The sequence below is a fragment of the Taudactylus pleione genome, unplaced genomic scaffold, assembly GCF_031769625.1.
Source record: "Taudactylus pleione unplaced genomic scaffold, aTauple2 ptg000238l, whole genome shotgun sequence".
Lineage (NCBI taxonomy): Eukaryota > Metazoa > Chordata > Amphibia > Anura > Myobatrachidae > Taudactylus > Taudactylus pleione.
In genome coordinates this window covers 6,400,588-6,472,676 of record NW_028284640.1, presented here as the reverse complement: position 1 = coordinate 6,472,676, position 72,089 = coordinate 6,400,588, and the positions used below count along the sequence as shown (strand labels likewise).

Here is a 72,089-nt window from a genome sequence, read left to right as displayed (position 1 = left end):
TGGAATGGGCTATTCTTATCCTGGATAGGACGTATGGCTGCGGTCAAGATGACTATACTCCCTCGTCTCTTATACCTATGGCAAACACTCCCAATACATATCCCCACCCCTGTGCTAAAAAACTTCCAAATTGAGATTTCACATTTTATTTGGGCTGGGAAAAAAAACTAAAGTTAAGATGCGCCTACTTCAAAAGCAACGCGACTCTGGAGGGATGGGGGTCCCTGATCTTATTAAATATTTCCGTGCAACACAACATACTTCATGTGTTTTATGGCATGCTCCTCCAACTCAAAGGATTTGGACATCTATTGAGGCAGATACCTTACAGATGTACTCACCCTCTAATCTTTTTTGGAGGGTGAGTACACCCTCATAATCACCCATGCACTATCAAACTCTTACCGAGTGTGCGCTTCACATTATCTACATGGGATTTCTGTGTTCGACATTATGAGTTATGTTCATCCCACCCTCTCTTGGTCCCACTTTGGAATAATCCGGCATTTCCCCCGGGTATGAATCACCTAGCTTTTCACCACTGGACCGGTCATAATATTCTTTTTCCTCTCGACCTTGCACCTCTCCGAACGTTCCCTGATTTTGCTGACCTTCAGTCTCGTCTTTCTTTACCACATAAAGTGTTTTACCAATTTTTACAATTACGTCACTTTCATAACTCCCTCCACAAATCATCCGCCCTCATTAATAAGACCCCTATAGAATCAATATGTCAATATCACCATTCAAATAGAGGGCTTATTTCAACCTTATACCAACTATTGCTTTCCCATAATCAACCCCACAAAGAAACGCATGAGAGAGCATGGGAAAGAGATCTGGGCAAGACCCTGACCCCAGAGGAATGGTCCGAAATTAGGCCGGCAATTGCTAAAAGCTCGATCTCTGGGCCTGATTCAGAGCCGGACGTTCTGAACGAGCGCCCGCTCTGAATCAGGGCGTTTTTTTTTTTATTGTTGCGGCCTCTTGGCCGCTCGCATAGCTGTGGGTTACCACCCACAGCTTATGCGAGCGGCCATGATGATGGTCGCGATGGTGAAGACCATCGCAACCATCGGGCTTGCGATGAGACCCTTGCGGTAGGGTCTCGTTGCCGCAAGCCCAAGAGTGCTTTTGGCTCCAACAGAGCCAGAAGCACTCCCACTGACATCACTTGTGATGTCAGTGGGGCCGGCCCCAGACAGTAGGCGTTCCCATGGGAACGCCTCCGTCTGGGCAGCCACGCCCCCAGCCCGCCCACCAAAAGGGGGCATGCTGTTAATCAACATCTACAGCACACCCCCTTTGGTACGAGACCCGGAGCGACGGCTTGGCCGTCGCTATCTGGGTCTCGCGCATGCGCCCGATGGAGCCGGCTCCGTCGTACGCATGCGCACTGGGCCACCATCAACCCGCTTGCGAGCGCTTAGCGTTCGCGAGCGGGTCTGAATCAGGCCCACTGTCCGAATAAAAGAAAATTCCTACAAACTTTACTACAGTTGGTACTTAGTGCCCTCCAATCTACATTCAATTTACCCCTCGTCTTCTGACCTATGTTGGAGATCATGTGGTCAACAGCGAACCCTGCTGCATATTTGGTGGACATGTTCTCTTCAGTTCTAGGCTGAAGTTCATAAATTAATTAAAACTATAGTCCATGTACAAATTCCCACATCTCCTTCTTACACCCTGCTATCCCGACCAATTCCTAATGTTTTGCGCCTACAGCAAAAATGAATCAAACATATTTTAAACACGACCAAATGTGAAATCGCAGCTTGCTGGAAATCTTCTGCCCCACCTTCTTTGTCTGCTACCATCAACGCTGTCTGGTCCACATATAGATTAGAACGCATCACGTCAGTTATTCATGACACTCCAGACCATTTTGTCAAAACTTGGTCCTTTTGGACAAGTCATTACGGGGCTGAACATCCGCTACTATATTGCCTCGCTCTTCCCATACCAGGAACCGATGATACAACTACCTAGTGCTGACTGGCTCTCCCCCGCCTCCTCCTCCTCTTTGCCCTTTAACCCATTTTTCCTCTTTCTTCTAAACCCCATCATACTGACCATCTGTTTGCCTATCAATGTCTACTTTCATATGTTGCTAATCATCTAAATCTACCTTGACACCTGTGTATTAATATTTTTATATTTACTATGATAGTGGCAAATATATGCTATTGTTTATCTATGTCATGTCTCAGTTCTATTGTATAGTTTTGCAATGTCTTTTCTATTGCTACTACATGACATTCTTTTGTAATGTTTTCTAATTCAATAAAAATTATTTAAAAAAAAGAAAAAAGTCGGTATCTCACTCTGGGATCCCCCAGTTGAAGACCTGTCCCGTCAGGCTGAAGGTTTATTCTTAGGTTTAGAAGCAGGGCATCTGGATGTCCAGGTCTGCTCGGTACCGGGTATGGCGGCCCTCGTTTAGGCCAACAGCCTAGGAAAAGACTGGCCTTTAGTCTGTCCCTGAGGACAAAAGGACTTAACAGATTTAGTCCGAGGCCTTGTAGTGGGAGTAGCTGAAGGCGGAAATGTTGGCGTTAGTGATATTGCCAACGTTGCTACAATCTTGTAAAGGTCAGGACCAAACATAATCTCCCCAATATAGGGTATCCATTTTAAGGCCTATCTTGGAGTCCACCTCTGCCTTCCCTGAGCGACGCCATGGGTATGGCGGCAGATACAGTCGAAATCCTGAAGGTTAGGAGACTGTCACCCAATGTAGTTACTCCAACATATGAAACTGCATCTTTTATGTGAGCCACAACGGACATCTGATCCCCAGAAGTTTTTGAGGGAAAAAGCTGTACAAATGCATCAGCCCTGAACTCAATAGCATTTGTCAACCATGCGATAGCCATGATTGGACCTTCAACAGCCCCTGAAAGCGAGTATATTGATTTCAGGCAAAGTTACCACCTACGGATCCGTAGAATCCGTCTGGCCAGGAATGGGAGGCGTAGTAGCGCCCTTAAATCAGACGAGTAAAATGAAATCCACCCCAGGAGGTGATTCCTATTACTTGTAATGACCCTCAGGGAATGGGAAACATGAGGCCAAATGTTTTTTGTGATACCTCTTATCTGGCGATAGCCAGACTCCCACCAAGTGATCCACCCACTGGTCATAGAAGGGGAACACAGTCGAAGATACTTTAATGCGTAAACAGAGGGTGATTTGATTTAGGTGCAGGTTCGACATCCTCTAGAACTAGGATGGACTTGACCGCCAGCACCAAAGCAGGGATAATAATACTTGATTTAAGCTCCTCCTCGTGTGAGGGGGAAAGAAGTCAGATACATCATCCAGTTCACTCTTGGCTGACGACCTGGGTTAGCCAGCAGTGCAGACTGGGAAGTAACCACAGGGCGTTTATTACGCCATTTTGTGTTTTGCAGAAACAACATCCACTCAGGGTGGCTGTTGTGGTAAACCCTGCCAGGGAAATGACAGACTGTTGTGGTACCTGAGGGAATTGCATGTACTGTGAAAAACCTGGTAGGGAGCGATTCTGTGTCACAGGGGTAAACTGCAAGAACTGCGAGATACCCTGAGAGGGAAGGGTAGCATGTTGACGTAACCCCAAGTGGGTCACAACTATGGGGGCCGCCAGGCGATCCGCAATGGAGGCCAGGGTCTTGAGAAAACAAACCACCCAAGGGTGTCCTGTAAGGGGGCCTGGCCCCTGATAGCACCGTATACATAACCCTTTCTGAGTTAAAGTCTCCGTACTCACACGTGCAGCACATGACTTGCAGGATAGCAAAAATGGGTGCAGTATTGTGCTCTATTTCCTGGTCAGACATATCTGACTAACAACCATTGTGAAAATATTAAGCAGCGCTATACTGGTCCTGACTGACGCCAAGATTAGCAGCAGGGACCCATTGTCAGCATATGCAACACACAGTTCCACATAAAATATGGCAACATGCAGCCCGCCACAGTATGTGACAAACCTCACAAATATTAACAAGTATATATGAGGTCTCAGAACCACCCTAAGTACACCTGTATTAGGGCAGATTGTATAAAGCACAGTCAGTCAGCACTAGCATAAGTCACATACAATGCAGATATATAGATATAGATATATATATATATATATATATATATACACACACACACACACACACGACATAGAATATCCTGCAAATGGCACTACATTCAACTGCCCAGATTCGGTGTCTGGGAAGGCTATAGCGCTGTGTACTCTCACCCAAATGGCCAGGCTACGCCGGGGGACTGGACCAGCTTGCATCCCAGGAGATCTGCTGCCCCAGAGGGAATATGGCCGCTGGAGACCTCAGAGGAAGCGTGGCCCATGGAGGAAGCAGCTCAGTTACGCCAGACTCTAGCACTGAAAGGCACGCTAAGGTGAGGGGAGGAGCTGCTGTAACAGGGAAGGCTGCCTCCGCTAGCCGGCTATTAATCCCCGGGACGCCGGCTCCCGCTGCCGAACGTGAAGTCCCTGGTGGTCTGGTGGACACAAGGGGTATGGGGGGGGCCCGCCGCCACTGCCAAGAGACTGCATAAATGCACGGATCACCGCAAGCGGTGACCTCTGACCTTACCTGTCCCTGTCGATCCGGCAGCAGTCCTGGGCGCCCGCAGAGTCCAGCTAGCACAGACTCTGGGGTTCCGCCGAGATCCCCAGATCTGTACTGGCTGCAGTCAGGATGCCAACAGATTTTTGTAAGTATACTACCCCTTGCCCTAACCCTCCTGTCCCCCAGCCTGACCCACCTGTCTCGCAGCCTCACACTTATACTCACCATCAGGATGTCAGCGGTCAGGATGCTAGAGCTGGGATTCAGACTGCTGTCGGGATTCCGGCGCCGGCATCCAAATTACATCTCGTCCAAGTAACATGGAATTTATATTTATATAGGTTGATTCTCCCAATTCCAAAATGCTTGGGACCAGGGGTATTTTGGATAACGGAATATTCCATAGTTTGGAATAACAAGAGATATGGTAAGAACTTACCTTTGTTATCTCGGTTTCTACAAAGTCCTTAGGGTCCACAGGGATACCTTGGGGTATTGGCATGGGCTTGTCCATGGGCACCACACAGATAAAGCGGCCATCCAAGGATGCACCGGGCCCCTCCTATACCCCGCCCCCAGGCCAAGGCACCTCAGTTTTAGTAGCAAGCCATAGGCCGGAGGAGAAAAAGGAAGAAGAAAGTCTGGAACACACAAGAATCACATTCTCACCGAAAAGGAGACAGAAACTGGCGACCAGAATAACACCCTACAGAAGCACAGGGCGTAAGTGCGGGTGCCCTGTGGACCCTAAGGACTTCGTAGAAACAGAGAAAACAAAGTTAAGTTACCCTATCTCTTGTTTTCTACTCCAGGGTCCTCAGGGATATGTTGGGGATGTCCCACAGCAGTATCCTTCAAGGGTGGGGACGCTCCTGTGCAGAAAGGAGAACCCGCCGCCCGAAGGAAACATCCTGAGAAGCAAACGTGTCAAAGGTGTAATGCCTGACAAAAGTATGGATAGAGGACCACGTAGCCGCCTTGCAAAGCTGAACAGCCGAGGCGCCACAGTGAGCTGCCCACAAAGGACCCACAGACCTCGTAGAATGCGCCCACACAGAGGGTGGCACTGGAAGATCCTCCTGAACATAAGCCTCAGAGATCGCCAAGCGAATCCACCGCGCCAAAGTTTGCTTATTGGCAGGCCAACTCCTCTTTTGAAAGCCATACAGGACAAACAAGGAGTCCGATTTTCGTAAAGAAGTGGTACGGTCCACATAATTCCGCAGTGCCCGTACCACATCCAATGAGGCCTCACCAGCAGAGAGATCCAAGGAATTAAAGGCCGGGACCACAATTTCCTCATCAATATGGAAACTAGACACCACCTTGGGAAGGAAATCAGGGCGGGTCCGAAGAACCGCCCGGTCTGAATGAAAAATCAGAAAGGGGGGGACGACAGGAGAGAGCCCCCAAATCTGACACTCTTCTGGCCGAAGCAATAGCCAGAAGGAACACTGTCTTTGTTGTAAGCCATTTCAACTCCACGGAACCCAAAGGCTCGAATGGAGGACCTTGGAGCGCCCTCAGAACCACAGCCAAATCCCAAGGAGCCACTGGAGGAACAAAGGGAGGTTGGATGCGAAGGGCACCCTGCATAAAAGGTGTGGATATCAGGCAGTGTAGCAATCCTACGTTGAAACAAAACCGACAGGGCAGAGACATGCACCTTCCGTGAGGTGAGGCGCAGACCTAAATCCAAGCCCGCCTGTAGGAAAGCCAGCACTCAGGATATCCGAAACTCCTGGGGATCGTACACTCTAGAGCGACACCACTCAAAATAAGTATGCCACGCCCTGTGGTAAATCTAGCCGAAGCAGGTTTCCGAGCATCGCCATCAAAGACAGACGACTCAGGTCCAGGTAGAGGCAAGGACCTTGAGACAACAGGTCCGGGCGCTGAGGCAACAGCAATGGAGTGTCGATGGACAGACACTGAATATCCGAGTACCAATGCCGTCTGGGCCACGCTGGAGCCACCAGCAGGATCTTGCCTCCTTCTTGCTTGAACTTTCGAAGTACTGGAGGCAGAAGGGAGAACGGAGGAAACAGGTATGCAAACTGGAAGGTCCACTGTACCGACAGAGTGTCCACCAGGGAGCCTCTGCGTCCCTTGTTCGGGATCCGTACACCCACAGCTTGCGGTTGTGTCTGGAAGCCATGAGGTCTATTTTGGGAAGGCCCCACTTGTCCACTAGGAGTTGAAACACCTCCTGGTGAAGAGACCATTCCCCCGGATGTACATCGTGACGGCTGAGGAAGTCCGCTTCCCAGTTGAGTACTCCCGGGAGGAACACTGCCGAGATGGCTGGGAGATTGCCTTCCGCCCATGTCAGAATGCGGGATACCTCCTTTAGAGCCGCCTGACTTCGAGATCCTCCTTGACGGTTTATGTAAGCCACTGTGGTGGCGTTGTCTGACTGAATTTGCATGGGTTTTCCCTGCAGGAAGAGTCTTGCTTGTTGCAGCGCTCTGAACACTGCCCGAAGTTCCAATATATTGATTGGCAGGACAGATTCCTTTGGACGTCCACCGTCCCTGGAAGACATGTGGGCCCGTCACAGCGCCCCACCCCCGCAGGCAGGCATCCCTTGTTAGAAGGACCCAATCGGAAATCCAAAACAGATGTCCCCTGTTGAGATGAGACTTCTGTAACCACCAAGTCAGAGACAGATGTACCTACGGAGAGAGCATGATCATCTGTGTCTTTATCCGACGGGGAATTCCGTCCCATCTGGAGAGGATCAACATCTGCAGAGGACTGAAATGGAACTGGGCATATTCCACCATGTAGAACGTCGACACCATGGAACCCAGTAACCTCATTGCCGAGTGAAGAAACACTCGGCGACTCTGTAGACAATTGCGTATTCTGGACTGCAACAGGGCTATCTTTTCTTCCGTCAAGTAGATACTCTACTGCTGAGAGTCCAACAATGCTCCGAGATGGACCATCCTCTGAGAAGGAATTAGAGAGAATTTCTTCCAGTTCACTAGCCAGCCGTGAGCCTGCAACACTGATATTGTCAGTTGCAGATGGTTGCAAAGGACCTGCAGCAACTCCGCCAACAATAGAAGGTCGTCCAAATAAGGTAACAGGCGAACCCCCTGCAACCGCAGGTGTGCCGCCATGACCGCCATTACCTTTGTGAACACCCGAGGGGCCGTGGAAAGGCCAAACGGTAGAGCCCGAAACTGGTAATGGTGATCAGACACCGCAAATCTGAGGTAACGCTAATGAACCCTGGCAATGGGGATATGCAGGTAGGCATCCTGAATATCCAGGGACACCATAAAATCCCCAGGCTGCATAGCTAAAACAATATAACGCAGAGTCTCCATTCGGTAACCGAGGGACCCTTAGAAACTTGTTCAGGGACGTGAGGTTGAGGATAGGTCAGTATGATCCATTTGGTTTCTGAACCAGAAAGAGGTTGGAGTAATATCCCATCCCCCTTAGGGGTAACGGAACAGTCACTATGACTCCCATATGGAGCATAGAGCACACCACCTCCTGGATTGCTAGAGCCTTCGTTGGATCTGAAGGAAGGCCTGCTGCAAAGAACTGATGAGGAGGCCGTCTGCGGAAGGAGAGATCATGGGCTGTATTCAGAGGCGGCCGTACGGTCTACGACCGCACGGCCGCCTCGATGTTTGTCTAGTGCGCATGCACACGATGGAGCCGGCTCCCTCGTGCGCATGCGTGAGACCCGCTACGACCGACAGCGCTGGTCGTAGCGGGTCTCTTTCCAAAGGGGGCGAGCTGTCGGTGTTGATTTGACAGCTCGCCCCGTTTGGAAGGCGGGCCGGGGGGGTGGCAGCCCAAACGGAGGCGTTCCCATGGGAACGCCTGCCGTTTGGGGGAGGCCCCACTGACATCACTAGTGATGTCAGTGAAGAGCTTCCGGCTCTGACAGAGCCAGAAGCTCTCCGGGGCTTACGACAAGTGAGACCCTACCCTAGGGTCTCGTCGTAAGCCCCGATGGTCGCGATGGTCAATGACCATCGCGACCATCACCCTTGCGGTCGTTAGAGCTGTGGGTGTTAACCCACAGCCTAACGACCGCAACAGAGGCGGGCGGTCAGGATGCAAGTGGCCGCCCAGTTTCTGAGCGACCGCTTGCATCCTGCGACCGCCTCTGAATGAGGCCCCATATCCCTGAGATACCACTTCCCTTACCCAAGTGTCTGTGGTGGTCTGTTACCAGCACTGGGCGTATTGCAGAAGTCTGCCTCCCACCTTGGGGTCCCCCAAGGGGAGGCCCAACCCGTCAGGCTGAGGGTTTGTCGTCCGGCTTGGTGGTCGGACGTCTTGTACTCTAAGCCTGTTTCTTGGGCTTGGCGGTCTTTTTGGGACCTAAAGGTCTCAGAAAAGACTGCACCTTAGATTTGCCCTGTGGGTGATAGGGTCAAAAGGACGGGTTCTTAGACCCCGATGGAGCCAGGGCCGAAGGCAGGCATGCAGTTTTGCCTGCCATTAGCGTGTCCACCATCTTGTCCAAAGCGGGCCGAACAGGGTCTCACCATTATAAGGTAAGCATTCCAAACCCTTTTTGGATTCAGCATCCGCCCTCCAAGAACGTAACCACAAGGAGCGGCGAGCAGACACAGCCGCCGCGGAAATCCTAGAAGTCAGAAGACTAAAGCCCAAGGCCGTTTCGTTAATGTACGTAGCAGAATCCCGGAGATTATCCACTAACACAACCTGTTCACTGGTAACCTCCGAAGCAAATGATGCTTCCAATTCGTCTGCCCATCTTTCCATAGCCTGGGCCACCCAGCAGACTGCCATAGCTTGCCTGGATGCTCCCCCAGCAAGGGAATAGATAGATTTAAGGCACACTTCCAACTTACGGTCTGTAGCATCCGTCAGAGAAGACATTGACGGCATAGGTAGAGTCGCGCTCTTTACTAAGCGCGTCACATGAGAATCCACCTGAGGGGGAGATTCCAATTTAGTGAAATAATCCTCCGCAAAGGGGTATGCAAGTGCCAGACGTTTTAGAGGCTGAAACCTCTTACCTGGAAATTTCCACGCCTTCTCCAAGTGATCCACTAGCTGACCAGATAGGGGTGCCGCAGCAGTTTTTCCCCTAACGTCCTTAAAATAAGCATGTGTTGCAGGTAGGTTGTCGTCAGTAATCACCATGGCCGTACGGACCGCCCGTATGAGACCTGGAATATATATTTTGGACTTAACCTCCACCCCAAATTGAGGAGTGTCAGACAAATCCAGAATCTCTCCATCATCAGACGACCCGTCATCATCATCAAACTGTGTAGATGGAAATTACAGTAGCGGTCTCTTAGCAGGTCTTGGATCCTGCTCTGTAATATTCAGCGCCGTAGCAGACACAGAATGCGCCCAAACAGGTTCTACCGGAGGAAGACCCTGCTGAGGGGGACACTGCGCCACCATCTGTCCCGAAACCCCTAATACGGGGAAGGGACAACCACCTGCTGTGCGAACCCTAATTGGAGAAACATGTAGTACATATACCATCCTGAAGTACCACCCGCTCCCCCACACCTACAGCAGGAAAACAGGAGAGGTGCACCCATAGACACAGAGTCCTCACTGGACATATTGGTATGTGACCCTCCCAGAGTAATAAACACTTGAAACTGTGAGGCAAATTTCCACCCTGACAGTACTGGCACCGAGAGGGCTGAACAGGAAGAAATAATAGGGATAGCTAAAATGGCTGACAGGAGAGTATCAGACACACAGCGCTAGCATAAAGGTCACATACAATGCAGAAATGCCTGCACTAATTGCACAAACCAACAGCCTGGCAGTGATAGCGCTACATACGCTGACCTGGACAATGGAGGAAAGGTATGCAATGGGTACCCAGGCTCCGCACCCTGCACCAGCTTTACTGTGCATCCAAGATGGTCGCCGGAGAGAGCAAGGGAGGCGTGCCCGGGGGAGGAACGCTGCCTCAGCCTGCCGAATCTCTGAGGAAAGGCGCAGAGAGCAGCAGGGGCAGGGGCCTCCTGTCCTGAACAGGGAAGGCACCCTCCCCTGGCAGGCTGTTAATCCCCGGGATGCTGGAGCGCTTCCATAATGCTGCAGCCACGTATCCCTGGTGGTCTAGTGTGAGCGCAGGCTCAGTACCTGGCTTCACTACACTGCCGTCCCCAGGGAACCCCGAGCCCTGAGGACACTGGACTGTGTGACAGCGGGCGCCTATCCGCAGACTCCCGCTGCTTACCTGCTACTGTCCCCTGTGAATCCGGCCACAGTCCCAGACACCCGGGGGTTCCGCTAGCTGGAAGCCCCAAGAGCCTGGCAAGTTCCCCGGATCACTACCGGTGGTCAGCGCCGGCGGGGGCGTCGGAGTGGTAGCACGGACTGGACTGTCCGTGTTACCGCTCTTGAAGTTCTTTCCAGCTCTTCAGGGGCTGTGAAACACAGCTCCCTGTGCAGTGACCCAACTCCGGCCGGGCATCAAGTGAAACTGAGGTGCTTTGGCCTGGGGCAGGGTATAGGTGGGGGCCCGATGCATCCTGGGATGACAGCTTTAACTGTGTGGTGCCCATGCCAATACCCCCAAGGTATCCCTGTGGTTCCCTAAGGACCCTGGAATAGAAATTTGAATACCATAATGAAATATCTTGGGACTGGAACCCAAACATACACACAGAATGCATTTATGTGTTATATACACCTTATACACATAACCTGAAGGTAATTTTATACAATATTTGCAATAATTTTGTGGCTCAAACAAAGTTTGTATACAGAAATGAAATTAATATATGTTTCATGTACACAGCCTGAAGGTAATTTTATACAATATTTTTAATAATTTGTGCCTTAGACAAAGTTTGTGTACATGGAACCATCAAAATCAAAAGGTTTCATTCTCTCAGTCATGTCCAAAAAAATCCATATTTCGGAATATTTGGATATGGGAGACTCAACCTGTATATAAAAAAAAAATGATACAGTAATTTTAAAGGACTTCAATCACATGGATTGTAGGTGACATCTGTCCAGTGTGCTGCTCAATGTAACATTGGACTTTTGAATTATATCATTTGATCACCATATTAAAGAAAAAAACATTTTTTTATTACAGACTTAAGCCCCCTGTGTCAAAAACTTCAGATATTTTGCTCGAGCCTCATAGTTGTCAGCAGGACGATTGTACGGTGTGCAAACAGGTTCCCCGGCAAACAGTCTCATTGCTTTGATGTAATCCTAGAGAGAGAAGACCAGAAGTAATCATTAAACGTTGGGAGTATAAGGAAATCAAACACATACAACATCCTATCTCTCCTACCCAGTGTTAAAGATAGATATTTTGGATGAAGGCATGTACTTATATAGGCTACAAATTACAGATTGGTCGATCTGATTGTACGAGATCTGATTGTATGCTATTGTGATTCAGAATATTGCACCATTCCTTGGGCTTGTTCTGTTTTTATTCCACTAGGATAACTTTGGTGACCCTGCAGAAACCACCACACCGTGCAATTATGGAATATCATTAATAAAGTTCTTATTTTAAATATACTTTAAGTATATTATAATGTTACATAACTGTATATTGATGATTAGTCTTCTTTTAATCAGCATTTAATTTGTAGCGTATTATAGGTAAATACTGCATGTCTGTTGTAAACATAAATGTAATATTATTGGTATAATGTTTTAGATTCTGTTTATGTATAGTTAAGCAATGTAATGTGCTTATGGAGCATACACAGGGTCAGATTTGTCAGATCTGTAAGATGAACGATGTGAACGATTTTACCAAAGATTTGAACGATTTTTGACTGCATTAAAATGAATGGAATCGTCCAAGTCTGACTGCAAACACATCAGATGTCAGATATCGTTATCTGACCATCGGGAACACGCATCGTTCATCGTTGATATGTCAGATTTGCCTTCAAATATGAACTATTTTTTAAATCGTTATCGTTCAGATCTGAAGAAAAATCTGACCGTGTGTATGCACCATTAACCTGAAACTGAAACTTCCCCCTCTCCAATGATACTGTGAGACAAAGGAATTCCAGAATGGGATAGTTTTGGCGTGACCCTCTGGCTAATGAAGATCCAGCTGCTCTAACACACAAAGAAGAAAGAACTGACCTATCCGACATCGAGTATATACAGATCTCTGCCTGTACCCAATTATTGTATTCCCTAAGGACTATTTGAATGTGAACTTATAAATTGTACTGCAGTGACCGTTGGAAGTCAGTGCATTCAGGATTGAAGCCTTGTATTGGTGCCAATCGCGCCTGTATATTGTAAGGGGCGGTACGCTATTTATTTCTGTTTGCAAATAAATCCTTTGGACCTTGGAACTCCAAATGAGCTGAGCAGACTTCACATTAATACCCCTTTTCCACCTAAATTCCGGGTCTGACCCGGAGTGGGAACAGAGGGCCTGATTCAGAGCCGGACGCTATTTGCGCTCGCTCGTCCAGAAAAAAGGGGCTGGCTATTTAAATTAACCGTTCACTCTTTGCGGTCTGTTCACGCCTCTATGTCTAAACGAGCGAACAAAACATGCGATCGTAATTTTGAACAAAAACGCCCCCTGGCCGCTCGCATCATACGTCATGTCCGCTATTTATTAGATTAATCGAGTACATCGGACGGCGTATGAACTGCTCGCTAGTCTTGTGGTTGGTTTTTCCTACCACAATCATGCGAGCAGTTCTGACTATAAAACAACCAAGTGACGTGGTCGATGACGCTGCTTTAGTAATTATGCACACCCATTAAACGCCCGTTTTGACCGTTTGGCACGCCTGCGTTCGGATCTCCACTCCCCGTTTTCAAGCTCCTTCCCCTGTTACCACCCACAAACGCCTCCTGTCACTCAAAATAGCAGGCATTCGCTATTTAGCGAGCACAAAATTTTCGGCCGCACTGACTGGTTCGTATTAAAATCCGTACGCGTGCGCAGTTGTGCGAACATCGGTTGGAACGAACGAGCGGCCGCTTACGAGCGGCTCTGAATCAGGCCCAGAGTTCAAATCCGGATCAGACACGAAATTTAGCCAGCGCCGACTCGGGATATTCCAGAGTTGGCGCCGCTCACACCGGAGTCGGGTGTGCATAGACCCGGCTTTCCCGGCGTGAAAGTGGACGCTTGGAGATGACGTAATTTCCAAACGCCACTGAAGCCGGACCAATCGGCCGGCTTGCAGCGCACTCCAGGTCATCGTGACCCGGAGTGCGCTGTTCTCACAGCAGGGTTTCACGGGCTGTGCCCGTCAAACCCTGCTAGTAGCCTGGGTTGGATTGCCAGGTCACTCGACCCGGCGATCCAACCCTCTCCCCTTTTACACCAGGGAGCTGCCCGGGTTAACCCTGCAATAACCTGGGTTTTAGCTCCGGTGTAAAAGGGGTATTATTTACCCTTGATACCTGATACTGTCACAGTGCTGCAAGCCATTAAATTTTTTTTTTCCTCCTTTCCCTTCATTAATGGGCTTTTGTCATTTACTAAAATGTAAGAGAAACCATTTCCATAGTACATGTAAATGTATACTACTGTATATGAAAGTTTGTTTTAACCCCTTAATGGCAAATGGGAGAGATGTATCAAGCCTTAGAGAGATAAAGTACTAAACAATCAGCTTGTCATTTTTCAAGCGTAACCTGTAACATGACAGGAGCTGATTGGTTTGTACTTTCTCTATCCACTTTATCTCTCTCCAAGGCTTGATACTGTGGAAGTATAGAAGCCATTTTGTATCCTATAAGCAGGGCTCGACAAAACCCGGGGGCCAGGTAACAAACACACAGCCACCAGACTCTCATTGGCTGCTGCGTCGTCCACGGAGTGAGCCGGCCAGAGCTCACTCATGAGCTCCGCCTTCCAGCTCACCCCGCAGCAGCTGATGGGAGAGAAGTCTCTCCCATAGTGTAGAGTGGGCCTGGAGGAGCAGACAGCGGCGGTCGTCGGCAGGAACGTGGATCAGGCAAGTTGGTTTTTTTTAAAAATTTTTAAGCGGCACTGCATTGGGGGGTGGCCGCTACTGGGGACAGTATGGGGGCACTGCATAGTTTGGATGGCCACTACTGGTGACACTGTATGGGGGGGGGCACTACTGGGGCACTGTACAGGGGTGGGGCCGCTACTAGGGGCAATGCATAGTGAGGACTACTACTGGGGTCACTGCATAGGGGGGACTACTACTGGAGGGACAGCTACTGGGGGCAATGCATAGGGGTGACCACTTCTGAGGGCACTGATTAAAGGGACACTACACAGGGCGACCACTGCTGGGGGCACTGTAGATGGAGACCACTACTGGGGCACTGTATAAGAGGGGGGGTGTTACTAGGGCACTGCATAGGGGAGCGCTACTAAGGGCAATGCATAGTGGGGACTACTACTGGTGGCACTGCAGGGGGGGGGGGGACTACTACTAGGGGCACTGCAGAGGGGGGGGGAACTACTACTGGGGGCACTGCAGAGTGGTGCCCAAAGCATATTCTTGGATCTGGGCGCACCACTCTAGTTCGGCAACTGCCGGCGGTGGTTTTGCTTGCCCGGGTTTTTTTGGCTGCGGAGGGGTGGTCTTTCTGGGGGTTGTTTGCCTGGAGAGGGGGGTTAGCTGCTCAGTAATGTGGCTGTGGGAGGGTGGTTTACCTGGGGTACCCAGTTAGTGGTGTGGCCATGGAGGTTGGTTGCCCGGGGCATAGGTGCTCAGTAATGCTGCCCCGGGGGAAGGGGGTCTCTGGCTCCTACACTTTTATCCTGGCTCCTAGGTTTTAGAAAAATGTCTCAATCCCTGCTATAAGAATCCATCTTGTTTTTAAGTATACCACGTACACATAGAAGGTAAATGTACAGGACAGGAGAGGGTTAATTCATTGTACAGAGCCTGTCACATATGCACAGCAAAGCATATGTACATATATGGGAATGTTATTCAAATCTTAGGAAGTCTTAAGACTGCCAGCTCATCAGCTTCACTGCAGATAATGAATAACAGATGTGTTACTTGACGCCTATAAATAGGAGTCTTTGTTAAATAAAGCAGAGAGGAGATGCTTGTGGTTACATACACATTCGTGTCCAGTGTCTCTTTCCTTCACATGATCATATGTAGATTATAACAGACAAAGCCCTGAGGGTGACCAACAAAGAACTCAATTTATTAGCCATAGCTAGTGATCAGATTCAACAACATGGAAGTTCCCACTGAGATGCCCAGCAGTATTGACCATTGGACAGACATGAGATCATGTTCTGGGGATTTAGTTGCCAGGACAATTTCCCAGGTGAGTAAAAATAAATGTTTTTGCTCTCCTGGCACCTGTATCCCCATTGCAGCTGATGTTCTGTCCTGCTGGAATCAAGCCTTGGGTATTAATTGGTCATCCTAAAGGTGTTGTTATTTAAAAATGTTATAATCTGTTATATGTTCAGTGAATGATAGGTGAATGTTTAAAGTCATGTTTGTCTGTTTGATATGTAACAAACCTGTCCTAATTGTGTTTTTAGAGTAACTTTGACAATACTCACTGATTTCACTTTAGAAGAGGGCCCCACACAGCGATTTGTTTACAAAATAGAAGAATGCCATGAAATTCCATTAGATTTAGAAAAGTACATCAGAGAAGGATTTGATACATTTACAGAAATGTGTTTTCATTTATTAGTGTCTGAAAGAACAGAAAAGGAGAGTTACATCCAGTCAATAGTGTTAATAACTGAAGCAGGAGAAAAGTCAGTGCGTGGTTGTCAGCCTATAGATAAACATTTGATATTATTCCTGTGCACGGGAATAATAACCTCTAGGGCCAATAGGTCTGATACTTGAGTCATATGGGATTTTGACTCATTAAGCTACATAAGGGACTGTTATAGCATTGGAAAACGGCGATAGTAAGCCGGTGCCTGAGCGTTATGACACTCAGGTGATAAAGAAGCTTTATGGGAATCATAAAACAGGACATTTGATGAAAGTGTTTACAAAAGGCTGACGCCCCAGAGACTGACTGGTTTAAACATCACAAAATAAGCTGAGAAGCAGAACCAGAGGTTATGTTAATAAATATAACCTAGATGACACACTGAAAGCACTGATTGAGAAATGTAATAAACGTGAATAAGAATATAGAAATGACCCCCAGATGCCCACTTACTTAATTATCACTGCAGAGGAATGTTGCGTTTTATATAACTAGTGTTTTGTTTGTTCTTTTCTTCTCAAAATGTATAGTTATAGTATTGCTATATTTATTTTGTATTGTGAGGACATGCTGTGATAGAGTTGTTTTGCTGATGACAATTGAATGCAGGATGTCACAGAAAATGGCTGCTGTGCTGAAATTGAATGTTTGCTTGTGAATGAAATGGGCCCATGTGTATGTGATAAAAGAGAGTCGAATGAACTTATGAGAAAGTAGAGTTGTTTGGATCAATTGTGTTGATCAGATGTGACATGTGTGAATGATTGTGTGTGGAGAAGTTGTGCAGGAATTGAAAGGGTTAATGTGTTAGTGCGAGTGAGTTGCCATTTTTTCATGGGGACGCCCATAAATAAAAATTGGCATTGCAAGATTGAAAAAAGGATTGATTTTGAATGCATTAATAAAATGCTTTATTTGATATTTTCTAGGAAAACTGATATTGTAACTTGTGAGATCAAGAGAATGCAGAGACAAACTGTAATTCTAAAAAACCCCAGTAATTATATTTGATTGCTGCAGAAGGGATTAATAATAGTAAAAGTGATGTACAATATCCCTAACAAAATGTTTTATCAGTTCATGATTTCTTTAAACTGTTGAATGATGCATGCTTACAAATTAAGATGTTAATTGTTTTAGACAAACCAGTAGAACATGATCTTACAAATATAAGAATATAGGTAGAATTGGGGCAATTTTTTTTAGATATGACTGGACTGAACTACTTAGAAGCAGCCACAGGAATGCATATTGCCAATGCAGTTGCGCAGTTCAAGTTAGCTTTAAAGAAAAAATAAAAATCCAATAAACAGTACCAGACGTTATAGAGGCTCTGCTGTGTAAGGGAATGCGGTAACCCGCTATAGAATAGACATTGGCCTCAGTTGTAGAATATCATGAGAAACTGTTAAAAAAAGACATAGATCAAGGGATTTATGGATTGATAGGTACTATCGCCCTTGGACATGTCAGGATATTCAAACTAATTTTGTTTACAGGCATGCAACTAGAATTACACTAACACTACTTAAAACATGCCAGACGTTTTTGGATGCTTCTGACTGACTTGGTTAAGGTACTCAGATCAATAATAGAGAATATTAGGAATAAGTAAGACAAACAGAAATAATTCTTGGTCCAAAGCCCCAGGCTGGCTAGGCCGAGAGGGTGTATCTGGACACAGGAGGACTTAAACAAGTCATACAAAAATTGCCTGTACAAAAAACATTTAAACAATTGAGAGGATTTTTAGGTCCTATCGCATATTGATGCACTTAAACAGGTAATACTCAGCAGGGATCATTGATATTCACAGAACAGCAGGAATTTAAAAGCAATATTTCAGATCCAGCAACAGTTAGTTAAGATTGAATCCAGATGTCACTTCGTTTCTCATGTATTCAACAGGAGGGAGGAGGAAGAGGGTGATGCTGGCATATGAGAGATGAACAGAGCAGCACAGCATATGCAAATTGGGAGGATCCGAGCCTGCACATCCCTAATGTAAATATGTAACTTCAGCTAAGAACCACAGGAGACTAGTGAGACACAGGAAGATGAACATTAGGATTACTTTCTTTTTATTTTTCACTCTTCTTTAATGATTATGATTGTTTTGAATTAATTAAATCTTTTTTGATAGGTCATGTTATTGTAAATTATACATTACATTTTTTGTTTGCTGCTTTTCAAATGCCAACAAATTTAGTTTTAAGTAAGGTCAAAAGCACATACCAGAGAAAATACCCCAGAAGAGGGACTGCTCCAGCAAACCAAGTTGGCCAAATAGGCTACAGTAATATACCTACCTGATATTGGCGACCAGAAACGCCGAAACATTGAACCTGATTTTGTTAAAAGTTGCAGTTACAGGTTCCTCAGAGAAAGAAGTAATAACTTGGAAAAGGCTAAGTGCACGACTTCAGGTGATGGATGGATGGTTGAGCACCACCTCTGTCTGCCAAGTGCACTGTTTTCAGTCTGAGCCCAAATACTTCATGGAAGCACTCATCAGTTTAGAGATGCTATGGTAAAAATAGCCAAGAAGCACTGGATAGCCCCAGGATTCAGTTAGGCTGCATAAGCCTATCCCTAATCGTTGCACAACCCAGGAAAAGTGACTAGAAGAAGAAAGAAAGGAGTACCTCACAGATGTTATTCCTTCCAGAAACTAAAGATTGATTTTATCTAGTTGGTTAAGTGTTGGGTATGTTCTGTGCCCAGACCTGTTGTCAAATTGACTATGGTTTTGCGAGGTAGCAAACACAAAAGAACAATAGAAACAATAGGAAAAAGGAAAATAAATGACAGAAATAATTTGTACATGTGAAGTACTTGAGGTAATAGAGAGTGACAAAAGGTACACATTTTATTGAAAACATTTTTAGAATGTATCTAGGAGAATCTGAGAATAAATAGGACCCAAAGCAATGATACAGTTTAAAGACTGAATTATATACTCATATTGAACTATGAAAAGGTGTTAGAATGTTTATTTTTAATATGGTTGTTAGTCAAGAACATTCCTAGTGGGAAACGTAGGATGATAGCTGATGGAATATTATTTAGTATAGCTGTTAGAACAAGATGTGACTTCCTACAAAAGTTACAATATGAGCATAGTGACTTGTTTCAATATGCTATGCATATATAATAGAAACTAACCAAAGTCCACCACCAGGAGTTCTCTTCTGTTCTAGATCCCAATTCAGATTGCAGCACCTACACACTGCAACCAGGTGATTGGGTCGTGATAAAGAAACATCTAAGGAAAAGTCCTAGGACCCAGATACAAGGTCCTTATCAAGTTCTCCTAACTACTCTGATGGCAGTAAAGGCAGCAGAAAAGAAAATTTGGATTCGCCTTACACTGCAAGATCATTACATAAGGGGAGTTGGAGTAATTTGAAAGTTATGAATTGATATATTTTGCTAGGCCCTAAGCCAGACAAAGGCTTGTGAGGATGTACTGTAAACTATGTTTCGTTCTTGTTATAGTTTTGATTCTAGTTTTATCAATATCCAGACTTAGTGTAAAGAATGGTCACAATATAGAAGCTTTAGCAAAACTATTTAATACTGTTACAGATAAAATATTTGATGAGTTTGAAATAATTACTAATGAATTGAAATTCCAGGTGAAGGCTTTGGGACAGTTTAGGCTTATCCTTCAGTATCTCACAGCTACACAGGGAAGTATGTGTAAAATAGTGAGACCTGTTTGCTGTAATTATACAGCTGATAATTTATCTGACCCAATATATGTACACTTGGAGAAAGTTAAAGAAATTGAAAGTCCAGTTTAGGAAGATGCATAATGATCCAGAGTATAATATTGATAGCAATGGATGGTTTACACGGTTGAATCTGTCAAATTGGTTCAAGGGAACATAAGAATAGTTTTCAGGTATTCTCATGTTAATAGCTAAAGGATTGTCATTACTAGTAAGCATTTACCTGATTGTCAGGATAGATATATGGCTAATAAGGAAAATACTTACACTTGATTACTGTTCTACGTTTAAAGCGTCTAAAGAAATATCAAAGACAGCTATGATCCTGCTACATGGACATACCCAGAACTTCTATGTTCACATAAGTCTCTGCCAAGCAATGGTTATCTTGTCTTTCAAATTACAATGTATGGCAATAATTGAAGGCTTTTACAAGAATATGGATGAAAAGAAGACACAGGACTATAGGAACTGAGGGACTCATCGCCTATGAGGTCTTGAATGGGCACTGCCCCATGCAGCTACCTCGTTAGGAGGGATAACTTGTTGTGTGAAGTAGGGACCAGATACGTAGGGGGTGGGCCATGGCTAGGTAAGCTAGAAAGACAATAATATGTAAGATTTGAATAAAAAGGAGGGAAAATGTGGAAGTATAGAAGCCATTTTGTATCCTATAAGAATCCTTTTTATTTTTAAGTATGCCACGTACACATAGAAGGTAAATGTACAGGACAGGAGAGGGTTAATTCATTGTACAGAGCCTATCACATATGCATAGCAAAGCATATGTACATATATGGGAATGTTATTCAAATCTTAGGAAGTCTTGAGACTGCCAGCTCATCAGCTTCACTGCAGATAATGAATAACAGATGTGTTACATGAAGCCTATAAATAGGAGTCTGTTTGTTAAATAAAGCAGAGAGGAGATGCTTGTGGTTACATACACATTCGTGTCCAGTGTCTCTTTCCTTCACATGATCATATGTAGGTTATAAACAGACAAAGCCCTGAGGGTGACCAAGAACGAAGTCAATTTATTAGCCATAGCTAGTGATCAGATTCGAAAATACATATCCCCACTAGGTCACTTACAAGTGTATGTCACAGGGATATTGATAAATAAGAGGTTTGTGTACACAACTATTACTGAATGCCGGCTGTTACACTGCTTGTGTCCTCCTCCTGCATTAGTACTTCGAATTTACGTTTACCCAACATCACAAGGGGGGTTTACGGTTAGATTTACTAAAGCTTCTAAAATATATAAAGTGGATATGTTACCCATAGCAACTAATCAGCTTCAAGCTACCATTTCTCTATTACATCCCAGAAAATGAGGCAACAGCATCCACTTTTAAGAAGCTTTAGTAAATCTACCCTTCGGTGAGGAAATACTTATATTACATCAAACCTTAAGGAAAGCCGTCTATTTACTTAAGTCCGGCTTTTCAAAGCCAGCAATTATCTGCATTTTTCTTCTTCAGGGTGCATAGGGCTCCACAGGGAGACAATGGGGTGTAGGTGGGACCTTGGAGGACCGGACACCAACAGCAAGCTTTTCAATCCCACGATGCTCCGATCCTTCCCCCTATACCCCGCCCACAGCCTGAGGGCAACTCAGTTTTGGTTGTGTCTGGCAGGAGCTGGGTCACCATTTTTAACAGTGGGGCTGCTTCAAGCAGCCCAAGATTATTTTTATGATTTATCTTTTATTTCTAGTGTTTTAAACTGAGCAGCAGCAAAAGACTGTCCCTTGGACATCTGCGCTGCTGCTCCATCACCCCTCCGCGGTGCCGTGACAACAAGCCCCGGCTAGGTACTCCCTGGCGGGGCTCTTGGAGAGGGGGGTGGGGGGGAGGGGGACTAGCTAGCAATCTCCCCAGACTGCAGCCCGGAATGCAGGGGACAGGTAAGGCAGATTGGCCCACGTCTGCACAGTCTAGCCTCCGGTCTCAGCAGACTAACTGGAGGCACTGATGTGGACACTGGTGCACCCACAACTCCACTAGACCACCGGGGCATTAATATACTAGCGCAGAGGCCAGGGGACCCAATGGCTTAAGTCAGCACGGAGAGAAGGCGCTCTCCCTGCAGCCCCTCCCCCAGCATTCCCAGAAACCTGTGAAGTAGAAAATTGCTGTCGCGCGTCTGAGGGAACAGAGGGTGAGGGAGGAGTATTTCAGGGAACAGCTAGACTGCAGTGGAATGGCGCCCTGAGCTGCTCCTCCCTCACCCTCAGAGAAGCGCAGCAGCCATTTTCTGCTTCACAGGTCTCCGGGAACGCTGGGTCCAGTCTCCCCATATACCTCTCCCACGGGCCAGGTTATACAGCACTATATCCTACCAGCCACTGCGGTCTGTGTAGTTGATTGTAGTGCCAATTGCAGATATAATGAGAGTTATGGTAAGAACTTACCTTGGTTAACTCTTTCTTCGAAGTCCATAGGGTCCACAGGGAGACTTGGGGGGTATAGCTGGATCTGGATCCTGGGCTCCACGCAGTTAAAAGCTTTGCTCTCAGGATGCACTGGAACCATCTTCCTCTATACCCTGCTCCCGAGCCAGAGGCACCTCAGTTTGTAATTAGCCAAAAGTAGGGGAAAAAAAAAAAAAAAGAGAGAAGGAAGACTGGAACACTCAAGATCACACTCTCACAGAAAAGGAGACAGAAAACCAGTGACCAGTACGAGAGACCATATGAAGCCAGGTGTGTCAGGGCGGGTGTGTGTGGACACTATGAACTTCGAAGAAAGACAGTTAACCAAGGTAAGTTCTTACCAGAACTCATTTTCTTCTTCAGGGTCCATAGGCTCCACAGGGAGACCTTGGGGATGTCCCAAAGCAGTCCTTTTAAGGGTGGGGACGCTCCTGCACTGAGAGGAGAATACAGCACCCAAAGGAAGCATCCTGAGAGATGAAGATATCAAATGCATAGAACCTTAGAAAAGGTCTGAAGGGAAGACCACATGGCTGCCTTACAAAGCTAACCAGCCGAGGCACCACGGCGAGGGGCCCACAGACCGAGTAGAATGAGTAGTAATAGAAGCTGGAACAGGCAAGCCCACCTGAGTGTAGGCCTCTGAGATAATCATACGAAGCCATCTGGCCAATGTTGGTTTATTGGCCGGCCATTCTTTTTTGTGAAATCCATAGGGCACAAATAAGGAGTTTAATTTCCAAGGGAACTGGTCTGGTCCACAAATCCTGAGAGCACGGACCACATTCAATAAGGCCACACCTGCCCAGAGGTCAGGTGACTGAAAGGCCGGTACAATAATTTCCTGGTTAATATGGAAATTAGACACCACTTTAGGAAGAAATTCAGCGCGAGTGTGATGCACAGCCCTGTCCAGGTGAAAAAATCAGAAAAGTAAGGCGACAGGAGAGCGCCCCCAATTCTGACACCCTTCCAGCAGAAGCAATAGCCAGTAGAAAGAGTCTTAGCCGTTAACCACTTGAGATGCACTGAATCTAGTGGTTCAAATGGAGGACCCTGGAGGGTCCGAAGAACAGCCGCCAAATCCCAAGGAGCCTCTGGGGGAACAAAGGGATTTTGAATCCGGAACACCCTGTAGTGTGGACATCTAGAAGCGGAGCTATCCTTCATTGGAACCACACTGACAGTGCAGAGACATGTACTTTTGCCTACGACTGGCCTCGTTGAGAGGTCCAACCCAGATTTAAGGAATGCCAATATTCTGGAAATACAAAACACCCGAGGGTCGTACTCCCTAGAGCAACACCACTGGAAACATGTATGCCAAACTCTGTGGTATATCCTGGCCGGAGCCGGTTTACGAGCTCTAAGCATCGTGTTGATGACAGGTGTAGAGGGAGTGGTGTTGGGGTCCTTCTATCCCCTGGTTACTCATACCCTCAGAACCATCCCTTACATTCTCCACATTTGAAGTTCATGTTATACACCTCTTCCAACCAGTACAATTCAGAGTAGCTGTCATCTACCGTCCCCCTGGCCCTCCCTCCAAGTTCCTTGACAACTTTGCTTTCTGGCTCACTCTCATTTCTCTCCTCAGACCTTCCCTCTATTATCCTAGGTGAGTTCAATATTCCAATTGATATCCCCACAGAATCCATAGCCTCCAAACTACTCACCCTCCCTTCCTCATTTGGCCTCTCCCAATGAACCTCCTCACCCTCCCATGCGAGTGGGCATTTGCTTGATCTGGTATTCACTCACCGTTGTGATATTTCTGCCTATTCCAATTCCCCATTCCCCTTCTCTGACCATCACCTTTTCTCTTTGAAACTATCCCTCTCTCCTTCCCCTCCTCCAACTCCAAAAACCACCATCACTAAGCGTAACATTGAAGCTATCGACACTGCTTTCTTTTCTTCCCTATTTGACTTCTCTCCCCTATCCTCTTTCTCCTGTGCTGGACAAGCCACTTCCCTATACAATGCCTCCCTTACTTCTGCTCTGGACTCTTGCTCCGGCAGTCACTACTTACCATAGCAAATCCACACCTCAACCCTGGCATTCCAAATGCACCAGATACCTGCAAAAATGTTCACAAACCGCCGGACAGTGGAGAATATCGCGCTCTCAGGCAGATTTTCTCCATTTATAATTCCTGCTGTCATCCTACAGTGCTGTCCTTTCCCTCTAAACAGTCATATTTCAAGAATATCCTCTCCTCCCAGCCCTCAAATCCCCAGCGTCTCTTTTCCACCTTCAACTCCCTCCTCTGCCCACCCCCTCCTCGTCTCCCCTCCTTGCTCTCTGCCATTGACTTTGCTACATATTTTACATCTAAAATTGATTCCATACGTCAGGACATCATATCCAACCAGTCCCCCAGCTCTCCACCTGCTCCTTTCTCAGATCACCACATCCCATCCATTTTACCAACTCTGACATCCTTCTCCCCTGTGACTGGAGAGGAAGTTAAGGCCCTTATCCGCTCTTTTGACCTTCATTATCTCTATGCTGATAATACTCAGATCTTCCTTTCCTCACCTGATCTTTCCTCCTCTCTACTGACTCGTATCTCCAACTGTCTCTCTGCTATATCTTCCTGGATGTCCCAGCAATTTCTCAAACTTTATATGTCCAAGTCTGAGCTGATCGTTTTCCCACCCTCCCACAAAACATCATCATTTCCCACTATTTCTTTATCAATAGATGGCATAACTATCTCATCTAGTCCCAAAGTGCATTGTCATGGAGTCATTCTGGACTCTTCCCTTTCCTTCAAACCACATATTCAGAACCTCTCGCAGTCCTGTCATTTCCATCTGAAGAATATTTCCAAGATCAAACCCTTTCTCACCCAGGATGCCACAAAAACCCTCATACATTCCAGATTGGACTACTGTAACCTCATCCTATCTGGCCTCCCCAAATCCCATCTCTCCTCTCCAGTCTGTGCTCAATGCTGCTGCTCGGCTCATCTCCCTCTCCAAATGCTCTACATCTGCCTCCCCTCTCTTACAAGCCCTCCACTGGCTCCCCTTCCCTTTCAGAACCCAATTCAAGGTTCTCACATTCACTTACAAAGCCCTCACCCATTCCTCTCCCATTTACATCTCTGATCTAATCTCCCTTGACTCTTCTGTCCGCCCTCTTCATTCATTTAATACACGCCGCCTTTCATGCCAATTGATTACTTCTTCCCACCTCCGTCTTGCTTGAACTTCCGAAGAACTCGAGGAAGCAGGGATACTGGAGCAAATAGGTATGCAAACTGGGAGGTCCACTTTACTGACAGGACATCCACCAAGCTTGCTTCGGCATCTCTTGTTCTGGACCCGTACACTGGCAATTTGTGATTGTGACGGGAGGCTATGAGGTCCACCTCTGGGAGGCCCCATTTGTCCACTAGGAGTTGAAATACCTCTTTGTGAAGAGACCATTCCCCTGGATGCACGTCGCAACGGCTGAGGAAGTCCGCTTCCCAATTGAAAACTCCGGAATGAACACTGCCGAAATGGCCGGGAGGTGACACTCTGCCCAAATAAGAATGTGGGACACTTCTGTCATTGCTGCCCGACTTCGAGTGCCTGCTTGATGGTCGATGTAAGCCACTGTGGTGGCGTTGTCGTAATGAACCTGCATGGCTTTTTCGTGGAGAAGGTGTCCTGCCATCCTGAGGGCTCTGTACACAGCCCGGAGTTCCAATATGTTGATTGGAAGGATTGCTTCTATTGCAGTCCAACGGCCCTGAAAGGAGTGAGGACCGGTCACTGCGCCCCAGCCCCGGAGAATGGCGTCCGTTGTCAGAAGTACCCAGTCCAGGATCCAAAAGTGACGACCCTTGGTGAGATGAGTGGTTTGTATCCACCAAGATAGAGAGAGGCACACCCCCGGAGAAAGCAGCAACGTCTGAGTTTTGATCCGGTGGGGTAGTCCGTTCCACTTAGAGAGGATCAGCCCCTGCAGGGGTTTTGAATGGAACTGAGCATATTCCACCATGTCAAATGTTGACACCATGGATCTTAGAACCTGCATAGCCGAGTGTACTGACACCCGGCAACTGTGGAGGCAACTGCGCATTTGGAGAGAGGAGATCTTTTCCGACCAGTGCTGGGCGAACTGAAGAAGTTGGCCTCCCACTCTGGGATCCCCCAGAGGGAGGTCCGTCCAGACAGGCTGAGGGCTTATCCTCCGACTTGGAAGTAGGGCGTCTGGCGCTCCAGGCTTGTTTTTTAGGCTTAGAGGTCGATTTTGCCACTGATTGTCTAGGAAAACTGTCCTTTGGGCATTCCTTGAGAACAAAAGGACCGAAAGGAAGAGGTTCTAGCCTTTGAAGACGTAGCTGCTGACAGCAGAAAAGCGGACTTAGATTTTGCCAGTGTGCCTACAATCTTGTTCAGGTCTGGGCCAAACAATATCTCCCCATTGAAGGGCAAGGCCTCCAGGCCCTTTTTGGAACTAGCGTCCACCCCACAGGAGCGTAACCACAGGGAGCGGCGAGCAGACACGGCTGCGACTCTGGAGGTCAGTAGACTGGCATCCAAAGCAGCCTCAGCAATATAAGCAGCCGCATCCCTCATGTGCCCCACTAAAGACCTTGGAGCCTCAGGAACCTCTTCTGGAGAGGTGTCCTCCAGGACATTCGCCCAGCTCTCTATTGCCTTGGCCACCCATGAATTAGCCATGGACAGACGAGCCACAGCTCCCGAGAGAGAGTAAATCGATTTCAGACACGTCTCCACCTTCCTATCTGTAGAATCTTTCAGGGAAGAAATGGAAGGCATTGGCAGCGTAGCACTTTTAATCAGGCGAGTAACATGAGAATCCACCGCAGGTGGCAATTCCCACTTCTTGCAGTGACCCTCAGGGAACGGATAGCATGAGGCCAAACGCTTTTGCGGTTGATACCTCTTACCAGGTGATTGCCAGGCCTCCGCCATGTGGTCAGAGAGAGGGAAAACTGCCGAAGTCTCCTTTACCTGTTTAAATTGAGAGTATATGGATTTAGGGGCAGGAACGTCCTCCTCTATATCTAGAATGAATTGGACCGCCCGTACCAAGGCTGGAATATTAATATTTGATTTAGGCTCCACTTCCTGTGAAGGGGGAATAAGAACCCTCAGCCACTTACCGATCATCTGATAACACGTCTGTGTCCTGTGTAGACTGGGATGACCATACAGGGCGTTTAGAAGTCTTCTGAGGTCTTTCATTTCACAACACGGTCTGAAAGGCCGTAGACGAAGCTGCCAAACTCTGAACTGAACAAAACATCCACCCATGGTGGTTGTACAGCTTGTGTAAGTCCCTGGAAGGGAGTGACAGACTGTTGTGGCACCAGAGGGGATTGAATATAGGGCCTGAGTCAGAGCCGGACGCTCTTTCAGAGCGCTTGCTCTGAATCAGGGCAGCATTTTTTTCTTTTTGAACCGGCCTCCTGGCCGCTCGCTAAGCTGTGGGTGACCACCCACAGCTTTTGCAAGCGGCCAGGTGATGGTCGCAACCATCGGGCTTGCGACGAGACCCTTGTGGTAGGGTCTCGTCCATCGCAAGCCCCAGTGAGCTTCCGGCTCTAATAGAGCTGGAAGCTCACTACTGAGGCCGCCCCCAAACGGCAGGCGTTCCTTTGGGAACGCCTCTGTTCGGCCAGCCAGCCACCCTCCCTGCCTGCCTCCAAAACGGGGCGAGCTGTCAATCACAATGGACAGCCGCCACGTTTCAGTGTGAGACCCGTAGCAACGGAGCACCAGTCGCTGGCCGGGTCTCGCACATGCGCACGCCGGAGCTGGCTCCGGCGTGCGCATGCGCAGTGGGGGACCATTGACCCGCTTGCGAGCGTGTCAGAGTCAGGCCCATATTGCGGTAACCCCTGGTAGGGTGTAACAGTCTGTGGCACAGGACTAGACTGCAACAACTGCGGGATACCCTGAGAGGGAAGGATGGCTTTTTGGGGTAACCCCATATGGGGTACCACGGCTGGGACCGTCAGGCGATCCACAATGGAGGCCAGTACCTGAGAAAAAAATGCCCAAGGGGGATCCTGTCCCGTTGTTGGGGGTTTGAGGGGCCAGACAACTGATAGCACCTCACACATAACCCATCCTGAGATAAATCCTCCTTTCCCACCCTTGCAGCACATCGCCTACAGGAGAGCAGAGTGGGTGCAGCAGTGCGCTTGACTTCCTCGTCAGACATGTCTGACATAGTTATACAGAAATCAGGAAGCGCAAAACTAGACACTCACAAAGTATGCAAATCACTGGTCCAACAATATGGCACCGTGCAGCACACAACTGTATGTGACAAACCTCACAAATACTTGAGTCTATATATGTGAGATCAAAGAACCTCCCCAAATAGGGTGGGAAGACGATCAGCTCAGTCTTGGACATGTTAAGTTTGAGAAATTGCTGGGACATCCAGGAAGAGATAGCAGAGAGACAGTTGGAGATACGAGTCAGTAGAGAGGAGGAAAGATCAGGTGAGGAAAGGAAGATCTGAGTATTATCAGCATAGAGATAATGGAGGTCAAAAGAGCGGATAAGGGCCTTAACTTCCTCTCCAGTCACAGGGGAGAAGGATGTCAGAATTGGTAAAATGGATGGGATGTGGTGATCTGGGAAAGGAGCAGGTGGAGAGCTGGGGGACTGGTTGGATATGATGTCCTGATGTATGGAATCAATTTTAGATGTAAAATATGTAGCAAAGTCAATGGCAGAGAGCAAGGAGGGGAGACGAGGAGGGGGTGGGCAGAGGAGGGAGTTGAAGGTGGAAAAGAGACGCTGGGGATTTGAGGGCTGGGAGGAGATGAGATTCTTGAAATATGACTGTTTAGAGGGAAAGGACAGCACTGTAGGATGACAGCAGGAATTATAAATGGAGAAAATCTGCCTGAGAGCGCGATCTTCTCCACTGTCCGGCGGTTTGTGAACATTTTTGCAGGTATCTGGTGCATTTGGAATGCCAGGGTTGAGGTGTGGATTTGCTAGGGTGAGTAGTTCAGGGCTGTAGAAAGGGAAAGGGATAGATATAAACTGACAGAATCAGAAAAAAGACACAGACAGTCAGCGCTAGCATACATACAATGCAGATAGATATCACCTACTGCAAATGGCACTACAATCAACTTACCAGAATCAGTGACTGGGAAGGATATAGCGCTGTATACACAAACCCCAGAGGAGAGGTATACAGGGGGACTAGTCCGCATGCTGTCCGGAGAGATCTGCGATGCACCATAGAGAAAATGGCCGCCACAGACCTCAGAGGGGGCATGGCCGTAGGAGGAGAGCAGCTCAGCAAAGCCAGACTTTAGCGGAAAGGGGCACTGAGCTGAGGGAGAAGAGCTGCTAAACAGGGAAGGCTGCCTTCCCTGGCCGGCAATTAACCCCGAGATGCTGGCTCCCGCACCAACTTCAAGTCCCTGGTGGTCTAGTGGAAGCGCCTGCCTCCACCACCAGCACCTCCGGTCTGTCCCCAGAGACCGAAGGTTAGGACTGCTAGCAAGCTGTGATCCGCACTTACCTGTCCTCGTACGTTCGGCAGAAGTCCAGGGTGTCCCGCGGGGCCCGGTTAGCACAGACTCCGGGGTCCCGCCAAGATCCCCAATATCTGTACTGGCGTTGCGGTGCCCGCAGGGTGACGTAGTGGCAGCGCAGACGTCCTATGGATAGTCTGTCGCTGCCCGCTTTGAAGAGTTAAAAGAAAAAACGAACAACTCATAAAAATAAAATAGTTTGGGGCTGCTAATCAGAACCCCTGCGCAATACAGTGACCCGACTCCGGCCGGGCACCAACTAGAACTGAGGCTCGGGAGCTGGGAATAGAGGAGGATGGTTCCAGTACATCCTGGGATCAAAGCTTTTAACTGCGTGGTGCCCAGGATCCAGATCCAACTATACCCCCCAAAGGTCTCCCTGTGGAGCCTATGGACCCTGAAGAAGAAAGTGTTTTTTCTGAGTTTGTATGTGACTTGTGCTAGTGCTGATCTCTGCTTTCTATACCTTTCCCTTTATTCTAATTTACCCTTACATACTAATGTATAGGGGGTTAATTGTACCTCACATCTCCTATATATTTGTGAGGGCTGTCACATACTATATAGCGCGATTGCACACTAGACTGTGCCATATTGCACGTGCACCGGGTGCGCCGCTGCAGCCGGCGTCAGTGACCTCCAGCCCGGTGCCTCAGGGAGACTAAGGCGGGTGCCCGCTGAGATGTTATTACCAGCGGGCGCCCGGCTCTTCTCTGCAGCGCCGCGCTAGCCGGAGGCTGGAGTTCTCTTCTGAACTCTAGCTTCCGGCTCTCCCCACAAGCACTATGGGAGAGACGTAATGACGTCTCTCCCATAGTTCCGAGGAGCAGCCGGGTGGACCCAACGGCGGCGGTCACAGGAGCGGGGTTTAAGGTAAGTATTACTTTTTTTTTTTTTTGTGTGTGTGTAAGCGGCACTATGGGGGCATTACCAGGGGGACTACAGAAGCATTACCAGGGAGCACTACAAGGGCATTATCAGGGGGCACTACAGGGGCATTAACAGGGGGCACTAAGGGGGCATTAACAGGTTGCACTACGGGGGCATTAACAGGGGGCACTACAGGGGCATTAACAGGGGGCACTACAGGGGCATTACCAGGGGGGAACTACAGAGGCATTAGCAGGGGGCTGTACATGGGCACTACTACATGGGCATTACTACATGGGCACTACAGGGGCATAACTAAGGGTATTACTACATGGGCACTACAGGGGCATTACTAAATGGGCACTACAGGGGCATTACTAGGGGTATTACTACATGGGCATTACTAAATGGGCACTACAGGGGCATTACTACATGGGCATTACTATATGGGGACTACAGGGGCATTACTATTTGGGCACTACAGGGGCATTACTATGGGAACATTACCATATGGCCACTAGTACAGGGGCATTACTATAGGTGCATTACTATGGGGGCACTGCTGCGGGGGAATTACCAGGGGGAGGGGGGCACCAAATTACTGTCTTGCCCCGGGTGACAAAAACATTAGTTTCGGCCCTGGCTTCAGCAGATAAAGTAGGGAGTGTAATGGCAGCCAAGGAGGACTCCAGGTCCGCTAGACTACAGGTCAATTAAGACGTATAGGTTCTGGTAAAAAGTCATAAAGACATGAGCCACACAGTCAACATTAAGACCTTCAAAAACAGCAGCAGAGGATCTCTCAGCCCTAGCCAAGTTGGAAAGATAGCTATCCGCCTATCTGTAAAAGAAAAATGGGAGTGTGCAGTAAACAGTCTGCTAGTAAATGGTCCATCTGGGTAGACAGCCAGGCCATTTTGGACTAATCAAACCCATCCAATAATTCCAGACTTCTACAGCTTTGTAATTCTAGCTCTTTATATCTAGAGAAAACATTATGTTTAGCAACAAGTTTAATCAAGGTGCCCCTCAAGAAGATTTTAAATGTACCCCACACCACCGTAACTGGGACAGAGTCCTGATTGTCAGGGAGGAAACCCTCCCTGGTAACTTCTAGTTCAGATCAAGCTCCCATTCGTGTCAGCCAAAACGGAATGAGCTTCAAAAAATGTTGCCCTTGCCGAGTCACCAGATCCAGCCCCAGTGCAAGCAGGGAGTGGTCTGATATCCTGCGGTCGCAGTCCCCACTAAGCCACAGCATGTTTGGGGGTGGGAAATGGAAGATGAAGGACTGCGTTCTTGAGAATGGGGGCGTGTCGGCCCCAGTTTCAAGGCGTGCCGAGGCCAGTGGCTGTGTCTTCCGACGCAGATTTCCTGGGTTACTCAAATGGCCAATGTTTTTACAGATTAGAAGATGCTGCATCCTGCCATGTATCTATATGAACCTACCACCCAACATGGTTCCTGCCATTAACAGAGCTGGTCCACTAATGGCATCAGTGGTGAGTGCTCAGCCACCATCTGTATGTGAATATTTTTAAATGTCAGTCTGGAATTAACTTTGAAGATACCTTTGATTTGTTATTAATGAATTGGTCCATTCAAATATTAGTTGGATATTACAGACTGCAAAGGCCGAAGCCAAGTCAGAACGTCCTACAATTAAACCAATTACGGGGCTTATGTTATTGTATAATCAAGAATTTGGAGAAGTTCCTCCTCTGAACCCATAAGTATTTGCATTATTGGAGGAGCTCAGCAATCTGAAACTACGGAATGATACACCCATACTACGTACATTTTCATCCACTGTAAAGCGATGGTAGATGCCGGCCGGGAGCATGATCAGGTCTCCTTTCTGCATAAAGATCCTGATCCATCGGTTCTCATTGTCTCGCACGTCAAAGTAACCGCTGCCCTCCAGGGTGTAGCGGACCTCATCATCTAGGTGCAAGTGCTCCTCGTAAAAGCTTTTCAACTGGAAGGGAAAATAGTTTAAAGCAGTGTTGTAAATAATGTAAAGCTTCATATGTAAGTACCTTTCAGTTTAATAGAGGATTTCTCAAGGCAACAAATTGGTTTCATAAACCGTCCTTTTAACCTTCTGGGAACTAGGTGGGGTGTGACATACCCCAGCAAGATTTAAACTCCTATAACTTTATTTTTAATAAAATACTGCATGCAAGTTCCCGTTTCATATACCTGGAGTTGCGACGTTGCCAGTTTGCGTAGTTATGGCGGTTTATTGCAGCAAGTACTATTTTAGTTTATTTTAATTATTTCTAATTGTAAAAGTTAAATTTTTACTAACGATTGTGATTCAAAACGTGCTCCAAAGATCTTTTTAAATAAAAGTGTTTACTAGAAAACTTGTAAGTTTAGTTTGTAAAAAAAATAAATAAAAAAATATATATATTTTTGTTTTCTCGATTTAAAAAATTAAAGAGTTTATTCCCTTTTTATTATTTTGTTTTACTTTTTATACCTTAAGGGACAAGAATCAATGTTTTGACAGTCGGAATTACTGTCGTACTAAATTAGTATACTTAGGGTGAAGTATAGCATGGGGTATGAGATTGCGAAAGAAAAAATGGACCTAAAAACATTTGACAGCGATAATCCAGGGCTAGTTCCTATGCAAACATAACAATAGTTTTCTCACTGATCAGTAACCTGCAGCAAACAGGCCAAAGTACAAGTTTAGAAAATGATAGCAAATGTCTGATGAGTTGCAATGAAAATGCCATATTTCCTACAGTTTGCTGCTTCACACTATCACTAGATACACTGAATACTACAAAACACACACCACTTACTTTGGAACATCGGGCCTGATTCAGACCCACTCGCGAGCGGCTGTCCGCTCGCAAGTGGGTCGATGGTCTGCACTGAGCATGCGCACGACGGAGGGAGCTCCGTCGTGCGCATGCGCCAGACGTGACGAGCGAAGGACTTTCCTTCGCTCGTTGTGTCTGATCAAAGGGGGCGTGCTGTCGATGTTGATTGACAGCACGCCCCCTTTGGTGGGCGTGCCGGGGGCGTGCCTCCCTGACAGGGGCGTTCCCAAGGGAACGCCTACCGTCAGAAGCCGGCCCACTGACATCACTTGTGATGTCAGTGGGAGTGATTTTGGCTCTGATAGAGCCAAAATCACTCCGGGCCTTGCGGTTGAAAACCTCAACCGCAGGCTCCGGCTCGCAGTTTCGATGGTCAAGACCATCGCGGACATCAAACTGCACGCTCGTATAGGCTGTGGGTGGTGACCCACAGCTATACGAGCGTCCAGGAGGACGCTCCATTTTTATGGAGGGCGGCCCTCATTCAGAGCGTGCGCTCTGCTCAGAGCGTACGGCTCTGAATGAGGGCCATTGTTTCAAGCATAAATTACCAATTATCTTGACAGAGGTAGCTCATTACACTCTGATGACTGGTCAACATTCTCAAGAGCCTGTCAATCACCTGAATTGCAATGGCTCAGGAAAAGCATAACTTATACAGTCATCTGCTAGCCCACACTGACATCTGTCAATCATTCATGCTCATAATACGTATTAGCAGGGCCGGCGCTAGGCTGTGTTGCGCCCAGCGCCGTCCTGTGTTGGCGCCCATTCCCTCCTCCGCTCCCTCCAACCGAGCTTAAATATGTCCTATAGCGCTGGGAGGGAGGTGGGCGTTTCCTGCGCCCTCCGGAAACAGTAGCGCTCTGGGCGACGGACCGGCTTGCCCGTGCCTGGAGCTGCTACTGCGTATTAGATGTCATGTAACGAGGACTCAATAAACTGAACTAAACTATGGTTCAGGATGTAAAGGCCCCCATACATCAGCAATCTGAAAACCACAATTGAACAATTTTAAGATTTATTGCCCGATTTTAGGATTTCCCAATCGAGCAATCTGCGCCCATACATTACAGATCTTTTTCAGTGATTTGCAAATCGATTGCAGAAAACACAGATCGGATAATCTTGAAAGGCCCATCATTTTACTGGTAACGGTCTGCAAATCTGCTGATCATGGCCATACACTAGCAATCTACAGCCCCAATCCATCTGTGAACAACATGTTGGACAATCTGATTTAACAATTCCAATCACTTTTTGGTTGCAATCTGCGATCTGTGAAGCCCATACATTGCAGATTTTTATACGCAATCGATTGCAAATTGCAGGATTGCCACAATTGATTGCTGATGTATGGGGGCCTTAAGACGTAGCCTTAAGCTCACTTCTGTTGTAGGAGACAGGGAAAACCTAAAATCCTGTATAAATGGTCAGAGCTGTACAGGACGTGCTGCATTGTAGTTGCACCTGCAAGTCGTCATTTTCACAAAAGCCAAGTACACTTTACCTTCTGCTCATAATTGGGCAGCGTGTCTTTGGGTATAGTGATTATATCCATCCAAGAGTAATTGTTTTCTTTCCGAATCTTGGCCAGCTCAGGATCAGTCTCATAATTATCAGCATCCAACTGGGAAGAAAAAAAAAAAAAAAAACACATACATATGTATTGCTGTGAGCATGAAAGATTACTAAAAAAAAAGGATAATAATGTCCAAATAATTTCTTAGTGACAGATGTTATTGGTAAATAAAAAAAAAAATATATTACAAATCTGAAGTGGGCTTGGAAAATAGTTTACCGTGCCCTCCTGTTGTAGGATAGGCAATGCACGTGCCCTTATGGAAAGGGTGTGGCCAGTATGCAAGGGGTGTGGCTACCACTTTCGATAGTGTTAATCCATCCTCCACCTCTCCCCTTGAAAACACAATGGCTATGCGACATGCACCACTATTAGATGCAAACTCCTAAATGCACCATCGAAGCCCTGATACAATAAGCCCCCACAATTGTTCTACCAGATACAGGACAGTTGGCAGACTGCCTACAGCTCTGCACTGCATCAGAGTTCCCTTCTCCCACTATACTGGTTTCATGCAATTTTGGCAGTCACACAGCAAGAAGCTTACACAGCTACCTGCCGGTGTGCTCAGTGCTGCCAGAGTGGGAGGTTTGGTCCAAATTAATAGCATTCACCTACTAAATAGTTCTAATTCCCTCCAACCAGTCCAGACACTACATTATTAGCTGGCACCCTGCATTAATAATCCCTTATAGCCCTCACTAACCCTACATTACATCAATACCCCAAACAAACATTCCCTTAACTGTTCTGCAGATTCAGCCACTCCACCTATCAGAGGGCTGGTCAGCGCGGTCTACTGTTGTGCACTTCATAAGAGATCTGTTCCCCTATAAACAGGTTCCAGTGTTAGCAGTGACACAGCAGGAAGCTTAAGAAGCAAACAATCCGGTATGCTCAGTGTTGGTACCAGGGGCAGCAGTTAGAGTGGAGCTGTTGCAGACACAGAAGGGTAAAGGAAAGAGGCAGTAAATAAGAGACAGAAGGAGCAAATGGCCTTGGTGGGCAGAGGAAATAGTGGGAGTGGGCACGAGGCTGTAGGAGGGGGTAGGCATGCATCAAGCAAGGCAAGGAGGGCCTGATTCACAGCTATAGCGAGCGGCCAGGAAGATGGTCGCAATGGTCAAGACCACCGCGACCATCGGGCTTGGCGACGAGACCCTTGTGGTAGGGTCTCGTGGCCGCAAGCCCCAGAGTGCTTTCGGCTCTAACAGAGCAGAAAGGACTCCCACTGACATCGCTTGTGAGGTCACTGGGGCTGGCCCCAGACAGTAGGCGTTCCCATGGGAACGCCTCCGTCTGGGCAGCCACACCCCCGGCCCACCCACCAAAGGAGGCGTGCTGTCACTCAATATCGACAGCATGCCCCCTTTGGTACGAGACCCGGAGCGACGGATTGCCAGTCGCTATCCGGGTCTCGCGCATGCGCACTGGGCCACCATCAACCCGCTTGTGAGCGCGTAGCGGTCGCGAGCGGGTATGAATCAGGCCCATAGTTCACTAGGTGAAGAGCAGCACTGGAGAAGTCTTAAGGGGCCTATCCATTAGAAGATAAATTGAACGACTGAACGACATATCGTTCAATATATCTGCTATGGATAGGCCCTGAACGATGACAGATGCGCACTCCCGCGGCCAATAAATGGAATCTTTCATCTCTCCAACATGTTGGTCAATTATCGCATATCGCTGCCAGATATTAGAAATATCTGGCAGTTTATATGCGGTAAACGACGAACGACGAAAGATATTAGCAGCAGCTACAGAGGAAAAAAATCCACTCCCTGAATGATGTCATGCGATATCGTTCATCTTTTGCCAATATCTGTCATGTACATGACAGATATCGTTCAGCACAGCCACTGGAATTTTCAATAGATATCTTTTGTCTTTCATCGCTCAGAAATACATCTGCTAATGGATAGGCCCCTTTAGAGATGGGAGTGGGAGGAGAACAGAGGCGAAGGTTAGAGGCAGAGCGGAGTGGTAAAGTTGAGGAGGATCTTGTGATGAATTCAGAGATGTAAGGAGGGCATGGAATTCTGGAGTGAATGGGATACAGGGTCTCATTCAGACCCGGTCGCAAGCGCTGAGCGCTCGCAACCGGGTCGATGTTATGGCCCTGCGCACGCTCGCAATCTCTCTCGCTCAGGAGCTCACTACAAAAGGGGCGGCTGTCAATTTTGATCGACAGCTCGACCCGTTTTGTAGGCGGGGCAGGGGGTGGCTACACAAACAGAGGCGTTCCTGACGGAACAAAAACTGTTCCTGACAAAACTGTTTTTTTTTGTAACCTACATTTACACATGGGTGACGATCAGGGATATTCCCAGATCGCAACCTTCATACCGGACCCGGGTCTTCCAGTCAGGCAGTGGATGCTTGGAGATTATGTCATCTCTAAGGACCACTGAGTCCGGACGATCAGAGCCTTTTAGGCATGACCCGGATCATCGAGACCCTGGTTATGTCAGTCTACCGAGCAGGGTTGCGGATCCGGAACTCCAACCTGGGTTGGCCCCATTCACACTCAGTCTAGACCCGGGTCAGTGTGCACACAAAGGCAAATACCTGGGTATTTAAGCTATGTGTGAAAGGAGTTTGATATTGCAGATTTTGCACAGTGTCATGTGACTACAGTGTCAATCGCACATGATTGAGCAGACAGGCCTTGGAATGCCCATTTGAGCTCCGTTTTCACTTTGAAGTCCTTCCCCATCACATGACATTCTGAGAGTCTGTGTAGCAGACTGACTGGGTCTGGCAGCCATTCTTGTTTTCCCTTCAACAAGATTTTGAAAAGGGGGATGCTTTACAGGAGGATAGGTCGGAAAAATTACTTTCAGACTAATGCTTAAAAAACAAGGTTTCCTCCCTTAGATTACTATAATAGACTGGATTGTTTATTTTCTTCTACAAATATTACTAATTACTGTATATTGCATTATCTTGCTCTTTAATGCATTAGGTGTGTGTGGTGTCATCAAGATGAATTATTTCTATGAAAATGTTGCAACTACAAGTCCAATAGTGTTAAAACTATGCGCTATTATTGATGCTGTTGGTCTAAACAAAATAGCATTTATAATGAATAGCATTACATAGCCATGGCCCAATTCCACTTTTTTTTTAAATTTATTTATTTTTGCATGTTAAGAAGTGTAAAAAAAACTGTATAAAACAGGGGTTCTCAACTCCAGTCTTCAGATACAACCAACAGGTCATGTTTTCTGGATTTATTTAATCATGCACAGGTGAGTTATTCTATTTTGCTGGGAAAACTTGAGGGTTGATGTTGAGAACCAATGTAAAAGAAAAAAAAAAGTCTGCATTCAATGTTCTTTGCACAGTGCCTCATTCACGTTCCTTATTACTGTATTCTATACTTATTTCATTAATAAATGATGCATGATTAGCAGGCTGGCAATTTACATAGTGTGGCATTTACATGTGACCCAATAGCCTTAGTGGGTAGGGCAACATTACATTGTGTAAAAGTTGGCCGTACACGGCATGATAATAGTGTAAACCAGCTGGTTTGAACAATTATCGTTAAGTGTATGGACCTGAACGATAATAGTGTACAGCCTGGGAGCAACTGAAAACCAGTCTGTATTGTTTGGTCAGGGCCGCAACTAGGGGGGGGGGGGGGGCTAGAGGTGCACGTGCACCGGGTGGGGATTGCGGGGGGGGTGAAAAAGCTGACTTGGCCATCCGAATATGGCCGCCGCCAAAGAGGAGACTAATGCTTGAGGTCCTTACTGGACCTCTAGTGTCTGTCTCTTCCTTGGTGGCGGCCATTTTTGGATGGCAGTTTTCAGCAGATTCCATGCGGACTAGCCGTCCGCATGGACTCTGCTGAAAAGGGCCATCCAAAAATGGCCGCCGCCAAGGAAGAGACAGATGCTAGAGGTCCTACTGGACCTCTAGTGTCTGTTAGCAGAGCGCAATGCACACAGCGTTCCTGGAAGTGCCGGGAACGCTGGCTCTGCAGGGAGAAGATGCTGAGAGCTGCATCTTCTCCCTTCAAATCCCCTGGCAATGAGCATAAACCCCCCTGGAAACGAGCATAAACCCCATGGCAACGAGCATGAAACCCCCTGGCAATGAGCATGGAACCCCCCGGCAACGAGCATGGAACCCCCTGGCAACGAGCATGGAACCCCCTGGCAACGAGCATAACCCCCCCTGGCAACGAGCATGGAACCCCTGGCAACGAGCATGGAACCCCTGGCAACGAGCATAAATCCCCTGACAATAAGCATGAAACCCCCTGGCAATGAGCATGTAACACCTGGCAACGAGCATAAACCCCCTGGCAACGAGCAGGTAATTTTAAAGTAATTAGAAGCATTACTGTGGGGCATAAAATGATGTCGGGCAAATATGTAAGTGGCACTTTGGTAATAGGCATTACAGTGTGTGGCATAATGTGTAATGGGCATTATGGTGTATGGAATAATGTAAGTCACTATACCAGGGACGTCTGAGTAGTGCACTACCTTATTGAGGAGCAAGGACAAACTCCAGGTACAGGAAGGGAGGGGGCGCAAAATTGCTGCCTTGCACCGGGTGACAGATATCCTAGTTTCGGCCCTGGTTTGGTTACCAAACCTGTCCGATTCACCCAACGTTACACAGTGCATGGAGACTCTCTGATTATCGAGTCGTCTGCAGAATTTTTTTTACATGATTATCCCGGCTATGTACTAAATGTAAATCACAGGGAGAGTGGTAGCGCTAACTGCTGCCCATCCTCAGGGGGTTGCGGAGGAGTCTTTTACATTTGAAAGACGTGATCGGGTGATCCTCCTGCATCCTCTTACAAAGACTCTGCATGAGAATTGTACTGTTATGTAGCCGAGACCCATAAAAGAACTGCAGTTTCTGCATAGTTTTATGAAAAACCAGCTTGACAGGGACCCTACATCTGTGCTGTGATAAGGCTTGTTCAGAGGATCAGTTAAAGAGCATTCTCTCGGACTGTGTCTATGAAGGACTTGGACAATCTAACTATGGCCCATATTCAATTTGAGACGAAAAGTCCCGGACTTTTCGCCTGCCGGACTTTCCGCCTACATCACATGTTTTTGGAGAAAACACTTTCCGCGCGCGCTCCCGCTTTTCGCCGTTTTCAATTTCAAAGGACGCGAAAACGGCACCTGGCGAAACTGAAATAGGCGAAAAGTCCTGTCAGTTTTGGGGAAATTATCCTGACACCCCCCCCAAAAGATGCACTGACATGGGGGATCACTATGGATACCCCCGAATAGGCCTGCTGAAGGTATTTGGGGTACTTAAATGTTCTCAATAGGTTGTAATTATCGTATTTGCATAAGTGAAGAATAGCATTTAGCTTTTTTTATTTAGAAAATGACTAGTCCCAGCAAATTTGGTGTACCTGAAAATGGGGGGTAGCATAATTAAAAGGTGCTAAAGTAAAGTTTTTTAAAAATCATGAAAAAAATTCACATTCCGCAAGCACCTGCAATCAAAAAAACACCGGGGGCATACTTGGGGATCCCCTGGAGTCTATTTCGCTATTATTTAACTTTGTCCCCAACTTTGTTAATTTTCTCCCCCAAATCGAAAATACTCTTTTGTGGAGTTCTTAAGTGTTTTTGTTTTTTTAATTTGACGCAGTTTACCTTTGGGGACTGTCTTTAGGCTGCACGGGGGTTTCCGCAACGTTGCACCCCAAAACCCCAATTCCGCACTTTTTTCCGCCTGCTATTCATAGGCGAAACTTTTCCGCCAGGTCCATTGCATTTACTTTCCGCCTAGGCGAAAAGTCTTTGAAGTTGCATACGGCGAAAAGTTACCGCCTGGCGAAATCACGTCACCCGCAATACTTTTTTGCCGAAACTGACTTTTCGCCTCAAATTGAATACGGCCCTATGTTGGAGTTGACCACTGATTTTCACAAACTTATGGAAACCTAGGGATCAATGGGCCCAGCTCCAACACAATGGTTTGCTGAAATCATGAGCAAACTGTTACTACATTTTCATTACACTCTCATATGAGCGATCCCTTATCTCATGGCCATGCCTTGTTGATATGTGTAATACTAGGAATACAGTCAATATCCCAACCGCGGGGATTCCGTCGCCAGAATCCCGACCGTCGGAATCCCAAAAAGTAGCAAGGTTGGGGGAGGTTTAGCGTTAGGTTTAGTTAGGCACTAGGGGGGAGGTTAGGGTCAGGCACTAGGGCGGGGTGGTTGGGGGGGGGTTAGGGTAGGGAGAGGGGGAGAGTTAGAATAGTACTGACAGGGCCGGATTAACAATGGGCCGGGTGGAGCTGCAGCTCCAGGCCCCATATCAAAATAGGCCCACCGCAACTGCTGTGCTGCACTGGAGACAGGAAAAAAAATTCTCCTGTTATAGTTTGCAAGCAGCCGCCGGAGGCCTCACCCAGTCAAACCGCTAACCCTAACACCTCCCTCCACCACCGCGGCCGCCCGCCGGAGATTGAATGTACTGGGAATAACAAATTTGTTGATGGCGGCTCAGTAGAAGGCTGCGCAAGCCCTCCCTGTGCCGTACAATTCCTCTCTCTACACCTCCCCTGCGCCATGATGTCATGCCGTGTGATACAAGCGCCGCCCCACCACCGTGCAGAATAGCTGCTGTTGTAGCGCCGCGGGCCGCGGCCAAGCTCAGCTCCGGGAAGTCGGCAGTCTTGTGATTGTTGTGACTGAGGCTGAGCTAACTAGCAGCCCTTCAGGCTGTTTATGATGATCGGGGACAGCATATTGGCTGCTGCTGCAGCTGATGGTCTTGAACTAGTTGTCCGTGTCCTGCAGTGCCCTGGAAAAAGGTATGCTCATTCTGCCACTAACTGACTGAAGATTTCACTGATTATAGTTTTTTATGTTTTTACTTGTTGTGGTAATTGTGTATAATATATATATATATATATATATATATACACACACACATATACTAGGGGTGAGCGGGTTCGGATTTCTGAAATCCGAACCCCCCCGAGCCCCCCCGATCCGAGTCCGATCCGAGTCAGGCTCGACTTTTCCCGCCTGACTCGGATCTGACATCGAGGCAAAACGTCATCATCCCGCCTTCCGAGTCTCGCGGGTTTTGGATCCTATATAAGGTACCCGCGTCGGCGCCATTTTCTCACTCGACTGTGGACAGTGAAGAGGGAGGGTGGGAGTTAGTGCTGTGTAGTGTAGTGTAGTGTAGTGCTGCTGTTGTCCACTACTTCAAAGTCCATAGGGGCTGGCTGTGTTGTGCTGTGCTGCTGTTGTTAATAGGGGCTGTGTCCACTACTTCAAAGTCCATAGGGGCTGGCTGGACTGTGTTGTGCAGTCAGTTCCAAAGTCCTGTGCAGTGTCCCAGTCCTAAAGGGGTGCTGTAGTGTTGTCCAGGGGGTGCTCTGTCCATCAGGGGTGCTCCCCCCAAGTGCTAAAAAAATAATATATTTTCTGTGTTTGTGAATTGTGTGCGCAGTAGCCGCACGTGCATCAACAAAGTAGTGCCAAGCGTGCGCCTGTGTCATAAGTAAAGGGCCGGCTGGCTTGACCGTTAAGGGTGCTGTAACCCCCGAAAGTACACTCCAGTCCAAACCAAAAAAAAAATTATTTTCTGTGTTTGTGAATTGTGTGCGCAGTAGCCGCACGTGCATCAACAAAGTAGTGCCAAGCGTGCGCCTGTGTCATAAGTAAAGGGCCGGCTGGCTTGACCGTTAAGGGTGCTGTAACCCCCGAAAGTACACTCCAGTCCAAACCTAAAAAAAAATTATTTTCTGTGTTTGTGAATTGTGTGCGCAGTAGCCGCACGTGCATCAACAAAGTAGTGCCAAGCGTGCGCCTGTGTCATAAGTAAAGGGCCGGCTGGCTTGACCGTTAAAGGGTGCTGTAACCCCCGAAAGTACACTCCAGTCCAAACCAAAAAAAAATTATTTTCTGTGTTTGTTAATTGTGTGCGCAGTAGCCGCACGTGCATCAACAAAGTAGTGCCAAGCGTGCGCCTGTGTCATAAGTAAAGGGCCGGCTGGCTTGACCGTTAAGGGTGCTGTAACCCCCGAAAGTACACTCCAGTCCAAACCTAAAAAAAAATTATTTTCTGTGTTTGTGAATTGTGTGCGCAGTAGCTGCACGTGCATCAACAAAGTAGTGCCAAGAGTGCCCCTGTGTCATAAGTAAAGGGCCGGCTGGCTTGACCGTTAAAGGGTGCTGTAACCCCCGAAAGTACACTCCAGTCCAAACCAAAAAAAAATTATTTTCTGTGTTTGTGAATTGTGTGCGCAGTAGCCGCACGTGCATCAACAAAGTAGTGCCAAGCGTGCGCCTGTGTCATAAGTAAAGGGCCGGCTGGCTTGACCGTTAAAGGGTGCTGTAACCCCTGAAAGTACACTCCAGTCCAAACCAAAAAAAAATTATTTTCTGTGTTTGTGAATTGTGTGCGCAGTAGCCGCACGTGCATCAACAAAGTAGTGTCAAGCGTTCGCCTGTGTCATAAGTAAAGGGCCGGCTGGCTTGACCGTTAAGGGTGCTGTAACCCCCGAAAGTACACTCCAGTCCAAACCAAAAAAAAAATTATTTTCTGTGTTTGTGAATTGTGTGCGCAGTAGCCGCACGTGCATCAACAAAGTAGTGCCAAGCGTGCGCCTGTGTCATAAGTAAAGGGCCGGCTGGCTTGACCGTTAAGGGTGCTGTAACCCCCGAAAGTACACTCCAGTCCAAACCAAAAAAAAAATTATTTTCTGTGTTTGTGAATTGTGTGCGCAGTAGCCGCACGTGCATCAACAAAGTAGTGCCAAGCGTGCGCCTGTGTCATAAGTAAAGGGCCGGCTGGCTTGACCGTTAAGGGTGCTGTAACCCCCAAAAGTACACTCCAGTCCAAACCTAAAAAAAAATTATTTTCTGTGTTTGTGAATTGTGTGCGCAGTAGCCGCACGTGCATCAACAAAGTAGTGCCAAGCGTGCGCCTGTGTCATAAGTAAAGGGCCGGCTGGCTTGACCGTTAAAGGGTGCTGTAACCCCCGAAAGTACACTCCAGTCCAAACCAAAAAAAAATTATTTTCTGTGGTTGTGAATTGTGTGCGCAGTAGCCGCACGTGCATCAACAAAGTAGTGCCAAGCGTGCGCCTGTGTCATAAGTAAAGGGCCGGCTGGCTTGACCGTTAAGGGTGCTGTAACCCCCGAAAGTACACTCCAGTCCAAACCTAAAAAAAAATTATTTTCTGTGTTTGTGAATTGTGTGCGCAGTAGCCGCACGTGCATCAACAAAGTAGTGCCAAGAGTGCGCCTGTGTCATAAGTAAAGGGCCGGCTGGCTTGACCGTTAAAGGGTGCTGTAACCCACAAAGTACACTCCAGTCCGAACCAAAAAAAAATTTATTTTCTGTGTTTAGCCGCACGTATATATCAAATCGATATAACATAAATGGAGGACCAAACTTTCTCCGATAAAAATAAAATAGAGAAAGATCAAGAACCACTTCCTCCTAGTGCTGAAGCTGCTGCCACTAGTCATGACATAGACGATAACATGCCATCAACGTCGTCTGCCAAGGCCGATGCCCAATGTCATAGTAGAGGGCACATACAATCCCAAATGGCAAAGTTCAGGAAAATGACCTTGAAAAAGACATTTAAATCAGCTGAAGAGAAACGTAAACTTGCCAATATGCCATTTACGACACGGAGTGGCAAGGAACGGCTAAGGTCGATCCCTAGTATGTTCATGACTAGTGGTTCAGCTTCACATGACGATGGAAGCACTCCTCCCACTAAAAAAATCAAAAGAGTTAAGCTGGCAAAAGCACAGCGAAGAACTGTGCTTTCTAAGAAGATATCACAAATCCCCAAAGAGAGTCCAAGTGTGGTGGTGGTTGCGATGCCTGACCTTCCCAGCACTGGACGGGAAGAGGTGGCTCTTTCCACCATTTGCACGCCCCCTGCAAGTGCTGAAAGGAGCACCCACAGTCCACTTGCTGATATGCAAATTGAAGATGTCACTGTTGAAGTACAACAGGATGAGGATACTGGTGTAGCTGGCGCTGAGGAGGAAGTTGGCGAGGAGGATTCTGATGGTGATGTGGTTTGTTTAAATCAGGCTCCGGGGGAGACAGTTGTTGTCCGTGGGATGAAAAAGCCCATCACGGTCATGCCTGGGCAGAAGACCAAACATTCCACCTCTTTGGTCTGGCAATATTTCTATCCAAATCCGGACAACAACTGTCTTGCCATATGTACCATATGTAAAGGTGAAATAAGTAGGGGTAGGGACGTCAACCACCTAGGAACATCCTCCCTTATACGGCACCTGCAGCGCGTTCATAAAAAGTTACTGTCAAGTTCAGAAACTTTGGCTCAGACCGTAAGCAGTCCAGGGACACCTAAATCCCGTTGTCCTGTTGTATCCAAGCGCCTGCAAACCACACCGTCAACTCCCTCCTCGTCAATTTCCTCCTTAGTCAGGATCGGAAGTAGTCCTGCAGGCCATATCACTGGCATGACTGACTCTCCTATCCGGGATTCCTCCGGAGGATCCTGCATTGCTACGCCTACTGCTGCCGCTGCTGCTGTTGCTGCTGCTGCTGGGAGTCGTTCATCATCCCAGAGAGGAAGTAGGAACACCACTACTTTTACTAAACAATTGACCCTCCAACAGTCCTTAGCGAGGAGGATGAAGTACGACAGCAGTCATCCTGAAGCAAAACGTATAACTGAGGCCTTGACTGCTATGTTGGTGTTAGACGTGCGTCCGGTATCCGCCATTAGTGCAGTGGGATTTAGACAATTGATGGAGGTAGTGTGTCCCCGGTTCCAAATCCCGTCTAGATTCCACTTCACTAGGCAGGCGATACCGAGACTGTACAGAAACGTCAGAAAAAGTGTCCTCAGTGTCCTGAAAAATGCCGTTGTACACAATGTCCACTTAACCACGGACATGTGGACAAGTGGAACAGGGCAGACTAAGGACTATATGACTGTGACAGCCCACTGGGTAGATGTATCACCTTACGCAGCAACAGCAGCAGCGTCACCAGTAGCAGCATCTCAGAAACGCCAGCTCGTTACAAGGCAGGCTACGCTGTGTATCACCGGTTTCAGTAAGAGGCACACCGCCGACAACCTCTTAGAGAAACTGAGGGAAATCATCGCCCAGTGGCTTACCCCACTTAGACTCTCCTGGGGATTTGTGATATCTGACAACGCCACCAATATTGTGCGGGCATTACATCTGGGCAAATTCCAGCACGTCCCATGTTTTGCTCACACAATAAACTTGGTGGTGCAGAATTTTCTGAAAAGCGACAGGGGCGTGCAGGAGACGCTTTGGGTGGCCCGAAAAATTTCTGGCCACTTTCGCCATTCAGCGACTGCGTGCCGAAGACTGGAGCGCCAGCAAACACTCTTGAACCTGCCCCGCCATCACCTGAAGCAAGAGGTTGTGACGCGGTGGAACTCAACCCTCTATATGCTTCAGAGGATGGAGGAGCAGCAAAAGGCCATACAAGCCTATACATCCACCTATGACATAGGCAAAGGAGGGGGTATGCACCTGACTCAAGCGCAGTGGAGAATGATTTCCGTGTTGTGCAAGGTTCTTCAGCCCTTCGAACTTGCCACACGTGAAGTCAGTTCAGACACTGCCAGCTTGAGTCAGGTCATTCCCCTCATCAGGCTTTTGCAGAAGCAGCTGGAGAAAGTGAAGGAGGAGCTAAGACGGAGCGATTCCGCTCGGCATGTGGGACTTGTGGATGAAGCCCTTCATTCGCTTTGCCAGGATTCCAGGGTGGTCAATCTGTTGAAATCAGACCACTACATTTTGGCCACCGTGCTCGATCCTAGGTTTAAAGCCTATGTGGTGTCTCTCTTTCCGGCCGACACAAGCCTGCAGAGGTGCAAAGACCTGCTGGTGAACACACTGTCAGCTGAAGCGGAACGTGACACGTCAACGGCTCCTTCTTCATTTTCTCCCGCAACTGGGGCTGCCAGGAAAAAAACTTAGGTATCCTAAGCAACCCGCTGGCGGTGATGCAGGGCAGGCAGGACCATTTTTGGACATCTGGTCCGGACTGAAGGACCTGGCAACAATTTCTGACATGTCTACTGTCACTGCATATGATACTGTCACCATTGACAGAATGGTGGAGGATTACATCGGTGACAGCATCCAAGTAGGCATGTCAGACAGTCCATACCTGTACTGGCAGGAAAAAGAGGCAATTTGGAGGCCCCTGTACAAACTGGCTCTATTTTACCTGAGTTGCCCCCCCTCCAGTGTGTACTCCGAAAGAGTGTTTAGTGCAGCCGGGAACCTTGTCAGCGAAAGGCGTAGGAGGTTGCTTCCACAGAATGTGGAGAAGATGATGTTCATCAAAATGAATTATCAGCTCTTCCAGGGAGACCAGCCTCCAGAAGGTACAGAGGGACCTGTGGTGGTGGATTCAAGTGGGGACGAGTTAATACTTTGTGAGGATGAGGATGTACACACTGAAGAGGGTGAGGAATCGGTGGATGAGGAGGATGAGGATGACATCTTGCCTCCGTAGAGCCAGTTTGTGCAGGGACACATTAATTGCCAGCTTGTTTTGTGGGGGCCCAAACGAACCAATCATTTCAGCCACAGTTGTGTGGCAGACCCTGGCGCTGAAATGATTGATTTGTTAAAGTGTGCATGTCCTGTTTATACAACATAAGGGTGGGTGGGAGGGCCCAAGGACAATTCCATCTTGCACCTCTTTTTTTCTTTGCATTATGTACAGTTTGGGGCCTAGTTTTTCTAACTGCCATCCTGCCTGCCACTGCAGTGTCACTCCTAGATGGGTCACGTGTTTGTGCCGCCCACTCGTGTCGCTTAGCATAGTCATCCAGCTACCTCGGTGCAACCTTTTGGACATAAAAACACTATTGTGAGGTGTGAGGTGTTCAGAATAGACTGGAAATGAGTGGAAATTAAGGTTATTGAGGTTAATAATAGCATAGGAGCAGAAAAACCTACAAATTCTGTGATTTTAGCTGTTTTTATGCTTTTTTTCAAAAAAATACAGATCCAAAACACAAAACCCAGAACCCAAAACACGGAAGGGTGGTTTTGGCAAAACCAATCCAGATCCAAAACACGAAGAAAGATCCAGATCCAAAACCAAAACACAAAACACGAAAAGTGGCCGGTGCACACCCCTAACATATACACACACACAGTATGTGTATTTATGTATTTAAATATATATGTACAATATATATGCTTGGCTCTGCCTTCTCTCTTACTGACCCCTCCTCCTTTCATCTGTGTTCCCCCCTCATCGCAGCACCATCCTGATCTCCCTACCCTTTGTCGTTGCGACTCTGGCTCCCCCTCCCCAACAGTTCTGTCCAGCCCCCAGCTCCCCCATTCTGGCTCCTACCCGACACCCCCTCCCCCGATCATAGCTCTGTGATGCCCTGGCTCCACCCACCTTCCTCCTGCTCCCATACTTGTGTGTGTATATACATTTATAGATATATATGCATATACTGCACTATATATATATATTAGGGGTGTGCACCGGCCACTTTTCGTGTTTTGTGTTTTGGTTTTGGATCTGGATCTTTCTTCGTGTTTTGGATCTGGATTGGTTTTGCCAAAACCACCCTTCCGTGTTTTGGGTTCTGGGTTTTGTGTTTTGGATCTGTATTTTTTTGAAAAAAAGCATAAAAACAGCTAAAATCACAGAATTTGTAGGTTTTTCTGCTCCTATGCTATTATTAACCTCAATAACCTTAATTTCCACTCATTTCCAGTCTATTCTGAACACCTCACACCTCACAATAGTGTTTTTATGTCCAAAAGGTTGCACCGAGGTAGCTGGATGACTATGCTAAGCGACACGAGTGGGCGGCACAAACACGTGACCCATCTAGGAGTGACACTGCAGTGGCAGGCAGGATGGCAGTTAGAAAAACTAGGCCCCAAACTGTACATAATGCAAAGAAAAAAAGAGGTGCAAGATGGAATTGTCCTTGGGCCCTCCCACCCACCCTTATGTTGTATAAACAGGACATGCACACTTTAACAAATCAATCATTTCAGCGCCAGGGTCTGCCACACAACTGTGGCTGAAATGATTGGTTCGTTTGGGCCCCCACAAAACAAGCTGGCAATTAATGTGTCCCTGCACAAACTGGCTCTACGGAGGCAAGATGTCATCCTCATCCTCCTCATCCACCGATTCCTCACCCTCTTCAGTGTGTACATCCTCATCCTCACAAAGTATTAACTCGTCCCCACTTGAATCCACCACCACAGGTCCCTCTGTACCTTCTGGAGGCTGGTCTCCCTGGAAGAGCTGATAATTCATTTTGATGAACATCATCTTCTCCACATTCTGTGGAAGCAACCTCCTACGCCTTTCGCTGACAAGGTTCCCGGCTGCACTAAACACTCTTTCGGAGTACACACTGGAGGGGGGGCAACTCAGGTAAAATAGAGCCAGTTTGTACAGGGGCCTCCAAATTGCCTCTTTTTCCTGCCAGTACAGGTATGGACTGTCTGACATGCCTACTTGGATGCTGTCACCGATGTAATCCTCCACCATTCTGTCAATGGTGACAGTATCATATGCAGTGACAGTAGACATGTCAGAAATTGTTGCCAGGTCCTTCAGTCCGGACCAGATGTCCAAACTTGGTCCTGCCTGCCCTGCATCACCGCCAGCGGGTTGCTTAGGATACCTAAGTTTTTTCCTGGCAGCCCCAGTTGCGGGAGAAAATGAAGAAGGAGCCGTTGACGTGTCACGTTCCGCTTCAGCTGACAGTGTGTTCACCAGCAGGTCTTTGCACCTCTGCAGGCTTGTGTCGGCCGGAAAGAGAGACACCACATAGGCTTTAAACCTAGGATCGAGCACGGTGGCCAAAATGTAGTGGTCTGATTTCAACAGATTGACCACCCTGGAATCCTGGCAAAGCGAATGAAGGGCTTCATCCACAAGTCCCACATGCCGAGCGGAATCGCTCCGTCTTAGCTCCTCCTTCACTTTCTCCAGCTGCTTCTGCAAAAGCCTGATGAGGGGAATGACCTGACTCAAGCTGGCAGTGTCTGAACTGACTTCACGTGTGGCAAGTTCGAAGGGCTGAAGAACCTTGCACAACACGGAAATCATTCTCCACTGCGCTTGAGTCAGGTGCATACCCCCTCCTTTGCCTATGTCATAGGTGGATGTATAGGCTTGTATGGCCTTTTGCTGCTCCTCCATCCTCTGAAGCATATAGAGGGTTGAGTTCCACCGCGTCACAACCTCTTGCTTCAGGTGATGGCGGGGCAGGTTCAAGAGTGTTTGCTGGCGCTCCAGTCTTCGGCACGCAGTCGCTGAATGGCGAAAGTGGCCAGAAATTTTTTGGGCCACCCAAAGCGTCTCCTGCACGCCCCTGTCGCTTTTCAGAAAATTCTGCACCACCAAGTTTATTGTGTGAGCAAAACATGGGACGTGCTGGAATTTGCCCAGATGTAATGCCCGCACAATATTGGTGGCGTTGTCAGATATCACAAATCCCCAGGAGAGTCTAAGTGGGGTAAGCCACTGGGCGATGATTTCCCTCAGTTTCTCTAAGAGGTTGTCGGCGGTGTGCCTCTTACTGAAACCGGTGATACACAGCATAGCCTGCCTTGTAACGAGCTGGCGTTTCTGAGATGCTGCTACTGGTGACGCTGCTGCTGTTGCTGCGTAAGGTGATACATCTACCCAGTGGGCTGTCACAGTCATATAGTCCTTAGTCTGCCCTGTTCCACTTGTCCACATGTCCGTGGTTAAGTGGACATTGTGTACAACGGCATTTTTCAGGACACTGAGGACACTTTTTCTGACGTTTCTGTACAGTCTCGGTATCGCCTGCCTAGTGAAGTGGAATCTAGACGGGATTTGGAACCGGGGACACACTACCTCCATCAATTGTCTAAATCCCACTGCACTAATGGCGGATACCGGACGCACGTCTAACACCAACATAGCAGTCAAGGCCTCAGTTATACGTTTTGCTTCAGGATGACTGCTGTCGTACTTCATCCTCCTCGCTAAGGACTGTTGGAGGGTCAATTGTTTAGTAAAAGTAGTGGTGTTCCTACTTCCTCTCTGGGATGATGAACGACTCCCAGCAGCAGCAGCAACAGCAGCAGCGGCAGCAGTAGGCGTAGCAATGCAGGATCCTCCGGAGGAATCCCGGATAGGAGAGTCAGTCATGCCAGTGATATGGCCTGCAGGACTACTTCCGATCCTGACTAAGGAGGAAATTGACGAGGAGGGAGTTGACGGTGTGGTTTGCAGGCGCTTGGATACAACAGGACAACGGGATTTAGGTGTCCCTGGACTGCTTACGGTCTGAGCCAAAGTTTCTGAACTTGACAGTAACTTTTTATGAACGCGCTGCAGGTGCCGTATAAGGGAGGATGTTCCTAGGTGGTTGACGTCCCTACCCCTACTTATTTCACCTTTACATATGGTACATATGGCAAGACAGTTGTTGTCCGGATTTGGATAGAAATATTGCCAGACCAAAGAGGTGGAATGTTTGGTCTTCTGCCCAGGCATGACCGTGATGGGCTTTTTCATCCCACGGACAACAACTGTCTCCCCCGGAGCCTGATTTAAACAAACCACATCACCATCAGAATCCTCCTCGCCAACTTCCTCCTCAGCGCCAGCTACACCAGTATCCTCATCCTGTTGTACTTCAACAGTGACATCTTCAATTTGCATATCAGCAAGTGGACTGTGGGTGCTCCTTTCAGCACTTGCAGGGGGCGTGCAAATGGTGGAAAGAGCCACCTCTTCCCGTCCAGTGCTGGGAAGGTCAGGCATCGCAACCACCACCACACTTGGACTCTCTTTGGGGATTTGTGATATCTTCTTAGAAAGCACAGTTCTTCGCTGTGCTTTTGCCAGCTTAACTCTTTTGATTTTTTTAGTGGGAGGAGGGCTTCCATCGTCATGTGAAGCTGAACCACTAGTCATGAACATACTAGGGATCGACCTTAGCCGTTCCTTGCCACTCCGTGTCGTAAATGGCATATTGGCAAGTTTACGTTTCTCTTCAGCTGATTTAAATGTCTTTTTCAAGGTCATTTTCCTGAACTTTGCCATTTGGGATTGTATGTGCCCTCTACTATGACATTGGGCATCGGCCTTGGCAGACGACGTTGATGGCATGTTATCGTCTATGTCATGACTAGTGGCAGCAGCTTCAGCACTAGGAGGAAGTGGTTCTTGATCTTTCTCTATTTTATTTTTATCGGAGAAAGTTTGGTCCTCCATTTATGTTATATCGATTTGATATATACGTGCGGCTAAACACAGAAAATAAATTTTTTTTTGGTTCGGACTGGAGTGTACTTTGTGGGTTACAGCACCCTTTAACGGTCAAGCCAGCCGGCCCTTTACTTATGACACAGGCGCACTCTTGGCACTACTTTGTTGATGCACGTGCGGCTACTGCGCACACAATTCACAAACACAGAAAATAATTTTTTTTTTGGTTTGGACTGGAGTGTACTTTCGGGGGTTACAGCACCCTTAACGGTCAAGCCAGCCGGCCCTTTACTTATGACACAGGCGCACTCTTGGCACTACTTTGTTGATGCACGTGCGGCTACTGCGCACACAATTCACAAACACAGAAAATAATTTTTTTTTGGTTAGGACTGGAGTGTACTTTCGGGGGTTACAGCACCCTTTAACGGTCAAGCCAGCCGGCCCTTTACTTATGACACAGGCGCACGCTTGGCACTACTTTGTTGATGCACGTGCGGCTACTGCGCACACAATTCACAAACACAGAAAATAATTTTTTTTTTGGTTTGGACTGGAGTGTACTTTCGGGGGTTACAGCACCCTTAACGGTCAAGCCAGCCGGCCCTTTACTTATGACACAGGCGCACGCTTGGCACTACTTTGTTGATGCACGTGCGGCTACTGCGCACACAATTCACAAACACAGAAAATAATTTTTTTTTTGGTTTGGACTGGAGTGTACTTTCGGGGGTTACAGCACCCTTAACGGTCAAGCCAGCCGGCCCTTTACTTATGACACAGGCGCACGCTTGGCACTACTTTGTTGATGCACGTGCGGCTACTGCGCACACAATTCACAAACACAGAAAATAATTTTTTTTTGGTTTGGACTGGAGTGTACTTTCGGGGGTTACAGCACCCTTAACGGTCAAGCCAGCCGGCCCTTTACTTATGACACAGGCGCACGCTTGGCACTACTTTGTTGATGCACGTGCGTCTACTGCGCACACAATTCACAAACACAGAAAATAATTTTTTTTTTGGTTTGGACTGGAGTGTACTTTCGGGGGTTACAGCACCCTTAACGGTCAAGCCAGCCGGCCCTTTACTTATGACACAGGCGCACTCTTGGCACTACTTTGTTGATGCACGTGCGGCTACTGCGCACACAATTCACAAACACAGAAAATAATTTTTTTTTGGTTAGGACTGGAGTGTACTTTCGGGGGTTACAGCACCCTTTAACGGTCAAGCCAGCCGGCCCTTTACTTATGACACAGGCGCACGCTTGGCACTACTTTGTTGATGCACGTGCGGCTACTGCGCACACAATTCACAAACACAGAAAATAATTTTTTTTTTGGTTTGGACTGGAGTGTACTTTCGGGGGTTACAGCACCCTTAACGGTCAAGCCAGCCGGCCCTTTACTTATGACACAGGCGCACGCTTGGCACTACTTTGTTGATGCACGTGCGGCTACTGCGCACACAATTCACAAACACAGAAAATAATTTTTTTTTTGGTTTGGACTGGAGTGTACTTTCGGGGGTTACAGCACCCTTAACGGTCAAGCCAGCCGGCCCTTTACTTATGACACAGGCGCACGCTTGGCACTACTTTGTTGATGCACGTGCGGCTACTGCGCACACAATTCACAAACACAGAAAATAATTTTTTTTTGGTTTGGACTGGAGTGTACTTTCGGGGGTTACAGCACCCTTAACGGTCAAGCCAGCCGGCCCTTTACTTATGACACAGGCGCACGCTTGGCACTACTTTGTTGATGCACGTGCGGCTACTGCGCACACAATTCACAAACACAGAAAATATATTATTTTTTTAGCACTTGGGGGGAGCACCCCTGATGGACAGAGCACCCCCTGGACAACACTACAGCACTCCTTTAGGACTGGGACACTGCACAGGACTTTGGAGTGGACACAGCCCCTATGGAGAACTGACTGCACAACACAGTCCAGCCAGCCCCTATGGACTTTGAAGTAGTGGACACAGCCCCTATTAACAACAGCAGCACAGCACAACACAGCCAGCCCCTATGGACTTTGAAGTAGTGGACAACAGCAGCACTACACTACACTACACTACACAGCCCTAACTCCCACCCTCCCTCTTCACTGTCCACAGCCGAGTGAGAAAATGGCGCCGACGTGTGTACCTTATATAGGATCCAAAACCCGCGAGACTCGGAAGGCGGGAAGATGACGTTTTGCCTCGATTTCAGATCCGAGTCAGGCGGGAAAAGTCGAGCCTGACTCGGATCGGACTCGGATCGGGGGGGCTCGGGGGGGTTCGGATTTCAGAAATCCGAACCCGCTCACCCCTAATATATATATATATATATATATATATATATATATAGTAATATAGACAGACACATACACACACACACACAGATACAAATATACAATTTCCAGCACTTGAACTATATGCACGTAGCATACAAAAAACAGATATCTTTTGGCAGCACTCTGGAACTTAGAGTAAAAAGAACGTTATGGGAAAAACAGGAGTCCCAGAGTGCCACAGAAAGATATTTGTGTGTATATGTATAAATATAGCAAACTGCTATTCTTGAGTAATGCGCTAAATAAAGGGCTTTAAAATGTTGAAACATCTGAAAATGCTGTGCTGAGGCCATGATTCAGAGCCGGACACTCTGAAAGAGCGTTCGCTCTGAATCTGGGCGTTTTTGTTTTTTGTTTTTTTTTGGAGGCCACTCGCATAGCTGTGGGTGACCACACACAGCTATTGCGAGCGGCCAGGATGATGGTCGCGATGGTCAAGACCTTCGCGACCATCTAGCTTGTGACGAGACCCTTGTGGTAGTCTCGTCGCCGCAAGCCCCAGAGAGCTTCCGGGTCTATTAGAGCCAGAAGCTCTCCCACTGATATCACTGGTGATGTCAGTGGGGCCACCCACAAACAGCAGACGTTCGCTTGGGAACGCCTCAGTTTGTGAAGCCACCCCCCGGCCACGCCTACAAAACGGGGTGAGCTGTTGATCAACATCGACAGCCGCCCCTTTTGTAATGAGCCACGGAGCGAGTGCTTTTTGCACTCGCTCTGGGGCTCGCGCAGTGCGCACTGGGTCACCATCAACCCGCTTGCAAGCGGGTCTGAATCAGGCCCTGAGTCTCCATTTATGTTCCTGGAGTGCCGGCGTGCATTGTATTACTTATGAAGTTGCATCATTTGAAAGTCACCCAGTAAAGTTATTTCTGCCAGTTTCAGTGAGTGCCAACATGACTGATTTTATATTATAGTATATTAACCAATTCTGCCCTTAAAATATGCGAAAGTGCTGTTTTTACATGTTTAAGGGCAGAATTAAGTTTCCTTCTGATGTATCCTAGAGGAAAGCAGGAGATATTAGAGATATCTCCTGCTTTCTGTCCGTCGGTTCCCACAGCAGCTATTCACATAGTTTTTTATGAGAAGGGTATTTAAAAAATCCACAAAGTGAAGCTTTGCAGATATTGCTTGCTAGGGCTAATGCAATCTTCAGATGGCGTCAGCCCATTACCTGCTGTGGGGCTATCCTGCTAAAAAGCGATTTGCAGCTTTTGCCACATTGTACAGCTGGAAAGTTGCAGTAGCCTCAGGACGGTCAGTAGATATAAGTAAAGTGATCACGGTCATTTTGCGTCAATATGGATTTTTAATTTTCAGGGGCAGACTAGGATATTGACACCTTTTGGTCGGTATCCTAACTCTCCCCCTCTCCCTACCCCAGCCCTGACTCTTTCTCCCTGGTGCCTACACCTAGCCTCCCCCCCTTCCCGCATTTTAAATCTAACCCTCCACCCTTAATGCCTAACTCTAACCCTTCCCCTTACTGCCTAACCCCTAACTCTCCCCCTACTGCCTAACCCCTAACCCTCACTCTAACCCCGTTACTTACCTTCAGGATCCTGGCGGTCAGGAGGCCAGCGCTGGTATTCTGACAAGTGTCGGGATTCCGGCGTCGGCATTCTAAACGACGGAATTCCTGCAGTCTGTATTATGACTGCATCCCATTTTAATAAATATGCCCTTATAGCCATATAGAGAGTTTTCAAATTCATGACATCACTAAGTGACCCGTATGCTCTTTAGTAGAGGGGTTTCACATTTACGCCATTATTAAGTGCCATTTTTCTTTTTTGTCATATTACGGACATGTTAACAAGGAGTGTTTTACCTTTGTTCCTTTGTAGCCTCTCACACTACACTATCGATATAAGCGAAATTGGGAGGGTAAGTTAGGTTTCAGAAGGTAGGTGCTAGTCACACCGTACAGTACAGGCCACACCTCCATAATACTGGTCACACACCCCACATCACTAACAGCCCCTTCTTGCTAGGCACGCAATAGGCCCTTCATAAATTTCAGCTCCAGGCCCATGTGGACCTTAATCTGGCACTGGTCCCTCGTTGTGATTGAGGAACGGGAACAATGACCCCTGCTTTCAGCAAGGACTCTATAGCCTCCTGAATCTGTAACGCCTTGGTCTTGTCCTGAGAAGGACTCGTGCAGAAAAACTGGTGGGGTGGTCTGTGCCGAAAAGACAGGGCATACCCCTGGGAGACCACTTCTCGACCCCAGGCATCCGTGGTGGTATTGTGCCAGCACTGGGCAAATAGAAGAAGTCGGCCTCCCACTCTGGGGTCCCCCAGAGGGAGGCCCGTCCCATCAGGCCGCAGGTTTATCTTCCTGCTTGGAAGAAGGGCGCCGAGCACTCCAGGCTTGCTTCTTGGGTTTAGAGGCAGTCTAATGGAGCATACACACGGTCAGATTTATCAGACTTGTCAGATGAACGACTGAATGATTTTACCAAAGTTTTGAACGATTTGAACGATTGAACGATTTTTGACTGCATTAAAATGAATGGAATCGTCCAAGTCTGACTGCAAACCCATCAGATGTCAGATATCGTTATCTGACAAACGGGAACGCGCATCGTTGATCGTCCATCGTTCAGGCATGTCAGATATGAACGATTTTCCTTCAGATATGAACGACTGAACGATTTTTAAATCGTTATCGTTCATATCTGAAGGAAAAATCTGACCGTGTGTATGCACCATTACTCGCCGACTGTCTCGGGAAGGACTGACCTTTTGCCTTACCCTGAACCCGAAAGGAACGAAAAGCCGAACTCCGAACCTTAGCAGGCAGTGCCGCCGAAGGGAGGAAAGCAGACTTGGATTTAGCCAGGGTATCCACTATTTTGTCCAAGTCCGGACCAAATAGTAATTCCCCATTGAAAGGTAAGGCCTCCAAGCCTTTCTTTGAATCAGAGTCCGCTCTCCAGGACCGCACCCAAAAGGATCGGCGGGCAGACACTGCTGCAGTCGATACCCGTGAAGTCAGCTGACTAGCATCTAAAGAGGCTTTCCCAATGTAAGAAGCAGCGTCCCTCATCTGTCCCAACAACGCCCTCTGGACATCCGGAGCGTCGTCCGGTAAGGTATCTTCCAATGCATTGGCCCACCCCTCAATGGCCTTGGCTACCCAGGAGATGGCCATGGACGGTCGGGCCACCGCCCCGGAGAGGGAGTAAATAGACTTTAAGCAAGTCTCAACTTTCCTGTCCGTGGGATCCTTCAGCGAGGATATAGACGGTAATGGTAAGGTAGCGCCCCGTTAAACGAGTGACATGGGAATCCACCGCCGGTGGAGTTTCCCATTTTTTACAATGTGCCTCAGGGAAGGGATAATTAGAAGCCAACCGCTTCTGAGGAAGGAATCTCTTACTGGGCGCCTGCCAAGCTACCGCCATATGATCCGTCAACTGATCCGACAGGGGAAACACCGCAGAAGCCACCTTAGTTTTTTTTAAACTAGGATACTTCGACTTAGGAGCCGGTGCCTCATCCTCTATAAGAAGAATGGCTCGCACCGCCCTAACCAGTGCTCGCACATTAATGGACGACTTGGTATCCATTTCCTGGACCGAGGCATCCGAGTCAGTGTCATCAGGGACCTCCCCATCATCTGAGGATCCCTCTGAGTCCGATACCTGAGCTGCCCGCGCCATGAGTGGGCGTTTTGAAACCCTAGAAGGCATGTCAGTCTGCAACATTGACTGAAAAGCCGAGGATGCGGCCGTCAAATTTTGCACGGAGTTGGAGAGCACATCCACCCAGGGTGAAGGAGTCGCCATAGGGGCCTGAAAAGGTACCACAGGCTGCTGCGGCACAGGGGAAGCCTGTACATACATAGGCACCCCCGTATATGGACCCACAGACTGAGACCCAGGAGGACTCCGCAATAACTGCGGGACACCCGGGGAATGGGGGATGGTCGGCTGGGGTAACGCCCTAGTAGGGAGAGCAGCCGGGACCGACAGACGGTCCGCAATAGACACCAGCACTTGAGAAAACATCGCCCACGGTGGTTCCTGCGTCAGAAGGTCTGGATGGGCCAGGAGCCACCAGGCACCGACTACACAGGCCATCCTGTGACAAATCCTCCCTATCCACTCCTGCAGAACAGCGTCCGCAGGAGGCCAACACCGGAGCCACTGAGCGCTCAACCTCCTTGTCTGACATGACAGAATATATTATATAGACAAAAATATATCTGGCAACAGGGCAGAAGTAAACGCACTCACCGGTGTGCTGAACAACCGCCCACAATATGGCACTGTGTAGCACACAACTGTATGTGACGAACCTCACAAATACGTGATTTATATAGGTGAGGTCTGTAGAAACGCCCCTTCCCCACACACCTGTAGGGCTTGTAGGAGAAGTAAAGGGACAGGTATAAGCTGACAGTAAGCGGAAAATAAGCACAGACAGGCAGCACTAGCAAAAGTCACATACCATGCAGAGAAGATATACTCACTGCACCTTTCCACTACAATCAACCTGCCCAGATTCAGTGTCTGGGAGGGCTACAGTGCTGTGTACGCTGTCCTTAAATCGGGGGAGAGGTACACAGGGGGACCGGTCCGCGTACTCCGAGATCTGCGTTGCCACAGAGAAAATGGCCACCAGAGACCTCAGAGGAGGAGTGGCCGAAGAGTCTGCAGCTCAGCGACACCAGACTGCGTGCTGAAAGGCACGCTGAGGGGAGGAGCCGCAAGACAGGGAAGGCTTCCTCCCCTGGCTAGCCTATTAACCCCAGGGCTTGCCGGCTTCCTGCTTGCCAATATATCCCTGGTGGTCTAGTGGTCCCACGGAGTATTCCTCCTCAGAGGGGGAGCCCGCCGCCACAGCTAGCAGCCCCCGGTCTGTCCCCTAGGACCGGGGGCAAAGGACTGCATTTGCAGGCAATACCGGCGACTCGCGGCTTACCTTATCCCCAGCGACTCCAGCAGCAGTCAAGGGAGGTACCCAGAGTCCGGCTAGTACGGACTCTGGCCCCCCCGCCGCGATCCCCAGTGCAGTACTGGCGTTGCGGCGCCAGCGGGGAAGGAGAGCGGCAGCGTGGACGTCTGCATAGACAGCCCGTCGTTGCTACACTAGAGAGCCTCTGTTCAAAAAAAATCTAACAGGCTCTTTTTTTTTTTTTTTTAAATAAAAAGCTTTTGGGGGCTGTTCCTGCAGCCCCCCTGTGCAGGTGACCCGACTCCGGCCGGGCACCAACTCAAACTGAGGTGCTGTGGCTCGGGGTATAGAGGAGGACGGACCCAAGTGCATCCTGGGAGCAGCTAAAACTTTAACTGCGTGGCGCACATGGATCCAGATCCAGCTATACCCCAAGGTCAACCCTGTGGACCCCCTATGGACCCTGAAGTAGAAAAGGTTTTTTTTTCCTCAATAAAGACATTTAGTAAAGTAGACTTAGGACTTAAGTGCAAGCCTTTGAGCTCAGACTAAACCACAACGAATAAAGTCAAGGATTGAACAGAATATCACAAAATTGGTTAGGTCACTTACAGAGGGTGGTCTGGACCCCAGTAAACTCCAAATCCAGCTTGTGCCTCACGTTGTCCGTTCCGTGAACAGCAGCCATCAGTGTACACAACTGTGGAAGCGCCTGTAAAGATATCAATGTTACTGTTGAATATATAGAATATTCTAGTAGTTGTATTAATGGTGTGAATAAAGTCAACTTGCTCATTTCTGAGGTTTCAGAACAATGGGGAGAATGTATTATAGTGGCACGGATCGAAGGAGGAAGCACTACCAATGATGTATGACATCTCATCTGCTGGAGTGAAAACTTCCCCATCTGCCTCAGCACACAGCGCCTAGTGCTGATGTTCTGTCTCTCAGGGGTCAATCAGATTAGCTGCGATGATCTCAACGGTGCGAGTAATCGCAGCAATGGCCGCAATTTACAGCAGCCTGGATTCATAGGGCTCCGAGCAAAATTCAGCAAATTTGTGCTCGGAGCAGGCCGCGAAGGTCGTGAGGTGCCGGTCCGTTGCTGGTGTTTAAACGCAGTTGGAACGGCAACTCGCACTCTTCGCACGTAATAGACCCCTTAGCGGTCCAACTAGAAAGCAGGAAGGGCAAGATGCTAGGGTTTGTCGGCCGGGAGCTACCGGAAAGGGGGCGTGTCCTTGAAACACACCCCCAATTAGTCACACTTGGGTGCATGCCCAGCACTTACAGAGGTACTGGGCTTCCCCCAAACTTTCCCCTCACAATGAATAGATGCTGTGCGTAATTGTGTCTATTCAATTGGCTTTGATCTGTGACCACAGGGGGGGGGCCTGCATATGGGGCGCTGCTACAGGGGGGGGGCCTGCATATGGGGCACTGCTACAGGGGGGGCCTGCATATGGGGCGCTGCTACGGGGGGGGGCCTGCATATGGGGCGCTGCTACAGGGGGGGGCCTGCATATGGGGCGCTGCTACAGGGGGGGGCCTGCATATGGGGCGCTGCTACAGGGGGGGGGCCTGCATATGGGGCGCTGCTGTCAATGTTAGTTAAAATAAGACCTACCCGAAAATAAGCCCTATGGTGTTTTTTGGAACCAAAAAAAATAAAAAAAAATAAGTGTCTTATTATCGGGGAAACACGGTATCAGAGGTAGGTAGCCATGGGCTGGGTGCACAGGACCCCACCTAAGGCGATCTACCAGAGATAGAGCCATGGGCTAGGGGCACAGGACCCCACCTAAGACGATCTACCAGAGGTAGAGCCATGGGCTGGGGGCACAGGACCCCACCTAAGACGATCTACCAGAGGTAGAGCCATGGGCTGGGGGCACAGGACCCCACCTAAGACGATCTACCAGAGGTAGAGCCATGGGCTGGGGGCGCAGGACCCCACCTAAGACGATCAGAGGTAGAGCCATGGGCTGGGGGCATAGGACCGCCTGCAGCCCCGTTACTCTGACACATTGCTGTACACACCACGAGTTGTAGACTCCCTCATTCCGTCCTTTCCCCACAGCGTAAAACATTCTCCGCACACCGGGTATGGGCGCAGGTAGGCAGGGAACACAAATGCGGGCACAGGAGCCGAATCACTTCCTAACGAGACGAAGAAGGCGCGAAAAATGGGCGATACAGCCCTTCAAGGGGGAGTCTCACACACACAGGGCGGCCCGCGGCCAACGGCGTGAAATCTGGAGGGAGGAGGTAAATTGCCCCGCCCCCGCTGGCCAGTGTGTGCCATGCAATGGGGATGGGTAAGTGGTGGAGGAACATACATAATGGGTTAAATCTTAAAAACATGAGCTGAGCCCGGAGGAGGAGGATCTTACCTCTTACACACATGCTGTGTGTATATAAAAAATATATATTTATAGGGCGCCACAGGAGTCAGGACAGGACACGAGCGTCACTCCCATAACACGAGACTGCGCTCATATCACCAAAAAGCACATCATTAGAGTGCACAACTAAAGCAAACCCACATGACCCCCTTCCACCAGGTACAAAACTGTCTGCAACTGGACTTCCCCCCTTAATGTATGATTGCAGACACCTGTGTTGAAACACCTTTCTCATCAATTAAATAGTTCAACACAGGTGACTGCAATCATACATTAAGGGGGACGTTCAGTTGCAGAGAGTTTTGTACCTGGTGGAAGGGGTCATGTTGGAGGGTCTGTGGTAGTCAGGGTTGTCTTAATAGCAGTGTGGGCCCTGGGCAAAGCAATGCACTGGGGCCCCCTACTCACCCATTCACTGGAAAAAAATTTAAATGGTCAATAAAATTAAACCCATGCCCATCAGAACCCCCACACATGCAGAGAGACTCTGACTGGTCTGAAGCCTGCGGATGAAGTGAAACTGGGACTGAGGTGAGTACTTGTCACCGGGGGGAGGTGTGTGTGTGTGTGTGTGTGTGTGGGGGGGGGGGGGGTGGAATGGGGGAGGTTAGATCAGAATACAGTGCACCATTGGCCAGCTTATAAAAATATCACAAATTTACCAACTTGCCACGGCTGCAGGGGCCCCTACAAGCTTTGGGCCCTTGGGCAACTGCCCAACAAGCCCAATGGAAGAGATGGCCCTGGTGGTAGTTACAGAGAACTAAAAAACAGAGGGCAACCACCAAATCCAAATAATACCCCTTTTCCACCAAAATTCCAGGTCTGACCCGGAGTTGGAACAGAGTTCCTATCCAGATCAGACCCGGAATTTAGCCGGCGCCGACTCAGGATATTCCCCAGTTGGCGCCACTCACACCGGAGTCAGGTCTGCATAGACCCGGCTTTCCCGGCGTGAAAGTGGACGCTTGGAGATGACGTCATCTCCAAGCGCCACTGAAGCTGGACCAAGTGGCCGGCTTGCAGCGCACTCCAGGTCATCGTGACTCGGAGTGCGCTGTTCTCAAAGCAGGGTTTCACGGGCTACGCCCGTGTTAAACCCTGCTGTTTACCAGGATTGGATTGCCAGGTCACTCGACCTGGAGAACCAACCCTCTCCCCTGCAATAACCTGGGTTTTAGATGCGGTGTAAAAGGGGTATAATTGTGTTAATTTACTCACACAGCAGGAGAACAATGTACAAAAGGTTTGGTCGATGGTTCGGCCACTACAGGACCATTGTCAAGACATAACAGCCGTATACCCAAAGGTGTTTTTATAATGGGTGCAAGGTGGGCCCACACCGCACACCCTGCACCCATAGGTAATTATACTTACCTCTCCGCCGATTCCCGAAGTGCTGCAGATGGGAACTACAGTATTCCCTGTGATCTGTGCATGCGCTTAAAAGATGTCCCCGGAAAAGTAGGCGCAGGCGCCATATTCCCGGAGACCCGCGCATGTGCAGTAGTTTCTGGCATGAAGCCAGAATCTACAGCGCTTAGTTCTGCTGAGCCACCGACAGAGAGGATGGGGCCCAAATGGAGGCTGCACACGGGCCCCCTCCTCTCTTAAAACGCCCCTGCGTATACCCTACCCTCCAACATTCTTCCATCAGGTACAAAATGCTTTGCTCCTGGACCTCCCACCTAATATATGATTGCAGTCACCTGTGTTGAGTTAGTTAATGAAGAGACAGGTGTTTGACCTCAGATGGCTGCAATCATACATTAAGAAAGAAGTCCATCAACAGAGTATTTGGTACCTGATGGAATGGGTCATGTTGGAGGGTCTGGGATAGCAGCCTCTACTGCTGGAGGCTGCTATGCCAGTTATTTCTTGACAAAGGTCCTGTAGCAGTCGGAAACAGATTATACAGACATCAACCAAACCTATTCTACAATTTTATTAATAAACACAGTTTTTGGGTTTGGTGAGTGCCCTCTATATTATGAGCATGTGGTAGTGACATTTGCCCCCATTTATCAACGACGCATAACTCCTTTAGCGCTCGCTAAAGGGGTTATGCCACCATTTCTGGATTTAACAAACAGCAGTAATCTAAGATTACCTCTGTTAGTCAAACATCGCTCTCACCATCTTTTAGATGGCGAGAGCAATGCGGTCCCCATTGCCGACAATGGAGACCCAGCGCTGCCTTTCCAGCTTCAGCAAAGCCTTCCAGGCACTGCCGGGTCCCCGTGTTGTGCAAAAACGGACCGCCACGCATGCGCATCATACAGGAGCCACGTTGCTGGCAGCGTTAGGCTGCCAACAGCCCAGCGGAGGACCTGACGGAGGGCAAGTATTGGTAAGTAGCAGTACATTTATAGTTTGTATCACAGTAATATTAAATGAAAAATTGCGCTTGTTTACCATCGTTCATAAATGGAGGCCATAGATTGTAAGCGCCACTGGGGCAGGGACTGATGTGATTGGCCAAATATGCTCTTTAAAGCACTGCGGAATATGTATGCACTATATACTGTAAATAATTGGTAATAAAATATGATAAAGCAGAGAGGAGTATGGCAGCGGAATCGATCAGTAGCAGGTGGCTTCAGACTGGTTGCACCGTCATTGGTACACAGTTCTTCAGAACATGTTGGCAGATGTTCCGTATCATCTGCCCCTGGGTCCAGATCTGTTACTTCAGGGTCCATGTCGTCACCTCAATTTGCCTAGCTTGGCTTTGACGGCATGGTTCTTGAATCCAATATCTTGAGGGCCAAAGGGTTTTCAGAATCTGTAGTGAAAACCATGATACAGGCTCGCAAACCAGTCACTTCCCAAATTTATCATCGGATATGGAAGATCCGAGTGTCTCGTCTCTTGTCTTTTCTGCAAGAAGGGTTGGTTAAGGGGCTTAAGCTGGATACACACTGACCGATACATTGGCCGATCAATTTATTGGCCAATGTATCTGCTGCCACTCTCCCTATACCCCGCCCCCTAGCAAGAGGCACCTCAGTTTCGTTGGTGCCCGGCCGGAGTCGGTCACTGGGGCCGGCCCCATCTGTACAATGGCTGCCGCGGTACTGAAGGGGGTAACCCCAGTGCTGCAGCGCCATTTTTAAATGCAACAATAGGCGCTAGGCGCCCTGTATTTGAATATGTTACTGGCGCTGGGCGCCATCTTTGAAATGTATTACCGGCGCTAGGCGCCGAGTGTTTTAAATTAAATGTTTTCCCTGCATTAGCGGGCCGGACCCTCTGCCGGTGGCCGCGACAGCCCGATGTGCTATCTCCCTTACCCTGGGAGACTGTTACTAGCGCCGCAGCTGCCGGAGATGGGCTCCGGGGGCCACGGCGGTAAGGTATGTTAACCCCCGGTGTGCCACACCCGGGGAGGGGACAGAGTGCAGGGAGACGCTCTGCGCTTCACGCTGGGGGCCGGGAGCCTGGCTCCCGTCGCCCCAGCTCCACGGGATCGCCGCTGGTCCCTCCGTGCTGGCTGCTCACTGCGGCCAGGCAGCGGAGGGCAGGGCTGGATGCCCAGCACTACCAGGCGACAGGAAGCCGCTGCAGTGGTAAGTGGTACACAGGGGACCGGGTTAGCCGGCTCCCTGTGTGGAACTGTGCGCCGACCGTTAGGGACTGGGAGCATTGTTCCCGACGCCCCCTGCTCCACAATACAGCGTGGCCGCCAGTTAACCCCCGGTGCGCTGCACCGAGGGGAGAACTGTGATAGCTGCATGCTGTGGAAAGGGAGAACTGTGATAGCTGCATGCTGTGGGAGGGGAGAACTGTGATAGCTGCAGCCAGCTCCCGTTACCCCAGTGCAGAGGAGAGGCCACACGCTGGGAGACCGGAGAAGTCGGCTTCCAGTGCATCGTGGCCGCGGGGCTGGCCAGGGTAACTGGTATACAGGGGGACCGGGCTAGACGGCTTCCTGTGCAGCACAGATGGTGCGCTTATGCTGGGGGACAGGTAGAGCCAGCTCCCTGGACCCCAGCACTGTGAGCAGGAACCAGGAGCCCTCATCAGTCCCAGACTGCAGGGCTAGTGAAGCCCAGCGCTGAGCGCTGGAAAGTGTAAAATGTAGGAAATCAATAAAATGTATATATGAAATGCATGTATGTTAAATGTATAATTTAAAGTAAAAAGTGCACTTACATATGGTCTGTGAAGGTCCAGGGGGATCCAGAGCTCTCTGTGGGCTGCTGGGTCCCCCAGCCTCTTCAGTAGGGGAATAAAATGTTCTATGCAGCCTCATGCCTGAAGTGGTATGAGGAGGTGCATAGGGAGCTGGCTAAGGCAGCCAGCTAACTGTGGCACGGAGCTCCAAATGAGCTTCCCTTCCGTGGCCAGGAATCCGTGCCCGGGGACCCTGCTTGCCCACCGCTGGAGCTCAGATTCAGGCAGAGATGGCAGGCTTGGTCCCTTAGCAGATTCCTGGAAGTAGGGTTTTGGAGGGAAACCTCCCCCGGCCCTAGACGAGCTGACTCCTGGGTGGCGACCAAAACACCAGATAGTCTAAGGCTCAGGGGAGTGACCACTCCTCCATGTCCATAAGGGACAATGTTAAAGGTGATTGGTTGGAAACCACAGGGCGGACTTACCCCCTGTGGAAATGTGTATTGGAGTGGCATAAAAGGAGGCTTTGTGCCTGGTAATATTGTACATCTTTGAAAATCCTTTGTGGAGAAGAACTGATGACTGATAAGATTTCTTGTATGCTGATTATTCCCCTTCATTCGGAAGGGATGAGAAGTCTTCTTTAAGACTTTGAGCAATAAACACCATTTTGCCTTTACTTCGATTACATCTGTACCCTGCGACCAACAGAATTGCGCCAAACGCTATTCCGTTCTCCTACTGTTCTGGGTAAGAGCTCAGCTTCTCCAAGTTCAAGCCCTCTGCCAAGATACCTTGCTGACCAGGTCCATTGCGAGGGATCAGGAGGAATCAGCTGACACCAATCAGGGGGTGTGGCTGCAGCTAATCAAACGCATATGCAGCAGAAGCGGTTCCAGGTGCCGAAGTAGTAGCCTGATTGTACGTAAAAAAGTGGTTCCAAGCACCGCTGAAAGGAGCTTGCTGGTGGCAGCTTCAGTAAACGCCCACGTCGTAGTGGGCGGTCAGTGACAGGCGGTCACTGACGGTGAGTGGGAGTCCAAAAGCGCTAACTCGTGACCAGGGCCGGCCTAGACGAAAGGCGGGGGGTTGCTTAGGCAGCCCTAAAGTTTTTTATTTTAATTATTTTATTTTTTACTAACTTAGAGCGCACAGCAGCAGACTGTGTCACCCCTTTGATGCCGCAACGCCAGTACAGATCTGGGGATCTCGGCAGGCATCCCGGGGTTCCTGCTAGCTTGCCCCATGGACAAACCCAGACTGCAAGCCGGACGCCAGGGGACAGGTAAGAGCGGGTAATCACTTGCGGTGACCCGAGTTACAGCAGACATACCTCCGGGCTCAGGGGACAGACCAGAGGTGCCGAGTGTGGACGCAGGCTCCAGCCACCGTGAACCACTAGACCACCAGGGTAAACATGGTGCGGGAACCAGCGTCCCGGTGGGTAAAAAATCAGCAAGGGGAGGTCAGCTTCCCCATCAAAGCGGCCCCTCAGCTCAGGGCGCTATTCCACAGAGGTCTCGCTTCCCTGAGCTGTTTTCCTCCGACCACACCCCCTCTGAGGTCTCCTGCGGCCATTTTCTCTAAGGCACAGCCACAGCTCTCTCATGGATATGCAGGGTCCGGTCCCCCTACATACCCCTCCCTGGAGTCTGCGTATGGATCGCTATAGCCTACCAAGCACTGAGTCTGTGTAGTTGATTGTAGTGTCAGTTTGCCTATCTGTTTTCTATTCTACTGTCAGCGTATATTTTTACCCTTTTTTCTGACTTTACCTTAACATACAGGTGCATTCAGGGGTTTTCCTGTACCTCACATATATAGAACTAAGTATTTGTGAGGTCTGTCACATACAGTTGGTCGTTGCACTGTGCCATATTTGGGCTGCGTGCTCCTGCGCTTACCCAAGCATAAGACAGGTATATTGCATTCCTACTAGTATCCTACATACACGGTGGTTGCATTATACCCAGTGCCATATTGTGTGCCATATTACTCTGCAGCTATGTCAAGCAAAGGCAAGAGTAACATACAGGCATCTGCACCCATACTGCTATTATGCAATTTATGTGCTGCAGGCTAAAGTAAGGAGGATTTGATACAAGATGGGTTATGTAGTAAATTTATACTCCACCAGGCTCATCAGACAACTCGGCGCCTGTACAAGAGCTCCCCTGGGCTTCATTTTCTCAGGTTCTGGCCACTATTGCGGACCGCAGGATGAGGAGGAGGAGGAGGAGGATGATGAGAGTCGGTCAAAAATTTATATTCCTGCCTTGGTACGATCTGTCGGATCCATCTTATTAATAGAACATGACGAGCCAGCCACTAAATCCAATCACCCTCTGTTTAAACAACAGAAAGTGGCTTCAGCAGAATCCCTCTATCAGATCAACTAGCTGAACACATGGCTGCAGCCTGGCAATTGCCTGGTAAGAGGTTTCAACTACAAAAACGTCTGACCTCATGTTACACTTTTCCTTCCTCGATCAGAGCAGGAAGCTCCCTGGGGCTTGCGGTTGCCGAGACCCAACCTTAGGGTCTCGTCGCAAGCCCCGATGGTCTTGACCATCGCGACCATCAACCTGGTCAATTGCTAAAGCTGTGGGTGGTAACCCACAGCTTAGCTAGCGACCAGGAGGACGCACTTCAAAAGAGAAGCGGCCGCCCTCATTCAGAGCGACCGCTCGCATTTTGCAAGCGCCTCTGAATGAGGGCCATTGTCCTTACAGATTTTCGCCAGGATTCAGTGACTAGTGGCACTGTTTCTTTGGCACTGTTGGATGTGGTACGTGCGTTACGCATTTACTTTGAGCGTACTGCGTCTTTAAGGCGTATGGATTCTCTGTTGGTGTTTATTAATGCACCAAAAAGAAGCTGTCCAGTCTCGAAAGGATCCATCGCTAGATGGGTCACTTCTGCCATTTGGCAGGCATATTTGTCTTCAAATTGACTGCTCCGGCCTCAATTTGGGCCCACTCGTCTCGTTTTGTTAGGGCTTCTTGGGCTGTACGGCATGGTGCCTCGGTTGAGCAGCTGTGCAAAGCAGGTACCTGGTCATCCGTACACACTTTTACTGCTTCCATACATTTGGAGCAAAGTGTGCCAGTGTTGGGCGGAAAATTCTTAGAGCGGTCGGTTCCGATGCTCCCCCTCTTAATTGGCTTGCTTTGGTAAATCCCAGAAGTAATGGCATCCCCCAGATGGATGAAAAGGGAAATTATATTTTTACTCACCGTAAAATCTCTTCCTTGGAGTCCATCTGGGGCATGCCGGGATCCCTGCCTTGTTTGGTTTCATACTAGATACTTGTTGGTTTTTGGTTTCTCTGTGGTTCTTTCTCCGGCTTTGTTAAACATAGACTGAGGTTATGGTGGAAGGGGAAGGGTTATATAGGGGATAGGAGCCAGTTTCAATTAGTTAGTGCCCGACTCCACACCTCACTACGCATAACCCAGAAGTAATGGCATCCTACAGATGGATGATGCATAATGGTGGGTTTTGTTCTGATCGAAATTAATAGTACACACACGTGACCATTTGAGTGAGTACAAATGAACACACTTTATTTACAAGTAACAAATGAACAATTAACATACAAAGTATACAGTATACTCAACTTTGGTCTATGTATTCAGATGACACTGGTAATTCATCATCTTCAGCATAAGATGTACTTCATCTTCATCTGGGTAGCCCTCATTTCAATAATGCCCAGGTAGTTCAATTTACATTGCAGGCACCATACTGTAGTCTCAGGTCCATGCACGAGCCAAAAGCCTTTGTCTAGGTCTTGATTTATGTACCCTAGTATATGGGTGTTGGCGTTCCGGATATTAAGCCCATATTAGTTACAAACTATGTATCAAGCACTGATTGCTACAGCATAGCATTGACCAAACTTATCTCTCTTGCACATGCTCCGTAAGCACTAAGATATATTCAGACAAAGAAATACAGTAATGATGTATCCTAGTATGTCTGGAGATGAACTCTCAAAGCTCCTTTGTGTCGAATCTGGAAATCACTAACAGTTACCCATAATGCTTAGCGTCTCTACACATCTTAAAATGGAATGTGGCTAACTGTCTGCTGATAACACAATGTAAGCTATGAATGGCTCATTATACATCTGATAGTGACAGGTACAAATAAGCCCCTCAAATTATGTCTTGTTTGACCTCAAGGTGATTTGACCGTTTTATGTAAAGACTGTAACTACAATCTCTTTGCAAACCTCAATGGGGCCTAGTATAGCACAAGCAGTTTGAGGTCGCACAGGATTATTATCTACTACCCTAATTTGACTAATTAAATCAAAGAAAGGTAAATGTACTAATTGCCAGAAGCAACTTCTAAAACAATTTCAGAACCACAGGTCATGTTTCAATTAAGGCGTTGGTGGTGCTCCCCAGAATCAGAAAAACACAGTATTAAGAACAAAGAGAGAAAGAGAAGACTCCTTTTGGGGGCACTACTATGAAAAATAATTAAAATGTAACTTTTAATGAATTTAAAGATAAAAGATGTATACGCACAAAACAGACATCAAACACATATAAGTGACAATCATATATTGCATATAGAGTTATCATCTCTCTTAGCGATTTATAGTAGCAATTACAATTAGAGGCATTCAAAAAACAAAAATTTAACATGGTCAACAAGGATTATGAGGCAATGAAGGTCTATAGGTGGCTCTCGGGGAGCTCAGGAACCGGTGTACGGGAAAGATGGACACACAGTAACTATAAGTCTAGAGTCAGAAAAAATGAGTACTCAGGAGAAATACTGACATCTTCTGGAGATGAATCTAGTAATGTCTCTGGTACAACAACCGCAAGACAAAAAAGGGGTGGAAGCCAGCGCAAGTCGCGGGGGCATAGGTAGCTCAAGAGGAGGGGGGGGGGGGGCAGTGCCAACATAAGAGGAGGCAGAGGTTGGAAGAAGTGAATCGAATATGTAATCTGTCAAGTCGGGTGTTGACTCCAGTGGAAATGAAGGTCTTGAATAAAGGATTGGGATATGGAAATAGGGGGGGTAAGGTGCTCTCTTCCTTTGGTGTTGTAATAATGGGTGTTGTGGTGTGGTCAGGGGGTACGGTGTGGGGCTTGTGTGTAAAGGAAAAACCAGACAAAATGTGGGGGCTAAATCGTTTATTTGAGTAGTCACAGTGCTGCCCCGATGAGGTATGGGAGTAAGGGGAGCTGTGGGCGTAGGAGGGGGGGGGTGGAGGTGGATAAGGATGAACTGCGGATGGGGAGGTGGGTAGACCCTTTCAGGGGGCTTCTTGCTGTGCGGTTCAGTGACCGGCACGTGTCCCCTGCTGGACCTATGGTCTACAGTCGTAGGAGTCTCAGGTGGTAAGTATGTGAGTTCGGCGAGTATGGTGTGCGCACCCAGGCAGCGTCTCTCGCGGTGGTGGGGAATTGTCACGGAGTACTTACCTACCGGTAGGTTTTTAAAGTATGTGTTGTGTCGACGGTAATTTAGGCAATTGCCAATGATGCGGTAGTCGGAACGTGGATACGCAGTGATGTTTGCTGCACAAGGTCACCGGACCTATGGTGGTAAGGTTGAGCAGCAGATGTGTGGTGCCCGCTTGAGTACGCTGGGTGCTGGGTCCCATGGGCCTGCTAGTGGCTGCCGTGCAGTCTGCTGGGCCAATGGAGCGGGTGGGGAGAACCGCTGAGGGGACCGACTTATGTGATGCGGTGTGGACTGGACCACCCTTGTGCGGAGTGTGGTCTGGTCGGGACACTTTGGCGATGTGTCCTCTGCTGGGGGCACCCTCGTGGAGAGGCTGGTC

General features: G+C 48.3%; 1 protein-coding gene across 1 annotated transcript; it reads right to left on the bottom strand.

Moving 5' to 3' along the window:
- Positions 1-11,654: 11,654 nt before the first annotated feature.
- LOC148516832 (acireductone dioxygenase-like) lies at positions 11,655-61,741 on the bottom strand. The gene is made up of 4 exons (XM_088479514.1): positions 61,679-61,741; positions 35,173-35,292; positions 32,624-32,803; positions 11,655-11,774 (listed from the first exon to the last, which is right to left on the bottom strand). The coding sequence occupies exons 1-4, from the start codon at positions 61,739-61,741 to the stop codon at positions 11,655-11,657; spliced, it is 483 nt and encodes a 160-aa protein (XP_088335640.1).
- Positions 61,742-72,089: the final 10,348 nt, after the last annotated feature.

Excerpts from the sequence above, each read along its gene's own strand:
- LOC148516832 (XM_088479514.1), bottom strand. The coding sequence starts at position 61,741 with ATGGCTCTACCTCTGATCGTCTTAGGTGGGGTCCTGCGCCCCCAGCCC. Across the intron at positions 32,804-35,172 it reads TGCCCAATTATGAGCAGAAG|TTGAAAAGCTTTTACGAGGA; the intron begins GTAAAGTGTACT and ends TTTCCCTTCCAG. Across the intron at positions 11,775-32,623 it reads GCTTTACAGTGGATGAAAAT|GATTACATCAAAGCAATGAG; the intron begins GTACGTAGTATG and ends TTCTCTCTCTAG.